The sequence below is a fragment of the Leuciscus leuciscus genome (genome assembly GCF_965113295.1).
Source record: "Leuciscus leuciscus genome assembly, chromosome: 1".
Taxonomy (NCBI): domain Eukaryota; kingdom Metazoa; phylum Chordata; class Actinopteri; order Cypriniformes; family Leuciscidae; genus Leuciscus; species Leuciscus leuciscus.
In genome coordinates, this window is record NC_138725.1 from 21586898 (window position 1) to 21658986 (window position 72089).

General features: G+C 39.4%; 3 protein-coding genes across 3 annotated transcripts; all 3 read right to left on the reverse strand.

The window, feature by feature from the left end:
* Positions 1-15868: 15868 nt before the first annotated feature.
* On the reverse strand, positions 15869-17343 carry LOC309502277 (uncharacterized protein). Its single transcript, XM_082174583.1, has 2 exons — positions 17060-17343; positions 15869-16866 (listed from the first exon to the last, which is right to left on the reverse strand). Exons 1-2 carry the CDS (start codon positions 17124-17126, stop codon positions 16154-16156), a joined length of 780 nt encoding a protein of 259 aa, XP_082030709.1. The 5' UTR covers positions 17127-17343; the 3' UTR covers positions 15869-16153.
* Positions 17344-27780: 10437 nt separating this feature from the next.
* LOC309493734 (uncharacterized protein) lies at positions 27781-31074 on the reverse strand (the record flags this gene model as incomplete). The annotated part of the gene is made up of 2 exons (XM_082162950.1): positions 30941-31074; positions 27781-28625 (listed from the first exon to the last, which is right to left on the reverse strand). Exons 1-2 carry the CDS (start codon positions 30996-30998, stop codon positions 27781-27783), a joined length of 903 nt encoding a protein of 300 aa, XP_082019076.1. The 5' UTR covers positions 30999-31074.
* Positions 31075-56021: 24947 nt separating this feature from the next.
* LOC309509120 (uncharacterized protein) lies at positions 56022-57713 on the reverse strand (the record flags this gene model as incomplete). The annotated part of the gene is made up of 3 exons (XM_082183671.1): positions 56766-57713; positions 56571-56664; positions 56022-56442 (listed from the first exon to the last, which is right to left on the reverse strand). Exons 1-3 carry the CDS (start codon positions 57442-57444, stop codon positions 56022-56024), a joined length of 1194 nt encoding a protein of 397 aa, XP_082039797.1. The 5' UTR covers positions 57445-57713.
* Positions 57714-72089: the final 14376 nt, after the last annotated feature.

Here is a 72089-nt window from a genome sequence, read left to right on the forward strand (position 1 = left end):
TTACTTCCTCGTCATCATTAGTAGAGTGCAGTTCATAGTTGCATAGCAACGACAGACGCCACGGGAGTGCAAGCGCTTGTAGAAAGGAGAAAGCGTCGCGGCTGTGCTTACCACACGTTTTTAGACGCGATATGTGAACAGTCCCTAAATTCATAATAAAATGAGAATCTATTTGGTTTAAAATCGTTTTTGTTTTGTTTAAAATGGTGATCACAATTACATATATCAGACAACTACACAGAATAACATGTTCCAGTCTATTTATATATATAAAAAATTGAATCATTAATTCAAACACGTTTAAAACGAATTAATTCAGTGTCATTCATAAATACCTGTTTAATTAATGGATGATTCACCGTTTTTTAATGAATCTCTTGAGTCTTCTTGAATAAATGATTAAATGGAAAAAAAATTAACAGTCGATTTTTGCCACCTACTAGAGTAATGTAATCAACACAATGTTTATGTGAAGAGAGAGTCTCCTTTCACTTTTCGCCATTTTATTGGTTATTGCTTAAAATTGGCAAGAATAAAAGGAAGACATTTATTTATTCTTCAAGTATTTGCCCTTTTCTTTGCCCACAATTTGGGTGATATGAATGTAAGATAATTGCAGAAGTGACACTGATCTGTGTTTTTGTTTATTCTTTTTAAAGAAATGGCAACAAATCCAGTGTGGCAGCATTTTACGCAGCCTACTTTACGCAGCCTACTGTAAATTGAGTGAGCAAAAGCAGTATCGGCTCCAAATATCGGCCCAAGAAAATCGGCAGCCCGTATCGGTCATCGGCTAAGGCTGATGAAAAAAAATCGGTATCGGCATCGGCACTAAAAAATCCATATCGGTCGATCCCTAGTCTATACCAGGGTACTGGAGAGGAGAATACGGCCGATAGTAGAAACTCGGATTCAGGAAGAAAAGTGCGGTTTTCATCCCGGACGTGGAACACTGGACCAGCTCTATACCCTCAGCAGGGTGCTGGAGGGTTCATGGGAGTTTGCCCAACCAGTCCACATGTGCTTTGTGGATTTGGAGAAGGCATTCGACCGTGTCCCTCGCGGCATCCTGTCGAGGGTGCTCTGGGAGTATGGGGTCAGGGGCCCTTTACTAAGGTCAATTTTTTACCGGTCAATCTACGTTCCTACTCTCACATATGTTCATGAGCTGTGGGTCATGATCGAAAGGACAAGATCCCGGATACAGGCGGCCTAAATAAGCTTTCTCCGCAGGGTGGCTGGGCGATCCCTTAGAGATAGGGTGAGAAGCTCAGTCACTCGGGAGGAGCTCAGATTAGAGCCGCTGCTCCTCCACATCGAGAGTGGTCAGCTGAGGTGGCTCGGGCATCTGTTCCGGATGCCTTCCCGGGAAGGTGTTCCGGGCACGTCCCACCGGGAGGAGGCCCTGGGGAAGACCTAGGACATGCTGGAGGGACTATGTCTCCCAGCTGGCCTGGGAACGCCTCGGTGTCCCCCCGGAAGAGGTGGAGGAAGTGTCTAGGGAGAGGGAAGTCTGGGCATCTCTGCTTAGACTGCTGCCCCCGCAACCCAGCCCCGGATAAGCGAAAGAAGAAGGTATGGTATGGTGTGGTATGGTATGGTATGCATTTAAAAGCTCTATTGAGAAATTTAAAACATGGAAAGCTCAAAAAGCAATAATATCAGGATACTTTGTGACTTTCAAAACTAAAATTATTCCTGATTCAAGCAGAAACTGCAGAAAATAAAAAAAATTGACAATAACAATGAGATGTTGTTAAAATGAGTAAAGAGTTTAATCAATCAATGAAGCAAATACAAACATTAAATAAAAGTGAAAATGAATGAGACAGATCTCTATCTTTACTGACTTATAAGAGCCAAAGCATCTCAAGAGAAGAAGAGAAGAAAAGAGTCCAGTTTCAAAGCTACATGAAAGTATATATTGCATTTCCAAGAGTAGAAGGTAGAAGTGGAAGAGACACTAGATGTTCTGATGAAAAACAATGAAGAATGGGTTAAAAATTAATATCTGATTCACGTCTCTCTCAAAAGTGTTATGGTCTTTTCTTCAGCTCCTGAACTTTGCCTCCAAAGGTTTTTCCAGTGTGAATTTTATGGTGCTCTTTCAGTTCATCGTCTGTAGTGAAGGACTTCCAGCATTTTGCTTCTTCCCAGTGTGAACTCTCATGTGAATCTTCAGCCTTGATTTTCATGTGAAGTGTTTCTTACACTGAGGGCAGGAGACAGATTTTTTTGGCTTCTGTTTTTTCTTTCTTGTTCACGTCCCTCAGGTCTAGAAGAAACATTAAAACAGTTTCAATGGACTATTTTATGCAAACAACTTGCTAATCATGTCTTACTCATGTATTTAAAGTAGTGATGGGCGCTTTCGAAACACTGCTTCACAAAGCTCAGACACCTTTATGAATCTTTGTTTCAAATCATGTTCAGATTTGTGGTGGTTCAGAGCGTGCATCAAACTACGAAAGTCACGTGATTTCAGATAACCATTTCGAAATGTCAATGATCTCTGTGAACTAGGGGTGTAACGATTCATCAACTACATCGATGTATCGATTTATATTCCTACGATCCTACTGCATCGATCTGTGATCAGCAAATTGGCCTTCTGGACGACATATATCGATCTAACATCGTTTTAAAAGGTAATGAATCAATTGTATCGATACTAGGAAATAGCGCATTGGATTTAAGCACGTTAGACTTTATATGGATGTTTTTTCTTAGCACTTTTAATGATAAAGGCATTAAACGTTACTCGATTCAGTCTGCCTAACTGTGACGTCATCGCCATGCGTGACATGCCAGCAGCAGCGCGACAACAGTCAAGCAGCGCAGAGTCTCTCACCTCAGAAAAACTGACTTTCCTGTCCTCTCAGCCGCTATACTGCAGTAGCGCGCACTCTTCAACTGCACGCCCAAATGCGGCGGAGCGCGCTGTATCACTTCACTAAAGTGCAAAAGACATACTAGCATGCAACGTCGTAAATTAGTAAGTTAAGAAATAAAGTAAAATATCAATAAATTACGTTATTTATACGTCATGTGTGTTGCTATTTATCAGGAGCAGTTTCATGTTTCTTTACCAGTTCTTCTAAGTATTGTGTATCACCATGGTAGCCTAATTGTTGTTTGTTTCCATAACAAAATGCCACTTTCTGGTTATTTTGTATATTTTTATATGACTGATACCTGATTAATTGATACCTGATTCCCTTACAATAATTTTTGGCTAAAAAGTCACTGAATCGATTTCAGGTCACTGAATCGTTTCGTATCGTATCGTTCTAAATGAACCAATATCGTCCTTGAATCGTATCGACAACCATGAATCGCGAATCGAATCGAATAGTTGTTAAAACGAATCGTTACACCCCTACTGTGAACCCATCATGCAGTTAACCATTGAACAAGTGTCTATGGGTTTTGCCTGATCTCTGATCAGTTTTAAACATTTGTAGCTGTTTTAATGAGACTTTTGTATAATAATAATAATAATAAAATATTAGTAATTGATAGTCTCTTATTCGCCTGTTTAGCTGAGCAATCCTTGCAAAAAACAAAAAGAGCCCTGAAAATGTATTAAAACCCACATATTATACAGATACTTAATATTTATGATATTAAATGATTTGTTGATTGCATTTGATTGATTACCCTCAATAACGCATTTGCAATAGTTTGTAAAGGGTATTTTTATGCATGTTTGGCCTGAGTTTTTTTTTGCATTTACACTGTCCTGACCAGCGTGTGACGTTGAGTGTGGCGTTTCAAACGCTTTAAAACAGTGAATAATTTTTTACAAAGATTCGAACCTTTGAAAAGCTGAGTTTTGATGATCAAAACAAACTTAAATTAACTATGGCTGCATGAACTAATTGCTGAAATCGATCATGAAAATAAACAATTAGTGAAGTTCACAAGATAATTTCGGGAGGAGTGAACCCATCTAATATTCACCTCGCTCTGGCATCAGCTGTTCTGGTGTCCCTCCACCTCCCCAACTCCACCTGCTTTATAATTTAGGCATCTTGCTACTATACTCATCATCCAAGCAGTATTAGTCCCACTGGGGGGTGTATCTAAGCTCGAGCTGAAGCTGCTTCCATAGAAAAACATTTCTATGGACAAAACACATCTGGAAATGAATGGTGCGTGGTGAACACACAAACCATGTTATTGGAAATGATCGGATTTTTCTTTTAAATGTATTATTAATTTGTGTTTAAGTTGCTCAAATTGCTTTTACGTCGTTTAGCCAGCAACAGACAAGTGACCAATCCTGAGTGGCGATGTCACTACACAATAGTGATGTTACATTTAAATGAACGATTCTCTGGAAAGAATTAAAATTTCCACCACTAGTACACACACACACTACCATCACGGTTCGGCACGGTTAGCCAAGTGTGCTGAGAGTTCAGGGCCGAGAATGGTTTGTAATTGTGCCGTGCCGTACCAGCTCAAGTGGAAACACAACTGGAACCTTTTCTGAAGGTGGAAAAGCTGCTTTTGTTTCTCAGCACATAGAGAAGAACAACTTACCGTGATTTCAAACTGCGGTGATGTGGTTTCTCCACTGCATGGATGTTCATGTGTCGCTTAAGTTTACTTTTAATAGAGAAACTCTTCGCACACTGATCACATGTGTGCGGCTTCTCTCTGCTGTGGATCCTCTCATGTGTTTTCAGATGTGATGATCGACTGAATCTCTTGTCACAGTGTGAACACCTGTAAGGTTTTTCTCCAGTGTGAATTCTCTGGTGCTGTTTTAAAGATTGCGCTGTAATAAAAGTCTTCTCACACTCAAAGCACATGTACTCTCTCACACCAGTATGAATTTTCTCATGTGCATGTAAATGTTGCCGCAGTGAAAAACTCTTTCCACACACAGAACATGAATGTGGTTTCTCCTTCGTGTGAACTGTCAGGTGTTTCTTCAGGTTTGATGCACAGCGAAATGTTTTCCCACACTGATCACATGTGAACGGCTTCTCTCCGGTGTGGATCCTCATGTGAAATTTAAGGTATGAAGATTGACTGAAACTTTTCCCACACTGATCACATGGGAACGGCTTCTCTCCGGTGTGGATCCTCATGTGAACATTAAGGTTTGCTAATTGACTGAAACTCTTCCCGCATTGATTGCATGTGAACGGCTTCTCTCCAGTGTGGATCCTCATGTGACTTTCAAGGTGTGTCAATCGGCGGAAACTATTCCCACACTGATCACATGGGAACAGCTTCTCTCCGGTGTGGATCCTCATGTGAACATTAAGGTTTGCTAATTGACTGAAACTCTTCCCACATTGATTGCATGTGAACGGCTTCTCTCCAGTGTGGATCCTCATGTGACTTTCAAGGTGTGTCAATCGGCGGAAACTATTCCCACACTGATCACATGGGAACAGCTTCTCTCCGGTGTGGATCCTCATGTGAACATTAAGGTGTGCTAATTGACTGAAACTCTTCCCGCATTGATCACATGAGAACGGCTTCTCTCCAGTATGAACTCTCATGTGTCGCTCAAGACTTTTTTTGCTTAATAAACTCTTTCCACACTGAGTGCAGGTGAAAGATTTCTTGGCTCTTCTTTTCTTTTTTTCTCCAGGTTTGACATGATGTTCCTCCTTCACTTCACTCAGTTCTTCACTCTCCTCCTTCACTTCACTCAGGTCTGAAATCAAAGAAAAACTAATTTTCAAATTTTCTAAATAATCAAAATAATTAAAAGAGAGAAATATGGAGTGAATGGAGATAGAAATTAGATTTCTACGGTTTCGCAGTAGCCAATGCGACATCTAGTGTATATATCTATACCCGCCCGCGCTCTCAAATCATTTGGACGCAGCTGTGTTCAAGAGGTAAAAACGATATAAATACTGTTCGTTTTCTCACACAAACCGCTCGTTTCGTGTCTTGGGCCATCAATGTGTACTTACGATGGGGAATTGTTTCATTTGGACGATGGGGAATTGTTTTAATTTGGACTCTGTGCATGCTCTTTGAGACAGTGACCATCGACCTGCATTATATGACTGACAGACAAGAACGGTTTGACCTAAAAATATCAAAATTGAAACTACTGCGGAAAAAAAGACACCTACATCTTGGATGCCCTTGAGGTAAGCTAAAACATACCAAAATTTAATTTCAAAGTGAACTATCCCTTTAAATTGAGTTTGACCTGATGTTGACAATCAATATGAAACCTCCCTTTACTGACCATTTGAATAAACTTTTGCAGCCATTTCATAGTTTAATTGTTTATCTAAATGTGATGAAGTGCTTGAATGTGTCTAACATGAATGTTCTTCAGCATCATGAATGAATGAAGAATAAACACCAACCTCTTTGTTCTTCAGGATCTTCAGTGTGTTTCATTCTGCAGGGTTCTGGATCACTCATGTTCTCACTGTCCTCTTTAATAAACTCAGTCTTTGCAGATTTCAGCTCTTCCTGATGCTCTGATGCTCGTCTTCACTTGTAGCTGATGGGAATTTACAGCATTTATTGGAGAATTGCAGTGGGAGGAGCTTCCCTGATGATGAACTACAGTGGGAGGAGCTTCTCTGATGATGTGATTGCAGTGGGAGGAGCTTCACTGATGATGTGACTGCTGTGGGAGGAGCTGATCTGCCAAAATCTAAAATATGTCAGTTACTGAGTTTTTTTTTCTTTTTTTCTCATGGAATTTTTTTTTATTTGCTAATGTAAATTCTCCCAAATATAAATAATTGTAAGGAAAAACAGTTGAAAGCATAAACAGAAATAAACATAGGCTACATATAGTAACCATCAAATCCCCTCAGTCTGCAGACACTGATCTTTACAGGAGATCTGAAGACATCAGCATAATAAATGAGGTGAAAACAGGAACTATTGTCATGAAATAAAGAGTGTTTTCAGCAGATCTGTTAATATTGATGAGCCTCAGACTCAACACTCATTCAACAAGCCATTCAGGATCATCAGCAGATCATCTCACTTTATTCTGAGTGTTTGCCGTTAGAAACACATTATTTGAGTCAGGATAGATGATAAAAGACTATTAAACTGCTCTATTGAAAGACAATACTGTAATTTCTCACACTATGACATGAATAAAACATCAATAACACAAAAACAATCACTAATGACACTCATCTTCATTAACCACTACATATAAATAATTACAGCAGCATATTGTCCAAATTAATCTAAATATAGCTAGTTTGATTTTATGATAACTACATTAATCACTATAAGATACTGCTTCCTGCTCAGCTACTGTTCGGACACACTTGCTTACAGCTCCGCGCTTTGCTCTATCGCTTTTACATTTTATATTTTATTTCCTTTTATCACCTAAGTTTAACTTCAGCAAATCAGCACAGTGCTCATACTACAAAGTTTGGATTACTACAAAAAACGGAGAATTATTTTACCCGACCAGCTTACATTCCGGGAAAGGAAAACACAACTGCCTACAAGGATAAGAGAAAATGCCTCTTCTGGTTCAAGAATCTACTTGAAATGAAATGACTTCCGGTGGCGCTACACGGCTGCGACCCGGGCTCTGGCTGCACGTGTCTATGTTTTATGGTTGTTGTTTGATTGTTTTTCTTTTATCTATTTTATTTATAAAATTTTTCTTAGTTAGAGAGCGTCAGAGCGCTAGCGAGCTACTCGATGGCAACACTTGCACACACTGATGGAGTATTATAATGGGATATTTAATGAAGAGGCACCTCATTTATCTCATCCTTCATTGTTTGAGTAAATGGAAATGTATCCCCACCCAGAACTTACCAATGTTCAGCAAAAATTATGTGAAGGTCTTATTTCTAAGAAAGAGTTATATGATGCAATTTGTTCCTTTCAAAATGGAAAAACACCAGGTTTAGATGGAATACCAGTGGAGGTATACAAAACATTCTTTACAGAGATCAAAGATTCTTTACTGGCATGTTACAATTACTCTTTTGAGATTGGTGGTCAATCAAATTCTCAGAAAGAAGGTTTAATTTCATTACTTTTGAAGCATGACATGGAGGGTCAGGACAAAGACCCTGTGAAATTAAAAAATTGGAGACCCCTTACACTTTTACGTTGTGATACACATATTTAGGCCAAATGCTTAGCACTGAGATTAAAAAAAGTTATTCAGGACTTAATACACCCTGATCAAACAGGTTTTTTTTAAAAGGACGCTTCATAGGCGATAACATTAGACGCCTGCTTGAAATAATGGAATATTATGATAAAGAAAATTTGCCTGGATTGATATTTATAGCGGATTTTGAGAAGGCTTTTGATACGATAAATTGGAATTTTATTTATCAATGTCTAAACATTTACAACTTTGGTGAGAGTTTTATTAAATGGATTCATGTACTATATCAAAACCCTTGCAGTAAAATAATTAACAATGGGCATATTTCTGATAAAATTGCTCTATCTAAAGGAGTGAGGCAAGACTGCCCCCTTTCAGCTTATTTATTTATTCTTTCAATTGAAATGTTGGCCATTAGAATAAGGAATAATGTAAATATTAAGGGATTGGAAGTGAATGGGTTAGAATCAAAGTCTTCCTTTTATGCAGATGATGCCTCGTTTTACATAAAACCTGATGTTTTGTCCTTAGACTCACTAATTATAGAATTGGATTCCTTTGCTTTACTTTCGGGTTTAAAACCAAATTACGATAAATGCTCTATTCTTAGAATTGGATCTTTAAAAAAATCTAATTAATTTTCCTCTATTGTGCCTATTCAATGCTCAGAAGGCCCTGTTAATCTTTTAGGTATACATATACCAGTAGATAAAGAACTCCTTGTAAAGATTAATTTTGAGAAAAAACTCCAAAAAATGAATACAATTCTTCAGGCTTGGAGAGGCAAATATCTTTCTATATTTGGAAAAGTAACTGTAATTAACTCATTGATACTTTCACAATTTGCATACTTACTGCAAGCCTTACCTTCACCTGATACACTGTTCATGAAAACATATGAAAAGGTTATTTTTAATTTTATTTGGAATGGTAAAAATGACAAAATAAAACGTACATCTGTGTATAATACACGTGAAAATGGAGGTTTAGGATTGAAGAGCCTTGCAACACTTGATATGGCCTTAAAATGTGCGTGGATCCAACGATTATACAATAACCAACACTGGTTTTCATCTAAATTATTCATAGCTCAATGTGGTGCATCATCAATAGCTAAACTTTATCCTTTTTTTTCAACTAGATCAAGAATCAAGAGTAACTTTGAATAATCTTTTCCCTGATCTCTCCCTTTTTTTCTGAGATTTGTTTGTCTATGTTTTGCTTTCAGTTTTCTATACCAGATAATATATTAGAGATTAAACAGCAGATATTGTGGCTAAACTCAAATATTTGCATAGATAAAAAACCTGTATACTGGCAGACATTTTTAGATAATAATGTACTTTTTGTAAATGATTTATTGAATGATAAAGGAGATTTTCTTAGCTATGAATCCTTCACTTCAATATATGGAGATTTTTGTTCAAAATGACGGTATCTGCAGTTGATATCAGCAATTTCCCCAGCTTGGAAAACAACATTAATTGACTCAAATACACATTTAGGCGGTTCCACCTGACCAAGTGTCGAGGTGTCCACATGAGCAAGACACCTAACCCCAGCTGCTCCCGACGAGCTGGATGGATGGCACCTTGCATGGCTGACACCGCCGTCGGTGTATGAATGAGTGAGTGGATGGGTGAATGTGAGGCTATGTAAAGCGCTTTGGTGGCCATAGGTCTATGAAAGCGCTATATAAATGCAGTCCATTTACCATTTACCATTTAGGCGTTTGCCGTCCGGCAATAAAAAACTATAAATGGTTGGGATACAGAAAAGTTAATTTTGATATGTACACTTTCTTTGTATCATTTAGAAATACAGCAATTTCTCCATATTATTTTCATGATTACTGGAAGAGTATGTTTGATACTTCGCTTCCTTGGTTACATATTTTTAAGAATTTGTACAAATCATCCTGTTCAACATATTTATGGGCCTTTCAAGTTAAAATTTTCTACAAGATTCTACCAACAAAGAAAATGTTAAAAATCTGGAGAATAACTGAGGATAATAATTGCAGATACTGTGGAGAAGAAGAGGAAGACATTTTACATTTGTTCTGGTATTGTCCAGATGTAGCTCGTTTTTGGCACAAGGTGGCAGCTTGGTTATATGAGCAAGGACTTATCTTACTAATGTCACCAATATATATAATTTGGGGTGTGTATGAAGAAGAAAACATGTTGTTAAATCCTATTGTGCTTCTTGGTAAATATTTTATTTTCAAAAGAGAGAAACATATTAAATTAGAATTATTTGTTACGTTCCTAAATTTTTTTTATTATTTATTGAATAAGAATATGATAAAAGATAAAAGCAGGCCACAATCAGATAGTTGGCAAAAATTAGCATTTACTAAAAAATGGGATAAAGAACTATAAAGACTTATTTTTTATGCTTTTTGATTTTTTCTGTTTCTGGTTGTTATAGAGTTAATTTTTAGTGTAAATGTGAAAATGGCTGACATATTAAGGATGTATGTATTTTTTTTTTTTTTTTTTTTTCTATTGTCTTTTTGTCATCGTATTGTTTTCTGTATTACCTTTGTTGACTTGTACTTTTTCTGTTGTATATTGCTCTCTTCTAAAAAAAAAGCAAAAAAATAAAATAAAAATAATAAAAATAAAAATAAATTAAATAAAAAAAAAACACTTGCACACATCCTTGGATATTTATTACTTGGGAACTCTTATCACCATGGTTTTTAACAAACTCTTTTTAATCAAACTCTTATATCATACACAAGAGAAGCCCTGTTTTTGCTCTCACCTTGACCAGTGGATTTAAATCCGATGGTGGACCTGCCGGAGGAGCTGAAACGGAAATCAGATCTACGCCAGAGATCTCGCAAAAGGGGCAGACGAGGGGGAGTTTTACAGCGTCTCAGACGGAGGTCGAATAGGCCGCCTCTCCCTTCCATCATTCTTGGAAATGTAAGATCACTGAGAACTAAAATGGAAGAACTCCGTATCAACGCCAGATCGTGCTTCGAATACCGGGACTCGAGTGTAATGGCGTTCACAGAAATTTGGCTTCACAAGGGCATTCCCAGTTCGCTTATGGAGATTGAAGGTTTCTCCTTGGTTCGAGCGGATAGAGGGGAGTCCTCGGAGAAAGTCAGAGAATAGAATAGAATAGAATCGGGCATTTATATAGCGCTTTCAAATGTACTACTGTACACCCAAAGCGCTTTACAATCATATCAGGGGGTCTCTCCTCAACCACCACCAGTGTGTAGCATCCACTTGGATGATGCGACGGCAGCCACAGTACAACGGCGCCAGTGCGCACACCACACACCAGATATAGGTGGAGAGAGGAGAGAGAGTGATAGAGCCAATTCAATGTAAGGGGATTATTAGGAGGCCATGATTGGTAAGGGCCAATGGGTGGAATGTGGCCAGGACACCGGGGTTACACCCCTATTCTTTATGAGAAATGCCATGGGATTTTTAATGACCACAGAGAGTCAGGACCTCGGTTTTACGTCTCATCCGAAGGACGGTGCTCTTTGACAGTATAGTGTCCCCGTCACTACACTGGGGCGTTAGGACCCACACAGACCACAGGGTGAGCGCCCCCTGCTGGCCTCACTAACACCTCATCCAGCAGCAACCTGGTTTTCTCAGGAGGTCTCCCATCCAGGTACTAACCAGGCTCAGCCCTGCTTAGCTTCAGTGGGCAACCAGTCTTGGGCTACAGGGTGATATGGCTGCTGAGGTGGAGGAGTCTGTGTGTACGTGAGTAACGGATGGTGCACACAATATACAGTGAAAGAATCCGGCTGTACTACTGACGCCGAATACCTCTGTCTAAGTCTAAGACCTTTTTATCTCCCGAGGGAGTTTGGTAACGTGATACTGTGTGTAGTGTATATTCCTCCCAGTGGTAACGCCTCCAGAACTGCCTTAATTATATCTGACTGTATTTAAAAACAGCTACAGCGAACACCGGGAGCTCCAGTCCTTGTCTTGGGCGATTTTAATCATTGCAAACTTGAGCCATTTTTACCAGGCTTTTTCCAATATGTTAAATCTGCGACCAGGAACAATAACGTTCTGGATAAATGTTATGGCAACATTAAGGATGCCTATAAGGCAAAAACTAAACCCCCTTTATCCACGTCTGACCACAATATAGTTCATTTAATACCGACATACAGAACTGTTTTAAAAAGGAGCAAACCTCTGGTCAAGGCAGTAACTATATGGGATGAAGGAAATGTAGAGGCATTAAAAGGGTGTTTTCTAAGTATGAACTGGTCAGTATTTCACGACACAGATCTGAACGCAGTTACAGAGACGACTACGGACTATATTCGCTTCTGTGTGAATACAATACTACCCAAAAAGGAGATAATGGTGTTCCCTAATAATAAGCCTCACATAACAAAAAAAGTGAAAGCCGTCATCAATAGGAAAAAAGTAGTTAAAAATCGTCCAAAAGGAATTGAATAAACTATTATGGGAAGCTAGGAAGCGTAAAAAGGACTACATTGAACAAAACATTGCATCTATGAACAATAAAAAACTGTGGAACTCACTGAGAACTATCTCTAACATGGATTCTAAAAAACAACGCTTAATTTCTACTGACGATTTTAAGAAAGCAAATGAGTTGAATTACTTTTTTATTCGCTTTGATAATAATGATCCTGTTAAGGAATGTGAAGAGTTTTTACAAAATATTGAATGTGCAAAGGATGTTAGATTACTTGTGAACCCTCAAGAAGTTACTTCTCTTTTTCGGAAAACTTGCACTAAGAAATCAACTGGGCCAGATGGTATCTCCGCTCATCTTTTACGAGATTGGTGTCCAATTTTCCAGCAATCCCTGGACAGTCATACGGTTCCTTTGTTATGGAAAAAAACTATTATTACACCTGTTCCTAAAAAACAGGTGCTGCTGATAATAATGATTTTAGACCAATTGCTATAACTTCTGTAATTATGAAATGTTTGGAGAAGTATGTGATGTCGAGACTGAAATGCAGTGTAAATTCATTATTGGATCCATTTCAATTTGCCTATATGGTGGGAAGAGGGACTGTTGATGCTGTTAACACTATCACTCATTTGACTCTTCAACATCTAGAAACCTCTAATGCTTATGCACGACTGCTCTTTGTAGATTTTAGCTACGCTTTTAATACGCTTCAGGCGAAGTTACTCCTGGGTAAGCTTGTAAAAAGTAATGTCAACCCTTTTATCATTAAGTGGCTCTTTTCTTTCTTAACCAATCGTACTCAATATGTAAAAGTAAATAATACACTCTCTGATGTTAAATCTATTAGTATTGGTACTAATCTTTTAGTATAAAGGTTGCGTATGCTCTCCCTTTCTGTTTACTCTTTATACAAATAGTATAAATAAGAATAACTATATTATCAAATACTATGATGACACAGTGATATTGAGTCTCTTAGAGAAAGATCATGATATATTAGCGTATCAGTCTGAAATTGAGAATTTTGTGCGGTGGTGTAATGTAAATCATCTTATCGTAAATGCATCAAAAACGAAGGAAATGATTATAGATCCAAAAAGATTAGGTGATTATAGCCCAGTTATCATCTACGATAATATCATTGAGCAGGTGGATACCTATAAGTATCTAGGTGTGGTCATTGATCGTTCATTTACTTGGAAAGCCCACATTGATTATAATTGCTCAAAATTTCAACAACAATTGTATTTTTTGAGAAGACTTAGGCTGTTTGGTGTAAATCAGAGAATTATGCAATTATTTTATCACGCTGTTTTAGGTAGTTTTTTGAATTATGGGATGCAAACTTGGTATGGCAATCTTTCGGTCCAATAAAAATCACAGCTTGCTCGTCTTGTGAAAATTGCAATGAAAGTTATGGGTGTAAGAGAGTACTCATCACTTCAATCAATTTACGAATCGTTGATTTTTAAAAATGCACAGACAATAGTGAATGATTTATTTCCAATGTATCTCAGATGCTACCATCAGGGAGACGGCACAGAGTCCCATTGTGTAAGAGCAACCGTTACAAAAAGTCATTTATTCCTGTATCTATTACATGTTAAATAGCAAGATGTAGTAATGTAGTGGTTTTTTTTTTTTTTTTTTTCTCCCTGAAATGTAGTGTAAATTCATTATTGGATCCATTTCAATTTGCCTATATTGTGGGAAGAGGGACTGTTGATGCTGTTAACACTTTTAGCTCTTTATTGGTTGGTGTGTGCATATGTTGTATGTATACATATGTTGTGTATTAATGCAGCTTTGAGTCCAAGACGGCACTCAGCTCAGAGCGCCGAGCCCAGGACTCTGATAGTGGGGGGCTCCATAATCAGAAACATTAGCGGCAGGGATACAACTACATGCTGCCTTCCACAAGCAACAACTTCTGATGTAAACAGGGAACTTCAGAACATTCTGATGAAACATAAGACTGTAAATCGACTCATCAATCATGTGGGGAAGAATGATATTCATAAAGAGCAGTCAGATCTCCTTAAGAAGGATTTCAATGAACTTTTTGAAACACTTAAAAGACTGAAAGTTCAGACATTCATCAGTGGACCACTCCCAGCAAGAGGACAGGTTTTCACGGTTGCTTGGGCTAAATACATGGCTGCAAAAAAACCTGCAATATAAAAGGAGTAAACTTCATTGACAATTTCAATCTTTTCTGGAGTCAGAGACAACTGTTTCATCGGGATGGCCATCACCCAAACAAACTTGGTTCAAGAGTGTTAAAGGACAATATCTACTTCTCCCTCAATCATCATTCTGCAGTGTGTGCCAATACACTCAATCTGAACGGCACACACACTCTTGGACACAGTATGAATGACCACGGGACTTCACTTCAGCAGCAAAATGGACATGCGGTTGACATATCACAAGGACAATGCTAACACCACTCCGCCACAACATCCTCTGCTCACGGACACAATCTCAGCTGAGCCCTGCCCACAGAGCTCACCACAGACAGACATATTAGAACTGCTCCAAGATTCAGCACCCAAGGACGACTTCCTGGAAAACAGCCAGGGAAGCCAGGACAGCATATCACAGCCTCCGATAACACCAGAGGAACAGCCCCTTTCACCAGACACTTTTTCCCTCTCTCCAGCATCGCCACTTCTGTGCTTCTCACAGAAAATGGAAGAACTGGTGTATGCTGGAACCAAACTATCCCACTCTTTTGCTGCAAGCCCCAGATACCAACCAAAAAACGGCAGGCACCTCAACCACCAAAGCCTGCGGGCCCAGCTCCCCCCCCTCCTCCTGTGAGAGCTCTTCAGCCTCTGCCACAACGCCAGGGCCCACACCCTGCCCCATCTGCTCGAGGTGAACCAAAAACAACTGATACCAGCTCTCAGTGATATGTGTTGGGTCCCTGTACTTTGTAACCGTAACTTTGTCAAACGTTTACAGAACAAGCGGGAACCCAGTGTGCCTGTATCTTTCTCTATTGCTGTTCTATTACAAGATAGAAAGTCTAAGTCCTTCAATAGCTGTACAGCAAACCCAACTAATCTGGTGCCTATTACATGTCAAACTAAGATTGCTGTGGGGACAAAAAGTAAGACTGTTAAGTTAGCACTTTTAAACATTCGCTCACTTAAAAATAAATCACTTCTAGTCAACGACTTAATAACCACAAACATCTGAATGAATGAATGAAACCTGGCTAGAAGACAGCTGCAGTGCAACAGTCCTCAATGAAACAGCCCCTCCTAACTTCACTTTTATGAGTGTCTGCAGAGCTGTTACATTTACATTTAGTCATTTAGCAGATGCTTTTGTCCAAAGCGACTTACAAATTGGGACTAAATTAAGCAAGTCATCGTGAAGAGGCAAAAAACAACGCAAGAAGTGCTCAAAATACGAAGTTCAGGCATTATTCAGAGTACCATATGCCCGATAAGCGAGAATTTACATGAAAATATATATATATATAATTATTATTATTATTTTATTTTTTATGAGGTTAAGTGCTCACGGAAGAGAAGAGTTTTCAGCTCTTTTTTGAATGTTGTCATGGATTCTGCATTCCGGATGCCGGTGGGGAGATCATTCCACCAGCATGGAACTGTGAATGAGAATGTTCTGGAAAGTGATTTTTTGGCTCTCTGTGATGGGACCACGAGACGTCGCTCGTTGACCGACCGAAGGCTTCTGGTAGGGATGTAGACTTGTAGGAGTGAGTGAAAGTAGGAGGGAGCTGAGCCTGTGACAGATCTGTAAGCAAGCGTCAGTGCCTTGAACTTGATGCGAGCAGAGAGAGGTAGCCAGTGCAGTGAGATGAACAAAGCAGTGACGTGGGCCCTCAATCTTGGGCTCGTTGAAGACAAGACGAGCTGCAGCGTTCTGAATCATTTGTAGAGGTTTAGTTGCACATGATGGAAGTCCAGCCAGAAGAGCATTGCAGTAGTCAAGCCTAGTAATGACCAGGGCCTGGACGAGAAGTTGTGTTGCATGCTCAGTTAGGAAAGGCCTGATCTTCCTGATGTTGTGCAGTGCAAACCTGCATGATCGAGCTGTCTTTGAAATGTGATCTGTGAAGGTCAGCTGGTCATCAACTGTTACTCCAAGATTTCTGACCGACCTTGATGGGGTGATTGATGATGAGTCTAGCTGGATAGTGAAGTCGTGTTGCAGAGACGGATTGGCAGGGAGGACGAGAAGCTCAGTCTTTGCCAGGTTGAGCTGCAGGTGATGTTCCTTCATCCATGTGGAGATGTCCGCCAGACAGCTTGAGATCCGTGCAGCTACTGTGGGATCATCTGGTTGAAATGAGAGGAAGAGCTGTGTGTCATCAGCATAGCAGTGGTAGGAGAAACCATGTGCCTGTATGATGTGTCCCAGTGATGTGGTGTAGATGGAGAAGAGGAGGGGACCAAGAACTGAACCCTGAGGAACCCCTGTGGTCAGATGATGTGCTCTGGATGCCTCGCCATGCGACCCTGAAGGACCTACCTGTGAGATAGGACTCAAACCAGTGGAGGGAGGTTCCTGTGATGCCCAGTGCTGAGAGGCTGGACATAAGGATCTGATGATTCACAGTGTCGAAGGCAGCAGACAGATCCAGAAGAATGAGAACTGAGGATTTGGAAGCAGCTTTTGCGATCCGTAGGGCTTCTGTGACCGACAGTAATGCAGTCTCAGTTGAGTGTCCTTTCTTGAAGCCGGATTGGTTGGCGTCCAGCTGGTTGTTCAGAGACAAGAATGATGTTACTTGGTTGAAAACAGCTCTTTCAAGTGTTAAGAGAGGTGGGGGTCTAGCTGCTCTTTTTAAAGATATCTATCAATGTAAGCAAATATCATTTGGGAATTACCCGTCTTTCGAATATCTGGGTACTGTGTTAAAAGGTGCTCCACGCATTTTACTCATTATTTACAGGCCTCCAAAATACTCTCCAGCCTTTGCTGAGGACTTTACAGAACTGTTATCAACAATCACCTCAGAGTTTGACTGTTTTGCCATTGCTGGAGATTTTAACATTCACATAGATAATGCAGAAAACAATATGGCAAAAGAAATCAAAACTGCTTTAAAAACTTTTGATCTGACTCAGCATGTACATGGACCCACACACAATCGTGGACACACTCTAGATTTACTTATCAGTAAGGGTCTAAATATGTCAGCGATTGTTATTAGGATGTAGCACTGTCTGATCATTTCTGTATTTTCTTTGGTATATTGATCTCTCCTGCCATTGAAGCTAGATCTGTGTCTGTCAAGAAGAGATGCTTAAATGAGAACACTAGTGTACTATTTAGGAAGGCTATATCCTTAACACCAAGCATATCTGCTGACTCTGTTGATTTTCTCCTTGATTCTTTTAACTCAACAGTTAAGTGTAATTGATGATATTGCTCCTGTTAAAGTCAGGAAGAAGAGTGGCAGACAAAAAGCACCTTGAAAACAGAGCGCATGTGGCGGAAGACAAAACTTGTAGTCCATTATAACATCTACAAAGACAGCCTTCATGCTTTCAATATGGAACTAGGCAAAGCTAGACAGACTTTCTTCTCAAATATTATAAACAGCAATTTAAACAACACACGCACTCTTTTTGCTACTGTAGAGAGACAACAAGTGCAGTGAGTTTGCTTATTTCTTCTCTGAGAAAATCAATAATATCAGAAAGGTGATCAGCACATCCTTGAGTTGCGCTGGGGTCAGACAGATCAGACCACCTGAGAAAGTAGTTACTATGTCTGATTTCAAAGAAATTGATGGTAAAATTTTGGAAGAAACCATACAGCACCTTAAAACATCAACCTGCGCTCTTGACACACTTCCCACATCTTTTTTCAAAAGTGTGTTAAACAGTTTAGAAGCAGATCTTCTAGAAGTGGTAAATGCCTCACTTCTCTCTGGGAGTTTTCCAAACTCCCTGAAAACTGCAGTTGTCAAGCCCCTCCTGAAAAAGAGCAATCTGGATAAGACCATATTAAGCAACTATAGACCGATCTCAAATCTTCCTTTCATAGGCAAGATCATTGAAAAAGTTGTCTTCAACCAGCTGAACAAATTCTTATGCTCGAATGGATACTTTGACAATTTTCAATCTGGTTCCCGACCGCACCACAGCACAGAGACAGCGCTCATAAAGATAATAAACAATATTCGCTTAACCTGTTAAGCTGCAACCCCACTTTTGAAAAATCCCCAGAAATGACATACCCAAACTGAAACAGATACAGTTCATGAACCCTTGGTACTAAAAGCACAAGTATGATCTCATTTGAAAGCTGACACCTGACAATTATTGTCATAATGGAAAAAAATTGTTATAAATAGCTTCAAAGTTTTGTAAAGTTATTAGAAATTTATTTTTATGAAACATCCTCATGAAAATAAAAAGTGAAGTTGGCACTGTAGCAATCTAGAAATGCACTACAGCTAAAGCCACATGTCTGACCATGTTATATGTAAAATCTGGAGATGATAAGTCTAAAACTCTGTATTTAGTTCAATGTTTTTCAAGATCATGTCATATGACTTTATTTTGATTAGACTCTAAAATGCTACTGATGTTTAGTCATCATCTAAGCATCCATTCAGTCTATTGTCTCTATTGTTTTGTGGTGCAAACGAGCCCCATTCAGTCTCAGTCTCCCCCTGCACACATTCACACCTCTCCAGCCTGGTTATGGCTCTAAATATGCATTTCTTTTGTCTGCATTATAGTTACTAACGACGGGCTATTCACAGGCTATTCATAGGGTTTCAATCCCTAATTTCTTTTATCAAAGTTCTCACTTAACATTTGAAACTGTATCAAATGCCCTTCTTGAATAAATAAACATTTCAGTAAGCATTCCTATTTAGAAAAAAATCATAAAAGAATAACAGCTAGGTGGCAGGTGCACCTGGGCTAGCTAGCATGTTAGCTTAGCACACCATCAATACACGACCATTTATGAGATTAAAACCATGTTTGTGCTCCAAACTTACTTTATAACGCAATTCGAGTGTTGTAAATAATCTTCTGTGATCTAATTTGGCTTCAGATAAAAAAAATCTGACAGCAAATAGTATTTTATAGTATTCTGCACGATGATAAAGTCTATACCGATTAGCATTACATTATAAATATAATCTATTATTATGAAAATACCTGACATGGCTCGAAGAACACGGGTAAATCAAATTGACTATTTTGATTATTAATAGTATTTTGACTATTTTGTAAATGTTTATTGACTTCAAAACGTCTTTATCTGCATGTTACAGCGATCTCTGTTAGCTGTGTATGTGGCAGGGACTTCCTGGAATGTCACATGATTATGGCTCTTCTTCATGTGGTCCATATATGGACTATTATTGTGCATATAGCGCCCTCAGGCTGCTGGTATGGATTGAAAACACAATAGATCAGAGTATGAAGCGCTCACAATGATTACATCAACGCATTTGGGTATAAATTCAGTAAATATTATTCCTTTCTATAGAAATATGATGTAAATCTATGAGAATCTATCAATATTTCTCCAAATCTGCACATTTTTGAGCTAAAGCCCCGAGGGACGTTGTTTTGTGAAGCACTGTAATGACGACAGCACAGAGTTTTTTTTTTTCTGAATGGACCAGCTGACGCACATAATTCATATTAAAGGTATCGACGCATTTTTTCATTTCTTAACTCCTGACACAAATTAAGACATAACTGTCACTATAGGTTTCTCAGAATACAATAGTGGTCAAATACTGAAACTTGAGTCTTATATCTTTTTAATGATGTATAGTTTGTCAAGGTATAACATTAAATCTGATAGTAACTTTGAACACAAAAACAAAAAAAAAACGCTTCAGTGCGCCGACGCACTGGCAACGGTTAACAGGTTAAATACTGATTCAGGCAAATTATCAGTGCTGGTACTACTCGACCTCAGTGCTGCATTTGACATCTTTGCATTTTGTCGATCATAACATACTTCTTGACAGGCTGGAAAACTGGGTGGGGCTTTCTGGGATAGTCCTAAAATGGTTTAGGTCATACTTAGATGGGAGAGGTTATTATGTGAGTATAGGAGACCATAAGTCTGAGTCGACATCCATGACATGCGGAGTCCCTCAAGGCTTAAAGTCCCTGTAAAGGCAATTAGAAAGAAAAAAAATCTAAACACATTATAAATGTTAGAAATGTATTGCTAAAACATATTACAAAGACTGTGACCTGTCAAGTCAAGTCAAGTCATCTTCATTTATATAGCGCTTTTAACAATGTAGATTGTTTCAAAGCAGCTTTACAGAGATAAACGTATAATTTATGGTAACAGAGATTGTTTTGGCTTTATATCGGTTCTTTATTAAAGTTATTTTCCAGCTAAGGTTAGTTATGATTGATTCGCTTCCGTCGCAACAATCTTTTGTTATTAAATTAGGGGCCGCTAAGACGACACAATTCTCTCTACATAGACTTTAAACGCGAACCTGTGAGAAACACTGATGGCGTTCACATGCGCATTTAGAATTGGTTCTATAGTTATGTGCGTTTGAATATATGTATGCAGGTTTGTAATTACCTACAAACCAAGCCTAAACAAAGTACTGGTGTTTCCTTATAATTTTTGATACAGAATTTATTTTATTTTATCAATTCGGGGTAGATACGCGAATTGAGTTTCCCGACAACGCTTTATCTGTAGAGTGGTAAAGGGATCCTCCATAGGGAGAGACTAGTTGAAGTAATGACCTGTGAAGTAATGAATTGTGGAGTTAGACCGTTAAACAGTTTTTCACCATTGCTGTGGTCCGGATTTTTTGGGCGGGGCTTAAACGGGGGCTTGATGATGCACTGGAGCCCCTGAGCTCCTGGACACGCCCCTACTTGATGACGCACTCGAGCCACTGAGGCTGCACCCTCCCCTATCAGTTCGCCGCTCAATCGCGAGTTACAGTCAATAGTACTATTAGTTACTACAGCCTACAGTTTGCTAACTAGCTATGCCTTCGTCACGGAAATGCGTATTACCTGGATGCGATCACTTACAAAACAGATCGGTGTCCTTATTTAAATTTCCGAACAACGTTCATATCAACAAGAGGTGGATTAATTTTGTGAAGAGCCACCTTGATGGAGAGCTGAGGATCACCACCAACACCCGCCTCTGTAGTGATCATTTTACACAGGATAAGTTTTATAAACATTTGTCGGAGACAACTGGAATTCACTGATAATCCGCTGTTACTGGTGAATGGGGCCGAGCCGACTATCTCCCGCCTCGGCCTTCATCCTCCCGTTGCACCGACAACTGCTGCCATCATCGGCAGTGCGAATGCGAGCCCACGAGTCAACTTTCCCGCGAGTGGGCGTGGTTTCAGCGCAGCCAGCGGACACGCCCCCAGCGTTTGAGAGCAGAGACCACTGCTCATTTTTTCAAGATTTTGATAGCTTATTTTATTTACTTGGCTGCTTTTTTTTTATCATTCAAATTTGGCTGGGTGGCTAATAACACATTTTTCTGTGGTGTGACAAACTCAGAACACATACTTAATTTTGACTTTACAGGGACTTTAATTCTTGCGCCACTCCTGTTCAACCTGTATATGCTCCCAATGAGCCAAATAATGAGAAAGAACCAAATTGCTTACCACAGCTATGCAGACGACACAGCTGTACTTAGCCCTATCGCCTAACGATTAACCTAACGATTAACCTAACCTAACTGATTAACCTAACGCCTAACGAAACTTTCTTCAGTTAAACAAAGACAAAACTGAAGTCATTGCGTTTGGAAACAAAGATGAAGTTCTCAAGGTGAATGCATACCTTCACTCCAGGGGTCAAACAACTAAACATCAAGTCAGGAATCTTGGTGTGTCGCTAGAGTCAGACCTTAGTTTCAGTAGTCATGTCAAAGCAATAACTAAATCAGCATACTATCATCTGAAAAATATTGCAAGAATTAGATGCTTTGTTTCCAGACAAGGCTTATAGAAACTTGTTCATGCTTTCATCACCAGCAGGGTGGATTATTGTAATGGACTCCTCACTGGCCTTCCCAAAAAGACCATAAGACAGTTGCAGCTCATACAGAACGCTGCCGCCAGGATTCTGAGCAGAACCAGAAAATATGAACATATCACACCAGTCCTCAGGTCTTTACACTGGCTCCCAGTTAAATTTAGGATTGATTTTAAAGTATTATTACTGGTATATAAATCATTCAATGGCCTAGGACCTCAATACATTGCAGATATGCTCATGACATTTTGCTTGGAGAACAGGGTCAAGACCGGCTATGAACCGTCTAAATCTTTCCATAGCAATGGCCGACTCACCATAATTTGGAAATGCTTCCAAAACCAGTCTTGTAATCTCAGCTGCAAATACTTCCAAAGGCTCTTTGGGCACTCCTGGCATTCACAAAAGTCTGAAAATGCAGCAAAAATTGCTTCCGTCCAAAAAACTTAATTTAATGCAGCAACACACTGTTCATAATCTTCTTGTATATCAGGAGACAGGGAGAGCCAGTAAGGTAAAGCATTTTCATCTGAAAGAAGAACTTTTTTTCAGTAAGCTAGGCCCTATGTGTTCAGTAAGCTTGTTTCAGTAAGCTATGTGTTTTCAAGGCTTTAAGGTTTTATTGAATGCTACCTCTGACTAAGAATGCATTACTATGCACTTGTATAGTCTTTTATTTTGGAATTTTAAGAGCAATAAACATATATTGCAATGTTAAGGAATTCATGTTTTTTTCATTCAGATATGTAAATTAACATGTATAAATTGCTATTAGTCAATTAATGGGGATTGGGGAGATAATCGATAATCGAATCGAAATCGAATCGGACTGGAAAAATTAATCGCTAGATTAATCGATGCATCGAAAAAATAATCGCTAGATTAATCGTTTAAAAAATAATTGTTTATCCCAGCCCTATAAAGAATTTATGATTTCTGTCCTTTTCACATTCACAATGTAATGCGCTTGGATTTAACTAATTGCTACATTGTATTAAATGCTGCATAAACTAGTTTCAGAGCTCTGTACAGGTCATTATACAAAAACATCTGCAGCGTTTTAATTGGAAAGTTAGATTACATATTTATATAAACAATCACTATATTAACATATTTCTATGATAATATTAAAAATGTCTATGTTGTTAAAAATAACTATCCTGCAATGTTGCGGGAACATTATTTTATTGTTGCAAAAAAAATAAAAAGAGCATTCCTAGAGCATTATTATTTAGTTCCCAAAACAATGACAAAACAGGAACCAAATACCAACGTTAGGGGAACGTTCTGTGTTTGCTGGGAAGCCTCTGAAGCAAACATAATATTTGGCTTTCAGAACTGAAAATTATGGAATTATTCCTGAAGCAAGAAGAATCAGCAGAAAATAAAATTGGACAATAACTACAAGCTGTTGATCAAATTATAATGAGTTTAATCCATCATTACTTGAAGTACAAAAATGTATAAAAATTAAAACTAATGAGAACAAATTACTAAAATAATTGATAGCTGCAGCCCTACTTTACTTTTGTTTTAAAAATTATTTCATAGAAATTTGGATTTTCTTGAAGTGGAAATGGCATATAAGACAATAAGCGCTCCTCTGCCGCCATCTACTGTTTATAGTGCTAATTTAAAAAATTAAAATAAATATGTTGGTTTGCCAAGTATAAGTTTTCCTAAATTTTAAAACGTTTAGTTTTACAAATGGACACAATCTTTGAAGGATGAACAAATCATGTTTTTTGGTCATCACATTAAAAATAACGGTAACGCTTTAGATTACAGCCCAGAAAGTACTGTTTAATTAAGGCGAGACACTACAGGTAAATAGGGTAAAATTGTTAACTTACAGATATATCCATCAAACTTTACCAGTTGATTACTCACATGAATAGGAGAAAAAAAATGCATTGCAAGTTTTCCGTAATTTTATTTTTAATTATGCTAATGAGGCTATATCTAATTAAATATGCGCTAATTTGCATATATTTTGAAGTGACACATCTGACCATTGAAAAAAACAAGGTTCAAAATTATTTTTGCATTTTGTTGATATATTCAATGAAAAGACATTTTCAGAGGGGATTATGAATATCCCCTTTTGTTACCCTGTAAATCAGAAAATACTGGCAATAGCCTTAAAAAAAATTATTTTCGCCCTATTTTTAGGCATAAAATGTCATATAAATCAGGCCAAGAATGATATATCAACAAATCCCTCTGAACAAATCTTCACAATATAGTTAGGAATACGACTGTAAAGTTTGGTGTATGTAGATGCTACAGAAGTGGAAAATCGTCACTAGGAGTGTGAGAAAAAACTCATTTTGAGAAAACGGCCTTTAAAGATTTTTATGGCAAAATTCCACTAATTTCAATTGAAAGCCATTAATTACAGACAAAATATGCTTTAGGTCCAAGTAAAATCCATGTATCACACTGTTTAACATCCAAAACTCATTATTGCTTCATCCATCACTGATCATAACATCCAAAACAACACATCAACAGTCCATCACTGCAGGTGGAATGGAAAAACTAAATACCGGTATATCACAGTCCCTCAGGCAGATACATATTTAGCTGTCAGTGGAGCTGCTGTACCCTCTCCTAGGAGATCTTCCAGCTTCTTTTCTGGTGCTAACTTTGGGAAGTTTTATTATTTTGGCTATTTGTCCAATGTGTAAATCACTTAGTGAAGATATTTTTCCCAGTGAAGGAGGAAGTGCATCTCAGTTGGTGGTCACTGAAGCCTGTATTTAGTCAGGATCCGTCTCTTCTTCTCTGACAGTGTGCAGATACTCTGTCAAAGAACAATTTAGTCTACTTTGTTTGCTTTCTCCAATGTTCTAAATATTGATATTTTGAATGATTCATAATTAGTTTTGTTCTGTTGAGTTGTTTTGAACCAGTGCTGAAGGGAGCCTGGTTGGTTAGCTTCACCATCAGCTGACTGAGGGGACTGTTTTCAGGATTTGGCTCGTGGGTTTTAAGTGCTTTGAAATGTAATGTGTCTTTTTGACTTACATTTAGATGTGTTCAAAATGTTACAGCTTGTTCGTAACGCATCGACGCACTATGGTTACTCATTGCGCAGCTCGCGAGCCTCGTGCGGCCCGCCAAGCTTTAATTTGTGGCTCGCATGGCTGTAAAAAATACGGCGATATCATGCAGCCACTCACTACAGATATTAAAAACATTAAAAATAAGTAGGGCTATAACATAACCCATTACAAACTCAAAGTGTCAAAATAATTTCGATCGGATTGAAAGAGGTGGTTTATCAAGAGAACATGTAAACACTTGGTCGATTGAGAGCCGAAACTGAAAGGACGACGTATGGCTCTCCTACTGACTTGTCCTTATCAGTGCGGCTCTCATGAAAAAAATTGTGAAGACCCATTTCATCATCTTTTGTCTTCGTTGGTAATCCCTTGTGTCTTCTAGCTAATGACAACAGTTTTCGACTTCTCTGAGAGAATTTTACACACATATCTTTCGACATTTTGAACTACCACGGAAATGTCAGAGCGCGTCACGTGACGATTCAGGACAAATCACGTTGTCAGAAATTGGCATCAGCCAATGAGATTGCGCATTTCAAGTTAAATCACCTGTTTTACTTTCATGATTGGTTGCTGATAGACAGGAAATGACCAAATTCGGATCCGACAGCATTGCAAAGGAGAGAGAGAGCTTTCCAACGGTGTATGAGATGAAGGGGTACAGAGAGCGATCGCGGAGCAGCGGGATGATTAAGAACGCCAACTTTTGATGAATTTAGGCGAAATCTGCACACTCAAACAGACAAAGTGTAGTAAAATAAAGACCTAAATGTGTATTTTGGACTTTTTTTCAGCACAAGTCTGAAAGAATACATGTTATTGAAGACATATAACCAAAAATCTCAAAATTGACCAGTGAAAAAAACAACGATGTTTTTGCCTGCCGTGTCTCGCCTTAAGACGAATTTACAGCGGAACTTTCGGTAATTATAGTGTACCTATAAAGTACTTACATGTAACTAGGATGAACTATCCCTTTAAAATACTTTCTCAATGGAGCTCCCAGTGCTGCGTAGTAACATTGTTGCGTGATCGAGATCGGCCCACGAGTAAACCGCTGTCTAGTATTGCTCTGAGCTGATAAACTGTTTACGCTGCGCAGCTCAAACGAGTAGTGTGGTTTCATTCTGCTTTCGTTTGCCATGTGATGTTTCTCGTATTCAGCAGAAATGGCAACTCTCTCGCACCGGCAGGAAAAAAAGTCGCAAAATGTGACCATTTACTCGCAGTCTAGAGCCCTGTATAGTGCTTTATTTCTGCTTTACATGAGCGCCACCTACTGTCAGAGAGAGAATTTGTGGTATTTTTGCATTGATCTGAACTGACAAATTACACATTCCTGTTGGTTGAACACAAGTTAATAGATATCAATCAATCAACAAAGTGTCCTGTGCTCACCACACACCGGCTATAGGTGGAGAGGAGAGATTTGGCTATAGAGTGATGTGTGTCTAACTTACACAGAAGAGACTTTGTTGCTCAGAACATTAATATAAACTACTTACTTATTTGAGTCAGGAAATATGATAAAAGCCTGTAAAACTGCTATATTGATAGACAAGTGTTTTTCAAAATATAACATGGATAAATCATCAATGATAAAACTAAATAATTAGATAAATAGGCCTAACCTATCTTTATAAACCTCTACAGGGAAATAACTACAACACCATAATATGTGAATCTAAATATAGTTTGACTATATAAAAACTATTAATTGCAATAAAGTAATTCCATAATTAACATGTTACAGATTTGTGTCTACAGAAACTACACAGGCAATATAAAGTGTTAGAACAGACATCAAGTTTAATAAGTAAATGTAATCTGCCAAAAATAAATGTCGGTAATATGCTAGCGGTACGGTACTATGCATTTATATTTACCGAAATTGTCACTGAACAAATCAATGAATGAATCATTTTGGTGAACGAACTGAAAATGAACGATTCTCTGGAAAGAATAAAAATTTCCACCACTAGTACACACACTACCATCACGGTTCGGCACGGTTAGCCAAGTGTGCTGAGAGTTCAGGGCCAAGAACGGTTTGTAATTGTGCCGTACCAGCTCAAGTGGAAACACAACTGGAACCTTTTCTGAAGGGGGAAAAACAGCTTTTGTTGCTCAGCACATGAAGATGAACAACTTACTGTGGTTTCTCCACTGTATGGATCTTCATGTGTCGCTTCAGGTGACTTTTATAAGAGAAACTCTTTCCACACTGATCACACGTGTGCGGCTTCTCTCCAGTGTGGATGCTCTCATGTGATTTCAGACTTATTAAATGACTGAATCTCTTGTCACAGTGTGAACACTTGTAAGGTTTTTCTCCAGTGTGGATCCTCTCATGTGATTTCAGATTTGATGACACATTGAATCTCTTGTCACAGTGTGAACACTTGTAAGGTTTTTCTCCAGTGTGGATTCTCTGGTGCAGTTTTAAATGTTCAGCTCTAGTAAAAGTCTTCTCACACTCAAAGCACATGTACTCTCTCACACCAGTGTGAATTTTCTGATGTTTATGTAAACTATCCAGCTGTGAAAAACTCTTTCCACACACAGAACATGAATATGGCTTCTCCTTCGTATGGACTCTCTGGTGTCTCTTCAGGTGTGATGCACTGAGAAATGTTTTCCCACACTGATCACATGTGAACGGCTTCTCTCCGGTGTGGATCATCATGTGAATCTTAAGAGAGTTTTTGTCTGAGAATCTCTTTTCACACTGTTCACACATGAACGGCTTCTCTCCGGTGTGGATTCTCATGTGACTTTCAAGGTGTTGTTTGCATGTGAAACTCTTTCCACACTGAGTGCAGGTTGTAGAGTTCTTGGCTCTTCTTTTCTTTAAAAATGTTTTTTTAGTCTTTGATTGACTCAGAGATGTTTCTCCAGGTTTGACATGATGTTCCTCCTTCACTTCACTCAGTTCTTCACTCTCCTCCTTCACTTCACTCAGTTCTTCACTCTCCTCGCTCTCTTCCATCGGATCTGAAATCAAAGAAAAACTAATTTTCAATTTTTTTAAATTTTAAATCAAAATAATTAAAAGAGAGAAATATGGAGTGAATGGAGATATAAAAGAAAATTATCCCAAATGTAACAGACAACTGCTTTAAAATATTACAATAATCTGTCTTTTTATAAATTAATTAAACGTCCCTGAAACTTTCCATGAGTGAGGTACACTGATCTTCCAGTTATTATTTTGTAAACATTATAGGAACAAATCCCATGTTTCTGTCGTGAGAACTATTAAATATATTTGATTAATGACAAATTTATCTAACATGAAAATGAACATTAAAATACACAATTCTGACATATTTTGACAGCAACTTTTAGATTGATATATAGTTATGTTAAAAACTACTAAAACGTTTTAATTAAGGGCCGTTCACACTAAACTTCTACTTCCATTGACTTTACACACATGTGAAAGTGTGACACAAGAAACACAAGATCAAGTAAATTTTAGAGGTCGACCGATTCATCGGTTTTGCCGATTAATCGGCACCGATAGTTGATTGGTGGAACTATCGTTATCGGCAAAAAAACATACCGATAGTTTTTCCTGGTTGCGTCCGTTGCTGGAGCGGCTGAGAAGCGCGCGCTGTCATTCATTACACATGAGAGAGCTGAGAAGGGTCTGCTGGCATCATGCAGTACAAGAGCGGCCTCTAGAGGTGTAATAAAAACTATCGCTGATGCCTCGTGTTGTTTATTTCGACACGTGATTCTGCGTGCTGCACTGAGAGCACACGCTGCGTGGAGAGCACTGACATCAGATGCGCGTTTAAAGCACCGACAGCTAAAAGGTAGCCTATGTATACACTACATTTTGTCATATCATTATAAAGTGATTAATTTGTTGACTAAATGCTGCATTAGTAGAGAAAGAACAGCACAACAGTATGTTTGTTTGCCTTCGAGGCTGAGAGGACGCTAACATTAGTAACGTTAGGCTACCTCAAGCGGTTAAAACACTGACAAAAATAAACGTAAGTCCGACCCGAATGTTTAATGCCACAATTGTTACCTCTATTTGCATTAGTTTATATCCAGCTGGTCACTTTTATGCATTTAATATGCAGAGAAGTTGCATATTTAAAGCTAGAGACGTAAGATAGCAAACTGATATGTTCATACAGCCGACAGAAACATAAACAAATCAGAAAAGCATTAGATTTCGGTTATTTTTTCGTCATCACTTTAATACATGTTTTGTTATTTTGATTAGATAATCATCAAGTGTTTATAAAATAGAAGCAAAAGTGTGAGACTATACATTTAATATTTATGTCATTTCAATGCTCTGGCATTGTAGATATTTAAGCATGACTGTTTTGATTTATATGAAATGATAACACTTACAATAAAATTCCATATGTAACATTAACTAAGGTTAATAACTTCTGTATAAGGATTGTTCATTATTTGTTAATTAACATGTACTAATACATTTTTAAATTAAGGTTTTTATTTGTTAACCATAGTTAATGCACTATCAAACTAACATGAATGATCAAGGTGCAATTGTAATCAAATTTTGTTACTTTTTTATTCATTAAGTTGGCTTGAAAAATAACAGTTTAATAGTTGCATTTTGAATGTAACTGGTTTTATTTGTTATTTAGAGTATTACTTTTTGTTTCAGTTTGAATGAATGTCTTTTATTGACTTCAATATTTATTCATATTATATATTTATTTCATTTAGCATGTTTTCATGGTTCAATACAGTTTTATTATTTTTATAATAAAGTTCAGCACTGTTTTACTTGGAGTGTTATGTTTGTTTTTATCCAGTATCAATTTTAAAAACTATCGGTTGATTAATCGGTTATCGGCAAGTATGGCCCAACCTAGCTATCGTTATCGGTAAAATCCACTATCGGTCGACCTCTAGTAAATTTCACTGCGAAAAAGAAAACAAATGTTTGCAGTAAAGCGGAGTAGATTGTAAATTTGTACATTTTGGAATTATTATTATTTGTTATACATGTTTGTTAAAATATGCACAAAATTTAGGTCAAATTCTGGTAAAATTGTTACAAATTGTAAACCTTGATTGTATATAAAATAAATGTAAAATAAAACAGTTAAAATATTTAAATGGAGTTTGACCTGATGTTGACAATCAATATGAAACCTCCTTTTACTGACCAGTTGTATAAAAAAAAAATGTAAAAAAAAAATTGCAGCCATTTCATAGTTGAACTGTTTATCTAAAAGTGATGAAGTGCTTGAATGTTTCTAACATGAATGTTCTTCGGCATCATGAATGAATGAAGAATAAACACCAACCTCTTTGTTCTTCAGGATCTTCAGTGTGTTTCATTCTGCAGGGTTCTGGATCACTCATGTTCTCACTGTCCTCTTTAATAAACTCAGTCTTTGCAGATTTCAGCTCTTCCTGATGCTCTGATGCTCGTCTTCACTTGAAGCTGTTGGGAATTTACAGCATTTATTGGTGAATTACAGCTTCACTGATGATGAATTACAGTGGGAGGATCTGATCTGCCAAAATCTAAGAAATATCAGTTACTGAGTGATTTTGTTTTGTTTTGTTTTTTGCTTATGGACAACAGAATATAATAATGTTAATTCTCCCAAATATAAATAATGATAAGAAAAAGAGATATAAGCATAAACAGAAGTATTTGTCACTATCAAATACCCTCAGTCTGTTGACACCAAAACAGGTGAAACAAGTTTTAAGTGTCAATTTACAGGAGATCTGAAGACATCAGCATAATAAATGAGGTGAAAACAGGAACTATTGTCATGAAATAAAGAGTGTTTTCAGCAGATCTGTTAATATTGATGAGCCTCAGACTATCAACACTCATTCAACAAGCCATTCAGGATCATCAGCAGATCATCTCACTTTATTCTGAGTGTTTGCTGTTAGAAACACATTATGTGAGTCAGGATAGATGACTATAAAGCTATACTGAACTATACTGAAAGACAACTATATTTAAAGACAATTTCTCGCAATGTTACACATATAAAACATCAAATATGGCAAAAACAAAAACACTTTTGACACTCAGGTAACTACCCTACTAAACCATAAAATGTTCATATGAATATAGTTCAACATTCATTGCAATAATGTAATTAGATCATTAACGTGTTACAGTTTTGTATACTGTGCAGAAACTGACAATGATCATACAACCTTTATTAGAGCACCACAAAACAATATTGTTTACTAGCTTATATCAAACTGTATTCATATTTATATAAGCATTTACGTATAGGCTTAAAATGGCTCACGTGGCTCACTATTGGCTCAAAGTATTATTTACAAAGTATTTATCAGTATCTGTTCCTGTATTAACAAATCTGATCTGCTAAAGACGTGAACGCTAGTAATGGACGTCAGCAGCAATTCCCCTCACAGATCTCAAACTTTGAATTTTGACTTGACACCCAGTAACAGTTCTCACACAAACATCGAGACAATCACACAAACGAACACAAAATCGCTCAGGAATGAACTCCACATATTCTCCTCATGCTCGCTGCTGCTGCACTAAATTTTTATTTCAGTAGGAAGACGCCAGAAAAGACGCACAAGTATCGCTGTGATCGATGAAAACAATACAGAAATGAGCCTGTCACTTAATCAAACTGTATAAAGTGTGTGTGATGGTTGTGTAAACATGAGAAATACCGTGAACTGCTCTCCTCACCTCAGTCAGAAGACTCGAAAAACGGCGCGAGCCGCGAGCGAGCGCGGTGACGTCATCGGCCTCCAACCCCCGCAGCCAATGAGGGCCACGCAGATTTCTAAGAAATGTATGTTTGCACTATTGTTAAACATTTATTGAATAAAAAAAAATAAAAAAAAATAACACAGAGATCGCTGTTATATGCAGATACAGACGTTTTGAAAACAATAAACATAATTGCAATAAAAAAAATAAATAAAAAAAATAAAAAAAAATGAGGGCCACGCAGATTCACATATTAGGCTCGTTTGAGATGAGCAAAATCTGCGCAGAATCGATCACCGGTGATCAGCGCGAGATGCATGCCGGTTAGAAATAGGCTTGTTTGAGATGCGCCTTGCCTCGCCTGAAATGTATGCGAGAGTAGGCGGCTGCAGTGAGGGGAGGAGTGAAAAAAGAGCAGACAAGACGGACAGATCTCTCTTCTCGTAGTGGATCTGACACCTGTGAGATCAAAGATGGATATCGCGGGATTCACGCTCGTGCACAGTGTTGCTAATAAACTGGATGGAATTTAAGTTCTGTTGCTTTTATATGAAAATAAATATAATGAACAAGACACCCAAAGTAGCCTACTTATTTAATTCCATTCCAAATACATGTTTATCAATCTTTTTTTCTTTAATACAGACATGTGTTGTTTTTTTCTTTTTCTTTTCTTTTCTTTTTTATAAAAATTACATTGCATAACCCATAGAGATCGCACTGTTAGATAGTTTGGGAATATTCACACATAACGTATACACATAAAACATGATATCAGAGTTTTAAAATCAAACATTTTAAAAGAGAACAATACATCACGGTTGTTTAAACCAATGAACATCAAGCTGTGTCGTCAGCAAGTCGTTTCCCATCATGCTTTTGATTAGCGCAGTCGGTGGAGAGCAACTGCGCTCGACTGCAGAATCCGACAGGTGCGCCTTGCGCTCGCGAGAGATTTTTGACATACGTCAGCATGACATCAGAGCAAGGCGGACCGCACTCGGACACATTTCTAACCGGCATGCATCTCGCGCTGATCACCGCTGATCGATTCTGCGCAGATTTTGCTCATTTCAAACAAGCCTAGGCTGCGTTCAGCCCCGGCAAAACGTTGCACAACGTTTTTTAAACAGAAACGGTGATGCGTTTAACACACTGTTCTGATGACGCAAGAGTTGCAACTATGGCAGCTGAGAAGGCCATTCTTTGTGTTCTTTGTGAAGAATTTTCTGAGCCTGATGAAGTCGGTATAAATATGTGTTTAATAGGCCTACTACAAAATATGCTCGATGTTACAGTTACTGCACTTGCCGCCCAGAACAAAAGAGAACATCCCAATCGAGTGAAGGGATTGCTGAAACTGAAATGGAAGCACACATCTTACCTAATTCAGACTAAAACACATCTATTTAGCCTCACATACTGACTTTATTTGTAGGTCATACTGTTTTAATACCCTGTATTTTCTTTCTCATTTTTAGGAAAAGCACTTAATTACCATTGTTTATTTCTATTCCAAATGTCATACACTTGCAATGAAGCTAAAAATATAAACAACTACATCATTATGTTGATATCCTATATTTTTACAATAAAACTTACGACAAACATGTCTTCTAATATCCTCAGTTGTTGCGTATACCGAGCTGCATCGAACACATTTGTAAATTACTTTCCTTGAACCCATTGTGCGAGTTCACTTTAATACCGTGTGTTTTATATACATGTTGCTGCTGATTGGACTGCAGTTCTGACACACCCACCAAACAAGAGAAAACGTATCTCAAACCACGTTGCACACCGGTGCACGCCGTTTCCAGGAAACATGACGTTCAACCCGGAAACCGTAGCAAAACGTTGCGCACCGTTTTGAACTTGAACATGCCCCTAATGCAGGGGTGGGCAACTTCGGTCCTGGAGGGCCACTGTCCTACAGAGTTTAGCTCCAACCCTGAAAAAAATCACCTGCCTGTAATTTTCTAGTAATCCTGAGGACCTTGATTAGCTTGTTCAGGTGTGTTTGATTAGGGTTGAAGCTAAACTCTGTAGGACAGTGGCCCTCCAGGACCGGAGTTGCCCACCCCTGCCCTAATGTGTCCGAGTACGGTCCGCCTTGCTCTGATGTCATGCTGACGTATGTCAAAAAACTCTCGCGACCGCAAGCCGCACGTGTCGGATTCTGCAGTCGAGCGCAGTTGCTCTCCACTGACTGCGCTGATCAAAAGCATGATGGGAAACGACTTACTGACGACACAGCTTAATGCTCATTGGTTTAAACAACCGTGATGTAGCCTATTGTTCTCTTTTAAACTGTTTGATTTTAAAACTCTGATATCATGTTTTATGTGTATATGTCCCAAACTATCTGACAGTGCGATCTCTATGGGTTATGCAATGTAATTTTTTTTTTATAAAAAAACAACAACAAAAAAAACCCACATATGTCTGTATTAAAGAAAAAAAGATTGATAAACATGTATTTGGAATGGAATTAAATAAGTACTTTGGGTGTCTTGTTCATTATATTTATTTTCATATAAAAGCAACAGAACTTCAATTCCATCCAGTTTATTAGCAACACTGTGCACGAGCGTGAATCCCGTGAAATCCCGCGATATCCATCTTTGATCTCACAGGTGTCAGATCCACTGCGAGAAGAGAGAACTGTCCGGCTTGCCTGCGCTTTTTTCACTCCTCCTCTCACTGCAGCCGCCTACTCTCGCATACATTCCAGGCGAGGCAAGGCGCATCTCAAACAAGCCTATTTACTAGCCTAGTAGCATTCGATTAGTGACTCCAGTCCAGTTACTAAATGGGAAAGGAACTTTTTTAAATGAAGCACAGAATAGGAATAATTATGCTGATAGAGCACACCCACTAAGCAAAATGATGTCCGAAAGACGTCTTTTCAATGTCTTTGTTACAAAAATCGGACGTTGAAATGACGTCCACTGAGGAGCCAGAATGAAAGTTTATATGACGTCTTTTTTTGACGTGTTCTGCACGTCCGATATAGACGTTCATCGAACCTTCGTACAAGTTTAAAACTAGTTCAGATGTGGCCATTGTGGACATATTTCAACATCATTTATGGTCTCATTTAGACACAATTACTTTGACTATTGCTGTCAGATGATCTTAGTGAGAATTAACAGCGGTTTAGATGTTGATATTTGTTTAATTTGAAGTGTCACCATTGTGGTGACCAGTGTTTGCTTTAGTTGGGCTCTTGGTCCTCGTTCCTTGTACTTTAACTTTTCTTTGGCTGCTGTAACAGTGTGTTTGTGTAACACAAATGTTGTGGCAGAGAAAGTCTAGAAAAAGTTTGAGGTGGTATCACCTCAATGTTGATGATGACATAACCATCACAAAATGGGCTTTTAATATTGTGTTTAAAGTTTTGTGTTTATATTTGACATTCATAATCACCAACCTTGTGGAACTGCATTTATTGGTGCCAAAAGCATTAAAATGATCACTTATTTGAAGGTGTATAAAAAGCATGTGCACATGATGTTTTGAGCAAGTGTATCAAATAGTCACACACAGACATCAAGATTTTGGATATGAATCACAACAACGGTGACAATCAAAACAGAAAAGCTTGGGAATTAAGGATGAGTTTTGTCCTATGAAAGCTAAATATATACTGTACAATTGAGACCAAAACAATTTTGAGTGATTACAATGATAAAAGATATGTTCAGTGGTTTCAATATTCGTATCACAAAATTGACAAGAATTTTCTCCGATATCAAATTTAGATTTTAAGAATTCTTTAGATGGGTATATATCATTTATAATTTTAAAATGAACTTCTTTCATTTTAGGAAGACTTGGAAAGGTAAGATAATTCATTCTCAATTCCTTCACCTCCTCCGGGCTAAAATCTTTGAAAATATAGTAACGTTTAATTCTATTTGGATGAAGTCTATCAATAAAAACACTTCTGATATATTTGTTGTTGCATTTATGATCTCTAATAGATAATTCACCCAGAGAAGGAGAAGGGAGAGAGAAAGTTACAGAATAGTGTGAAAGAATACTCTTTACTAGTAACACCATGCTTTGGGGTATGGCATTTACAATTGTGTAAAACTCTTTAGGGTGACATACAAATCCATGTTTCAAACAAAAATCATTGTAATTTAATACATTTCCATAGCTGTCCATCATGTCCAACAGGGAAAAAATATTATATTGAATCCAATTTTCATAAAATAAAGATTTGTTATGGTGTAAGATAAAGCGATTGTTCCAAATACATGTTTTGTGTGGACTAAAATTGTGGGAAAAAGCTAACTTCCAATAAAGGAGAACTTGTTGATGGAATGCGGACAATTTAAGAGGTAATTTGTTCAACTCAAAATCACATCTAATCAAAAAGTCCAAACCACCTACTTTCTGAAATATTGAAGAAGAAACAGTAAACCATAAGCCGTTTGCATTACAAAGAAAAGATTTTAACCACTGAGTTTTTAAAACCCTATTCATTATTTCTAAGTCAATAACATTTAATCCTCCTTCTTCGTAACTGTGAACTAGATCATTTTTGTTAATATAGTGATGCTTATTTTTCCAAATAAAGTTAAATATTGCAATGTTACACTCTTTTAGTAAGTGAGGTGGGATAGCTAGCGAGGAGGCTGGGTAAACAAACCTAGAGAGCAATTCCATTTTGGTTAACAAAACTCTTCCAAATATTGAGATATCTCTTTGTAACCAGTTATTGAGAATAATTTTAGCTTTTGAAAGATTTTTAACAACATTTTCTTGGACACTTAGATTGCTATCTCTAGTAATGATTATCCCCAAGTATTTTACAGATGTTTTTATCGGTATGTTACATAAAGAGTCTAGTTCGCTGCCATGAATTGCAAATAACTCACATTTATTTAAGTTTAAGTGTAGGCCTGATGCTTTGGAGAACAGATTAATAAATTGGATGGCTTTATCAATTTGATATTGGTCCTTTAAAAAGATCACTGTATCATCGGCTAATTGACTAATACCAATTTGTTTCCCAAACACACTCAATTTGTCAAAGTCGCTGTTTTTATCTATCAAAATAGCAAGCATTTCTACCGCCAAGATAAATAGGAAAGGGGAAATGGGACAACCTTGTCTTATTCCTCGTGAAATATTAAATCTTTGGGATGTTCCAAATGATAGTGAGATAGAACTGTTGATGTCTTTATATAACATTTTTATAAAAGAAATAAATGTATTGCCAAAACCAAATTTTTCGAGGGAGTTAAATATGAAATTATGTTCAATCGTATCAAATGCTTTCTTGAAATCTAAAAAAAGTATATATCCGTCATCCTCAATCCATTCGCTATAATCCAAAATATCTAAGATTAATCTGATGTTGTTATGTATTGATCTGCCTTTTATAAAACCAGATTGTGATTCACTAATTATTTGACTAATGTTTTTCTTGAGTCTATTGGAAAAAATATGAGCAAAAATTTTATAATCACAGTTCAATAGAGTGATAGGACGAAGGTTATCTATATGTCGTGCGTCTTTACCTGGTTTGGGGATTAGAGTAATTAAACCCTGTTTCATAGTCGAAGATAGGGAATTATTTTGGATACACTCGAAAAAGGCATGAAACAACAGTTCTCTCAAGTCTTCCCTAAAGAATTTATAAAATTCTGAAGAGAGGCCACCAGGGCCTGGGGATTTCCCTGCAGATAATTTATCTATTGCTTTATCTAATTCTTCTATTGTAATGTCAGCCTCGCATAAGTCTCTAAATTCCTGGTCTAACTGCGGTATGCTAGTATGTATTTTGTCAAAGAGAGTATTACAGTCTGATGCTGAGAACGATGAGCTATATAAGGAACTATAGAATTGAAAAATCTCTGAGGAAATCATTTTGGGACAGGCATTTTCAACTCCATTCACATACAGCTCTTTTGCTCTCAACGAAGGCGGTCGCATTTTCTTACCCTCCTCTCCCTTATCTCCCCTGCTTTGCTCGTTTCGTCTCGTCTAGTCTACTTGTACTTTGAGAGACTCTCTCCGCACTGCTCTCCAAACTAAGAAATTATGGAATTGATCAACTGGTCTCTCAGCGCAATTGACACCATCTTCTCGACGAGAAGCTTGGGTTCGGGGGAACCTGACTGCCCTGCCGGAACGTTTGCAGCTGGCTACACGATGGACGCGTGGGGGAAGTGGCGGGTCGTGTGTCTGGCGGCTCTTTCCGTGGAGGACATTGAAGACATCTACCTATTCGGAACCATGATAACAGGTTTTCTGCTGTTTGGATTAGGCATTGCCCTGGTTTATCGAGGAATTAAGAAGACGGTGACAGCTGTCCAAAACCCCATAAGGCTGCCCGTCATGATTGAAGCAGTGGGCAGAGCTGTCAGCACTCAGACTGTGACTTTGGTGACTTTGAACCAAAATATGGATAACATCTTGGAGAAGCTTACAGCTTTGCAAAGGCAAATGGATCGTTTCGGAGACCAAAATGGACCAGGGGCTGCGTAAATTGGAATGCAGCTACTCGTCCCAAGACCAAACAACCCCAATCTTATCTGCTTTCGGCCCCCCTCAACCAGCACTGGCCTTGGCCGAGGCTGCTGCTGGAACTACAACTCCCCCCGTGGAGCACTGCAGCGTGACGCTCTTGCGTTCCTTCCCCCATCCCCCACAGACACCTGCTGATTGTTGACTCTGTCTGGGACCTGATCAAGGCTGTCTCCATAGCAATTGCTGTGTTTCGCAATGAAATCCTGCGGACTGAGGCTAGATTAGGATGCCAGACGCAGCGGCTCTCCAGGCCTACACATACACGCACTACATATATACAGATATGCAATCACCACCCCATACCCTCATCCCTCGCCTTCGACGCTTCATACCACCAGTCTGGCAGGCGGGTCCGTCCAGCGCCGAAGAATGGCTGCAGGAACCGGATGGCTGCTTGTTTGTGCTGGGTTACCTCCATCCCCAACTATCCTCCCCTTTTGCAAGTCTTGTGTGTTCATGTTGTGTACTGATGTGCCAATGTTGCTGAGGTGTTTTTTACTGTTCCCAAACTGGACTCCTTACAGGAGCGTAGTCTGGGGGTGGCCTTTTTTTTCTCCTCACCTCTCCTCATGTTATGCTGTATTCTTTCCTAAAATGCTCTGTCTTCCTGTCCTGTCTACCCCCTTGTCATATTGTATGTATGTTTGTATGGACAGGTTGATGGTGGAATTTCGCTGGTACTTGTGACTAGTGACCAATAAAGCTATTCATTCATTCATTCATTCATTCATTCATAAAGAGAATTTATGGCGTTTTTCTCTTGTCGCCTTTTTTCAAGTCTACAAAAATAGTTATTACTTTTTTCCCCTTTCTCTATCCATCTTGCTTTAGATCTTACATATGCTCCTTTAGCTTTTTGAATATATAAATTATCAATTTTGGATTGCAAGGATAGAATTTGTAATTTGGTTTCATTGTCCATTTCACTTTTATTACATAAATTGTTTAATTCTATAGTCAATTCTAACTCCAATTATGTTCTGGCCTTACTTACATTTTTACTGAATTGTATAGAAAATTCCCGAATCTTGTGTTTTAAATATTCCCATTTACTTATAAATGAAGTAAGGTCTTTAAGCGATGCTACATCATTAATTATAGATTTAATTCGCGAGCAAAAGTTTTTGTGTTTTAATAAATCGGTGTTGAATTTCCAGTAACCCTTGTTACGTGATTCTCTTTCGCCCGAGTAGAAGGATATAAAGATGCAACAGTGATCTGTCAAAGGTGCCGCGGATATTGAGATATCTTTGATAAAGTTAGATAGGTTAGATGAGGTTAACCAATAATCAATTCTCGATTTGGAAGTCCCATTAGCTTTGAACCAGGAAAATTGCTTAAGATTTGGATTTCCATCCCTCCAAGAATCTACTACATTATTAATTAAACAAAAATTAAGAAGGTGAGGATTTGGGTGAGAGGTGTTAAATTTGGGCGGAAAGCGATCTAACGCTTCATCCATAACCATGTTAAAATCTCCTCCTATAATAATATTATCAGTAAGATACACACGTTTAAATTCAACCAGTGAGTCAGAAATTTCAGATAGTAATTTGTTGTTTAAGGGAACACTATTGTAACCATATACATTGAATAAAATAAACAAAACATCATTAATGTTTAAAACAACTGAAGCCCAGTGGCCATTTGAGTCTGTCTTTACCTTCACAACTTTGCCTGGTAGGTTGTTGAACAGTATTGCCACTCCTGCAGAGTGAGTAGAGGCATGGCTGAAGATGATTTTGTCCCCCCATTGACTTGTCCAGAACTTCACGTCATCAGGGTTGGAGTGCGTTTCTTGCAAAAATATACAGTGTGAGTTTTTGATTTTGCAAAATAGAAAGAAAGCTTTTCTTTTGATAGAGTTACGGAGACCCCTTGTGTTTAGAGAAATACAAGAAAAATGTGATTTCACTGAAAACATTTAACGAATTAAGACAATAAATGAATAATAAAAAAATAAAATAAAAAGATATGAAAAGATAAACAGTCAAATGTGTAATGTAACGTGCTCTATAGAACACAGAACGTCTCTCTCAAACAGAGCACTGTAACGAGATCTCGCTCAACAGCGAAACATAATTCAAACCATCCCATTTAACACTTCTTGCACGCGCAAGGGAAGATGAATTGGAAAGTTCTTGAAATCAACCGTCCTTAACGATTCGGCTACCCTCTATGTAACCATAGGGACCACGGTAGTATGCTTTCTTCCCAGCAGCTCTTGCCTCACTGATCCTCGGCCATAGTGCGGCGCGGGCTTCTCGATCTCCCTTGGATAAATCTTCGGTGAACTTTATTCCCCTGAACTTACAGACATCCGAGACCTTGGTGGAGCGCCAGAACTCGTCTCTATATTTTCGCATGCAGAATTGAATGATCACTTGCCTGGATCTATCCTTCGTCTTGGGACCAACGCGGTGGACTGTATCCACGATGTCTTCAAGTTTGTGCTGCAGATGTGGAGCAATTTCGGCTAACAATGAGACGACTTCTTTTCGGATATCTTCACCCGCTATTTCTTTCATTCCGATAACTCTGAGGTTCCATCTTCTTTTGTAGCGTTCGAGCTCCGACGTGCGGCTTATCAGATCTACTTGTGAAGTGATAACAGAGGTGAGTTGCTTGTCGAACAAGTTGATTCTAGTTTTACAGTCCTTTATTTCCGCCGCGTTGAATTCCACAGCTTTTGTCAGGTTTACGATCATTAGACTGTTCTCAGTAATCTTCTGCTCAATGCTGTTCAGCTTTCCGTCTTGTAGGTCAAATCTGGCAACTAAAGTTTCCAAAAGCGCGGAGTTTGAAATTTCGGGGTTCACTTCACCTTTTTGTTTCTTGGCTGAGGCTTTAGTTGGGGTGTTCTGTAAGGAGGAAGATTCTTTGCGTTTCTCTTTGTGATCAGAGTGGTCGACGTCCATGACGTATCCATGTTCGGCTAGAGCAGGGGTCTCCAACACGTCGCTCGCGAGCTACCAGTAGCTCGTGGCCTGATTGGAGGTAGCTCGCCAAGGGCCGTTCACATATCGCGTCTTTTGCGCGCTCAAGTTCGTTATTTCAAATAGGTGAAGCGACGCGCTCATTTTTCCAGGCGCAGCGAGTTAACATGAAGGATGGGAGTGCACCCAAACACTACGGGTGTTTTTATTCTTCTCCGTAAATAAATATTTTTTTCGACGGTGGAAATCCATTAGCTACTAAAACTTTGTCATTGTGGAGAGCGCAGTGCACTGTTGCATAGCAACGACAGACGCAACAGGAAAATCGGACCGAATTTTACTATTAATAATAAAAGATAACATATGTGCATTGTAAATGTCAATGATTTATCTTTTTTGACTCATTCTTTAAAAAAAAAACTTTTTCTGTCAAAACTTTATTTGAACTTGTAGCCTACATGTTAGTAGATAACATGTTGCAAAACACTCCTTTAAAATCTGGCCATCATTTTTAATGTTATTATTTTAATGTTTATGTAAACAAAAAGTGCATATAAGTTTATTTGTTATTTGCTGATTTTCGACATAAAACTTGGTGAATTGATTTCATTGTGTAGTATTAGTACTTTTTGAACAGGATTCTGTGATAACCGTGATCATTTTGGTCACTATAATCATGAAATGAAATTTTCATGCCATTTCATCTCTAGTTATCATGTACTATAAAATCAACTATAATTATGTGTTTTTACAGTATAATATGCAAAGTACAATTTTCTATAATTTTTTTTTTTTTTAATCTCTGATTCTGTTCTTTTCTCTGACATTTAAGGGTGACATATAGGCCAACAAAAACTCTTTTAGGTCTAAAACAGTTTGGATAGTTGTTAATATGAGAGTTATGAGACATTATTTAAGATATTTAAGTGTTGTATTACATGAGTAGCTCTCGGCCACTTTCATTTTTAAAAAGTAGCTCTCAAATGAAAAAAGGTTGGAGACCCCTGGGCTAGAGCATCCGAGGCTTTAACAGCTTTCTGTCCTCCTGGGATGACTATCTTTGGGTTATTAGAAGTCTTTTTTGCTGACATAGTCTATATTCACTGATACACAACAATTGGGATGGTAAAAAGTTGAAATTGTTATAAGATTCAAAACTTGCTGAAGAGCCGAGATAACCACATGTGCTTAGCCCGCCATCTTGTTCCCTCAGGCTGCATCCTTGGAAGGTCGCATTTGAAGGCCGATTGCGTCACCGCGGCGCGATGAAGGCTGTCCCAATTCAGTTCTGCATCCTCCGAAGTCCGTAGCTGTGGCTGAAATCGCTCCCTATCCACTATATAGTGCACTATTTAGGGTGTCGGCCATTTTGTAGTGGTGTCCGAATTCTGAGTGAACGACATCATTCCCTACTTTCGTTCACTACTTTTACCCACAATCCTCTCTGAATTCGAGTGTACATCCGATGTACACTTGCTGAGACACTATTTCCCACAATCCAACACGATAAGGTGATAGAGTGCGAATGAAAAATAAATATAACAGACGGCAACAATGTCACCATGGCAACGGCGCACGCGAGATAGAAAACAATCATTAGAAGGACTGGAAACCCCGCGAAAGTAATGAAAGTGTTTAAATAATGTTTTGGACAGTTTTATGTGTTTATTTATTTATTTATATACCGTTATATCTATATTTGAATAAACAAATATGTTGTGTAGTGTTTTGTTCTCTTTTATTTTCACATATACATGTAAAAAGTAAATAAATATGACAAGCAAGTCTTTTTTAAAATCAAATAATGCAATAAACGTGAAAAATACATACATACAATTGTTACATACAATTCATACAGCCAAAAAAGGGATTTTCAAAGATGGGTAAGTAATGTTTATGACGAAATTGTCCGAGCTCTCTGGCGCGTGATAATTATGTCAGCGTCCGAATTCGCTCACTCATTTTCGTTCACTCTTTGCTGATGTAGTGCACTCAACTGCCATTCACTATGTAGGGATTAGTGAATGAGTGAACGAGTGAGCGGTTTCAGACACAGCTCGTATTTGAAGACCGGTTGCGTCATCGCGACGCGACGAAGGCTACCCTGATTCAAAAGCAACGCCAAATGCGTCCTTCGTTTCCCCGTGAAAGGAAGGATACATAAATGAACACTTAGCGGCCTATCCTACCTTATTCTACCCCATAACTAGTGATGGCCAAATGAAGCGTTTCGAAGCATTATTGCTTTCTGATACAATTGTGTCGAAAATGGTTCATTACTCGAAGCTTCATTCATATAGAAATTGCAGCACCATCTCCTGGTGAAGTAAATGTAATGCAACAAAGCTGACAACCATAAAATGCAAGTAGGCTAACGCCCCTTTTATTACGTGTTTACCGAGGCGATCAAAGCTGAAACAGTGTTAGTGCTGTGAAACTCATTTATGTAGGTGAATTTTACAGATACTGATGAATTTCATGTGTTCACCTTGATAATAAAACATTAAGCATGATGTGTGTGTGTAATTATTTCTTTAGACAAGGACAGAAGATCAGACCAGCTTAAAAAAAGTTGGAAACCATCACAGAAATTCTAATGGTTTCTATTAAAATACCAATAGGAACCATTGGCTTTTACCATTTAAACCACTACAGAATTCTTTTTTGTAGTGTGTTTGGGACATATTCCATTAGGATTTAATGCCCCCATCAATAGAACCCAACACATATCAGTAGAGACTCACAGAGACCACTATAATTCCCATTACAACCAATAAAATTCTCATGAAAACCCTTAAATCCAATAGAATTTCGGTAATGGTTTCTATAGTTTTTTGTTTTTTTTTAGCAGGGCAGTATCATGGTGTGAAAGCTTTATCTTGTTTAGCTGTGGGAAGCAGAACTCTTAACTTGTTAACTGGTGGGACTGATATTTTTGTATGTTGAAAAGGATGTGCTTGTGTAACTGGTTGTACTTGTATAATGTAGCAGAGGGTTTTTTAAGTTTCTGTCTTTGATGCATATTTTTATGCAACAATGTTCATATGTTCTCTAATTAATAATAAAAAAATGTGGCAGAGGGTGTGCTTTGGGTACGTGCAGAAGGCTTAGACAAAGTGTTCATTAAATGGTATGGTTTTTATTCAGAAATATTATTTTCTTTGTCTTTGGTGAAAGGTGATATCTTTTTTTTAAAACAATTTCACCAGCTTTAGAGATTATTTTTATGTAACTTTAAATGTGTAAATAAAAGAGAATGAATTGTTCTGGACATTGTTTATTTTTTTTGACAGTCATAATTTCTACTTGAAACAAACTCTTGTATACCTTTTTTTTTTTTTTTAAATACAATTGGTAAATGAAAATCATTTGTTCCATGGGCTACATTAAAGTACTTTTTCCAACTATTAACAACATATGTTAAACATATCAAAATCAACAAACATTTACAGTACATAAAATAAGAAAAAAATGATGTAGACTTTTATTAGAATTTATTAGAATAATAATTAGACTTTCAAAAAGAGTAATTTCTGAAAAAAGTACTTTTAATAACAAGTTTTTAGTATCAAGAGTAAAACTAGAGGTATGTATTCTGCAGGGGAAAAAACTCATTGTCAGGGTTTTTATTATAGTTTGTATTTATATTATGCTACTCCTGCATTTTACTTCTGAATATTTTCAAGGTTGTTACATTATATACTTTTGTGTAGTTTAATGTAAAATCATATGTGAGGGAAAAAAGTATACTTCAGTAGGTTACTTCACATTTGTACGTGAATATTTAATGAAATATACAGTTCCGAAAATTAAAGTCCCATATCTGTTTGAAAATTAAAGTCTCATATAAGTTTGATATGTCCCATATCAAAGGGCGCATCTGAAGCGCTCGGACCGGTCTAGCCTACAAGGACTGTTCTTGTCGCCTGGCAACCGTGACAGCTGCCGATGACGAGCGCGAGAAATACTGGACTTTTTTATATTCAATTGGGTTTTATATTCAAACAGGGCTAAACCAAAAATACATGATCCGGCAGCGCCGGGGCTGAAACATCCTCACCATGTCCTCCAGTAAAATATAAAACATAAAAATGACAATAGCCAATTCTGGCTCCATAGCTGTTTACTCAATTAGGCTATATCAAATGAATTATCAGGATGGCAGCTCTCCTCTCGCACCGTTGAGGAGCGGTGATCAGAAACACCTGGTTGCGCAATTAGGAAATCCTATGAAGGCTACATGGTGCGTCCTTCGGAGGACGCATAGGCTGCATCCTTGAAGTCTTCAGTCCTTCGAAGGATGCAGCCTTCACATTGGGACACAGCTTATGGGAACACTCTGGGCGATTCTCGGCCATAGTGAAATCGCCCAAAAGAGGCGGTACTCCACAGAACGTGACTTGGCGCTGATTGGACTATATCCAGAGGCAGAACAACAGTGAGTGACTGCTAGCGTGACTCTGTGGTTGAATGAGATTGTGATTGAAAAAGTCCCTTTCACACTTTGGTGGTGCGTCGCCCGATCGCCCTAATGAAGAAATCGCCGCTGATCAGGCTACAAATAATGCACACTTCACAAGATCACAGCTGGATTCCATTAAATCTGCAAGGTTTGTGAAATTAAATGTTTATTAGAAATTAAGAGATTTGTTTAAATGATGTAGATGCGCATTTGCTGAATGTTGACGGTAAATGATAAAGTATTTTAGCCTGATTGTTTGTCTTTTCTGTTACAAATAATATAAAAGCAACGCTACTTTATTTGTTTACCAGTTCTGTCAAACAAAGTATTAGATAAGATATGACAGATATCGTAAACTAATGAAGACGGAGAATGTGAGTGAGCGCTGTGTGATCAGGCGCTGCCGTTCTCTTTCTCAGGCACTGAGAACAGCGACATCCGTCAAAATAAAAGTCTGGAGCGCCGTCAAAATAAAAGTCCCTCTTCCAACACATGGGCCAATCAGAAAAAATGTATCAGCTGATGCCAATATTTTAAAAATGCCAAATATCGGTCGACCACTAATGTGGATCATTCATTGTAAAATTGAAACTGTCATCTGCTTGACAAAACATGTATGCCACTGCCCACTGACATGCTTCTAAAGCTATAGTTATCCAATTGTTTGGCCTTAAAACACCTTAAAATTCACATGTGTAGATCAAGAAAACCTAAAATTCCCCCCAATCCAGACCTCGATGTATTATTGTATTAATTATGTTGTATTGTATCGATGTCTGTAGCACATGATTCAAACGCAACAATGTCATTGGCCGGCGACAGAGACTGGGGCCTCCAGTAGGGATGGGCGATATATTATTACCTAGTGGACATGGAGCTGAGGCTTGAGTTTATCGATAATCGAGGAACTACCTCTACAATCTGGAACTCGTACACACAGATATATTTCCCTTGGTATTTCAGTTATTCTTAATGAATGCACAGTGTATGTGACGCATATGTAAACACTAGTGTGAGACACACAACTGGCTGTCGCTTTGCTGAGAGCGCTAGAGTTTCTCACACACTTAAAGCTGCAGTAGGGAGCTTTTAGAAAACATTGACTTGGCCTGAAAATTTGAACAAGTATAGCTTACAGGTCACTCCCCCTTGCTCTCTGCTGCGCTACAGCCCTCCCTCCACAGCTCCTTCCCCATCACAACGGAGCCTGCCGTGAACGCGCAGGCTAGTAAACATGCAGGGCCACTGATGATGGCGGATAAACAGTTATCGCACATTCACTGGTAGGGACGAAACATCAACAATATGCTTTACATTGACTATGGCCTGCCCATACTTTGACTACAAACTTGGTCCTCAAATCATTACGTATTTTGCAATACATGTAATGTAACTTCATAACGTTGCACTCTTTCTATAAGTTATAATAGCTAGCAAGATAATATAACGGTAACGTTACAGTATGTAAGTAATTATTCTAGTGATGTGTAATGCTAAATAAGGTTTGCTAGTACATTATTTCAGCAACATGACAAGCCTTTGCACAGTGCATGACATTTTATCTGTATGTTATGCGGCTAGAGGTTTGACACTAAATCAATGGGCTCCGACGGGCTTGTTTATCGTCATCGGTCTTTTTCTGTTTACCTGTCTTTGTTGTATGAGCTGATGCCACTCGAGAAATTGGCAGTTTTGGTTGTTTGTCCGCCATTAGCACAGCTGCGGCACACCGGCTATCTTGATTTTGAATGACGGTACGCGCTGTGCGAGAGAGGGGGGTGATCAGCGTGTACACGAGCTTGATTGACACTGCTAAGACACTCCTCCTGGCTCTGATTGGTTGTTTCTGACCGGGAGCGGTGTATTTCTGCAAATGGCAATAGGGCCACTGGGAGGAGCCAGAGGAGCTTGATTTTTTTTCACAGATTATCTGTCTCATATTCTACTGTCAGGACATAATGACAGTTTTAACAAATATGTAAAAAATAATTTTTTACAAAAGTTACCTACTGCAGCCGAGAGAGTCTAAGCAGAATTGACGTGCTGCATGTAAACAATATTCAATGTTGTGTTTTCCTGTAAAATTAAGTTAATTTGGAATTGAATCAGCCTTTTTGAGCAAGCAGAAACTAATGCGCGAATGCAGACGTGATTAATATTCATGAACCCAGCAGCTCACCAATCCTTAGTGTATTATGTTATTATTAGTAGTATTATTATCTTATCAGTATCATTGTTAGTTTTTTACATTTCAAACTGGTAATTGTTTTGATTTATCACATTACTGTGTGATGTTTTTCAGCATAGTTGCACTATTTAAACATTACCTGCGCTTTAACAGAAGAAATGTACTTCTGCATTTTTTTTCCATTTGTGCAGGGGCTGGTGTTTGGATTTTTACAGTTTTTTTGTTTTGTTATTGGTATATTACAGGAGCCTATTTGATGATGGGTACGTTTTACTTAGATCAATGTTTGTGTTTCTGAGGCTCTCCAGAATGCATGCATCTCTCACTTGTAGGCAAAAACATGAATGGTACTATATTTATATCCTCATTGATATCGTTATCGCAATAAATAGCAGAAAATATTGTGATATAGTTTTAAGTCCATCTCGCCCTTCCCTAGATGCTAGTGGCCCCTTTACGAGCCTTTAAATGAAAGAGTTGCTGCTAGACCTTCTCCTGCTATAGAGAGTTGTCCGCTGGGATAAGCTGTCTTTAATACTGAGCGTAGTTTGGCCTCTTCTTGTTCTCCTCTGTTGCTGCGTCATCTTATCACAGTTAATATCCACCACATTTCATTTTAATTCTATTTCCTACCTATTGGAGATAAAACATAACATGAATAACATTAAATAAAAATGTTTTATCAGGTTAAACTTTGATTATTAGTCACTAAAACCCCTTTATCCTCTGTCGGTTACACACATCCGCCATGTTTTGTAGTTTTATAACACTTCACTCGTGTTTGTAGTTCTGAACCGAATCCTCCTCCAAACCGCAATGGGTTGTGGGCAATATTAACCTTTATAGTGTGTACGGATCCTCACTTCAAAAATCGAACGGAAATTGTAGACCATCTGGGGACGTCTGGCATACTCTTTTCAACATACTATGCTTTGAGACTTATTTAAATCTCACATAATATTGTAGATGGATAGTATGGACTAGTGTTGTCAAAAGTACCAGTACTTCGGTACCAAGTCGGTATTGACATTTTTTAAATGTGACGATACCAGCATTTCTGTTGTACTGGTACCCACTAATAGGCAGCTGCTTTCAGTCACTCGTATTTTTATCTAAGCGCGGGACTCCAGACTAACTTTTTTGCAAGGAGCACTGTAGCCGATATATACCACGATATATATAGTGTCTGTGTATTAAACCGCAAAAAGACTATTTAAATATTAACCCAGCATGTTCTACATCTTATAATTTTAAAAGAGATGGAAACGTTCAGACAGCCTACTCTTAAATACTGAAAGCACTATTTGTGTATTGCTTGTAATATTTTTTTCCCCTCTTTGTTACTTGTTTTGAAGCTATATTTGTTATTTGTATCTCTAAGGTTGAGTGTTGTTTGGTCTCTTCTCATTCTGAGAGTATTTATATATATACACATTTCCAATGCCAATGTGGCAATCAATATGTAACGTAGGCTAACATTCTCATTTACAGTGTACAGTGTCATGACATAACTTCCAGATTCAAACTGTGCTTTCGCACTATGGCTGGTGCTAAGCCAAAGACGGACACGCTCAGCGCTTGTCATATCACAACTATTCCATGTTTTTAACCAAATAATGTTGTTTATTATGTTTCTGACATTTAAATACACATAATCTATTGCAAAACAATACATTTATAGTTTGTAAAATTAAATGGTGTCTATGGAAGCAGCAATAACAATCCATCCAAATGTATTTGCCAATGTGTTTTATTCATTTCAGATAGACAGTGTAAGTAACTATAACGGTAACTCTATTCTTCTCCCAGTTCACCAGCCACTTACTTTCATGTATTTCGGGAGAAACTGATGAATTCACGTGCTGTAATAAATCCAACAGACAGGAATCTCCAAACTGCGGCTCAAACAAACATCTCGCATTACAGATCAAGATCATTTATAAAGGTTTTTAAACGACAAAAAAAAAAAAAAAAAAAAAATTCACTTGCACGTATTCGAGAATCGGAATAGAAGATAGTTGATGACATGGAAAGCAAGTTAATATTTAGAAATAAAACCGCTACATCTGTCATACAGCGCTATTTTGCTGTGGTGAATCACGTGCCAAGCATGATGCGTCACCATGGCAACAGTATTGCGTGTAAGCTATGAAATGTCATAAGAGTCCCATGAACAGAGGTGTCAAAAGTTTTCACATTCATTACTCAAGTGAAGCATAGATAATAGGGTTTAAAAAAGACTTCTGTAGAAGTTGAAGTATCAACTCAAGCTTTTTACTCAAGTAAAAGTGTAAAAGTACTGGTTTCAAACCTACTTAAAGTATAAAAGTAAAAGTAATGTAAGGAAAAAAATGCCATTAAAGGGGCTAAATGCTTTTTTCTGAAATTTAAACTCGCGACTGACACCTGTGGCCAAAAAACAGAACTGCTCTTCCTTTCTGCTCGCTCTCGCAGCGCGCGCTCGTACGTACACACTTCACAAGTCATCTGCTGCAAGGAGGTCAACATTATGTTTACTGAGGTAAGAATTATTTATCTGAAATTAGTGATCTGAAACGTTTAACATGAACGCGCTTGACGTCACATCCGCAGACAGCGCGGGAAAAATCCGACCCGACAGAAAATAGGAAAAATAGGATACAGGCTTATAGGTGCACCCACTGTGAGCGGACAAGGTGTCAGTATGCTCATCAGGAGATGTTTGAGTCATAAATGGTCAAATAAAAAGGCTATTGTTACGTTTATTTTGGGGAAAAAGATGCATATAGCCCCTTTAAGGACAAAAGCTTAGGCTGCGGCACAGGGGCCTATGGTGCACTACCCCACCTTAAAAAAAAAAGATATATGTCTAAAATCCATAATGACTATGTTATGTTAACATGTTAATGTTGAAAAATTTGGGATGCACTAGGCTACCTGTTTCAGCCGCATATGCCCATTGAAAATTAACACATTTTAGTACAATGCAAATACATTAAAGAACCATATATGTGTACTACTGAGCATTAACGTGTTTCATGGAGCGAAGGATATGATGACTATTCGCCTGTAATGGTGCACAGTCTTGCCAGATTGGGATGGTGATTTCCAGCCCAAAATCTCACCAAAACCTGTCCACAAAAAAACGGGCAAAATTTTATTACCATGTCATTGAAGGTTGATAAGCACAATTTTTATCTCCTTAAAACAAAATAACGATGATAAAATAAAATAATGATGGTATCTATCGTCTATCGGCCCAACCCTAATCTGCAATACATTGATGTTGGTTCTGTTGTGTTTACCTATAGGGGGGTTATTGCTGCTCGGCTGGTATTGGATGCGCAGGGAGTTCCCGCCCAGAACGGAACCATACCGCCAATCAAAACTGTATGCTAATTGTCAATCGTATTTGACGATAGTGGTCCTGACAGAAATCACGATTCACGATTTTATCAATTCTTTTTCATGTTACTTTTACTATTTTACAAGTGACTGAGCATTACAGCCAAATTAATGTCCCACTTTTAAAAACAAAGGCGTACAAGTTAACAAAATATAAAATAAAAAAGAATGGCAGACATTTATACCAAAGTGGCGAAGATAAAAATCTTTGTCATTATTTTCTTTATTAAAAATTAAGAACAAAGATACACAATTTTACAAATTAAATAAACAGTGCTTTATTTTTTTCAGCTGCAGGTGTATTTAACAATAGCATTCAAGAAAGAAAATAAATGAGCAAATAAAAAAGTAAAACACTAGATAAGACTTTCTCAGTCAAGAGCAGTGAGTGATTTCCTCTTTGTGTTTTGTTGTTTTATTAACATTAAAGGAATAGTTCCCTCCAAAATGAAAATTGTCATCATTTACTCTCTCAAGTTGTTTTAAACCCGAATAAGTTTCTTTCTTCAGTTAAAAATAAAAGTTATTTATAAGAATGCGGGTAACCAGACAGTTGCTAGTCCCCAGTGACTTCCATAATATATTTCTTCCTTCTATGGAAGTCAATGGGGCAACTGTCTGGAATATCTTCTTTTGTGTTCAGCACAAGAAAGAAATTAATACAGGTTTGGAACAACATTAGAGAGTAAATAATGACAGAATTTAAATTTTTGGGTGAATTATCCCTTTAAGGACAAGCATGTTTACTATTGGGCTACTGTCACTTTAAGACAGACACGCATCTAACATACAGGCATTTGACAAGCACCCGATTTTCTCTCAAACGATTGCTTAGGCTATGTTCACACTTAACGTCTTTTTTGACAAGAAAAAGTTGACAACAGCGTTTTTTTAGCAAAAAAAAATGCTGGCAGTGTTCGGTTACAAATAGCAGCCGAGCGCGTCTTTTGTTGCTATAACAACAGCTGCAACAGTAGCCTAGTGCTGTGTGATGCAAAAAAATGTCGAGAAAGAGAAAGTTGGTTCTTGCGTTGGCTTTTGAAGTTACCGGGGAGGAGAATGTCGGTTCACAAAGACGTTTGTGGGTGCGCGACAGACAGTTGTTCTTGTTGTTATGGAAACGACAGGTCTCGCTACTCGCTTGTCATTGGTCAGCTGTCAAAAAGGCGCTTGATGTAGGGCGTTCTTTTCAGAAAAGTTGAACTTTTTTCAACTTAAAAAGACGCTCTGAGCTGCAGAAAAAGACGCCGGCGGTGGCATCTAAAAAAGCGCTCAGGACTTTTTTGAAAAAACGGTTCACTCAATAGGGTTATAATGTAGAACAGACGCTGGCAGTTTGAAAAAAGACGCTAAGTGTGAACATAGCCTTACACTTTAGACATAACCAACTGTGTTTATGTAAACCTTGTGTGTATTTTACAGTATTAGCGCAATGAGACTCGAAAAAAGATAACTTGGTCCAGTTACCAGGCACTGTTCGACAGGCTTTTAGTGCCGGTGTGCTTTGGGTGTTTGCACTCAGAAAAGTGCATGTTAGAAACAGCGCATCAGCACGAGAATGAATGTGAATGAAATGTTTAATCGGCAAGGCTTTACAGCACATACAACAAATGAACTTTTGTGAATTGCAGTGTCCCGTACCTCTGCATTAACATGTGATGTGAATGTACTTTGCGTTGTACAGTATGTTGAGACAGAGGCGTCAGAAGTGCAACTGATAGAATGCGCTGTGGCACGATACTACAATATTTCTTCAAAATGAGATCGTGGAGGCATTTTAATCGTCCACAAACAAAAATCGTGATATCGCACACCCCTAATGTAACTGACACGGTTTGTTTTTGTTAGCTTATCCAGTAGGGGAGAGGCGGGACGGTTGAAACACTTTTCAGATAAACATCGTTTTCTAAGGTAAGGTTACAGATAGATTTTTTGTTTGTTTTTGTAATCAACAACTCACATATGTGTTTTCTTAGTATCACGTGTTATTCGTGACAAATATAGAATGATTTAAGTAAAAATTGACTTTGAAGAGTTGTTGTGCTTTGTTTCAATCGTCCCGCCTGAGCGGGACGGTTGAAACACAGGGGTGGGACGGATGAAACATAACAGTTTAAACGGCAACTATTCATCTAATGCTTGTTTTTTTTATAACAGTACCTAACAAGTAACTTATGTGCATATTATTACAAACATATTTTGTAATTTATTTTAATTTAAAGGTTCATATTAACCATTTTTGTTCTGTCACCCAATAAACAATAGGCGATAAGCCTGTGCGCATTTTGCGTGCTCTTTCTAATAGGCTATTTTGACGAAGACAGACAAATCTGTTTACAATTCATATTCTTTGAGTCATATTGAGTCTTTGAATAGCCTGTTATTATAAAGAAAACGAGGTCAACCAGAAGACGAAAAATGAAATTTATTGAAAATTGGACAATTGATGATTATTAAAGTCAAGAGATGATAACATGGAACAGTAGGCTAGGCTATAATTATTTATTAACAGTAGGCTATAGGCTTAATAAACAACTGAACAGTAGCCAGGCTAAATAACAAATATATATATATATACGTATAATATCATAAACTATAAATAATATATAAACTATATATATATATATATATATATATATATATATATATATATATATATATATACATATATATCGTCGCTGTCGGGCGGAAACCTCGTATGTCCAAATTTGGTCAATTTCATATTTTTTCACAAATCGATGCTATTGGTCAGTCCCCACGTGGTTCTGTTATTTTTACAAATTATTAACCAATCTAAAGTGTTGAAAATAGCTTGAGAGCAAATCTCGTAACTCCATTGGACACTTCAACTGTCTGAGAATCCTCGTAACTCCACCTCTTCTTCACTCCGCGGGGGGCGGGAGGCTCGCGGCATTTTGTCTCCTCAGGATTGAAACTCGCAACGATTAAGAAACCCTCGTCGAGCAACACGTAAAGCAAGCCTTAACTCTGATTTTATCTGTGTTAAACTATGATATCAGTTATTGATGCATTTTAAATGTCTACGTATTACTAGGCTTATTATACTTGTGCATTGAAGTTTTAAAATGTATCTAATATTATACTTGAATTGAATTAAATGTTTTGGATACCAGCTTTAAATGATTGTTTTTATTATTATTTTACTGACTCGAAGTTGGCACTGTGCATGTAAAATACCCCAAGTAGCAGGTTTTATTTATGGGAGAATAAGGGTCTGTCTACTGGCGCCAGTAAGTTAAGCCTATTTTTGCATAACTCTGTCTGTTTTTTAGACAATAACGAGTGAAAATAGTTAGGTTAGATACATTTGAGTTGGCTTGTTTTGTTAAAAATCGATAGCTGTAATGCTTCGGTGCAGAAGGAAGCCCGTGAGCCACGGAGGTAAGTTTGCGTGCAGATTAGGCTAATTTCTGCCTATTAGACAACGTTAGTCAGCTCATCATTTTTTGTTCTGCTTCACTTATAGCTCTTAAACCTTTAAAATGGAGTTTAGGAAGATGTATGTAACCACGGTCGTTAGCTTTGGTTAGCTATTGAAGCCTTTTCTCTTGTCAAAAGGCTCAACGCGACCGCCGATTTTGTTTGCGTGCAGATTAATTTCCGCCTATTTTAGACAGCCTAATATTTTGGTATTGCATCACTCATATCTCTTAAACGTTTAAAATGGAGTTTAGGAAGATGTATGTAACCACAATCATTAGATTTGAATAGCTCTTAAAGCCTTATCTCTTATCAAAAGGCTGAATGCGACCGCAGACTGTGATAAACACTGCTGGCAGCAGCGACGTCTGTGTCTGTTCCATTCTAATCAATGACAGCGTAACCTCGTATCTCCCCGCTCCCAAGTCATAAATCTCGTATCTCCGATTAAACATGATTTTAGGGAAATGTTTTGTTAATGTTGGTATACAACAGTATATGATAGCAATATAAGGTATAATACCAACTTTAACGATACAATGTTTAATAACTCCAAAAATATGCAGTTTTTTTAATTTCCTGAAAAATAATGGTTTTGGAGATACGAGGATTCCGCCCGACAGCGACGATACACATATATATATATATATATATATATATATACATATATACAAATATATAAACAACTATATAAATAACAGGATTAATTCATGTCACAATATTCACAAATGTAGTGCTCACAAATGTTTGGCCTCATGGGACCAAGGCAGAACAGGCACTGCACCCACACTTCCCCAGGCATGAAGGAATTAAAGGCCTCGCCACACACCAAACACTCCTCCTCGGAACCTGCGTCTGCAGTGGCAGAAACGGTGGCCGGAGCGACTGCAGCAGCGGCGTTGTCAGACTCAGGGATGGAGAAGAGTCTCTTCTGACAGCGGCGCTTCTTCAGAGCCGGAGCAACTGCTGCTGGGGTGGAGGCGGGGGCGACTGCAGCTGAGGCGGCGGCGGGGATGGAGAAAAGTCGCTTCTTTTGTGGTTTGGAGGACTTCTTCACAAGACGCTGCTCCTCTTCTTTCATTAAAGCCGCCTTGACTGGTGTGTCTGTGAGTATCGCAGTTGTCCTGGAACAGTAAATAGGACATTGGCAATAATTATTTTGATTTATATAGGCCTAATTGTTTGTGTCATGTTTTAATGTAGGCTAATGATTGTTAAACAACTTGGAAGTCAAACACTACACTTCACTTGCCTCCTTCTCCCTCCTCTCTTATTTTCCCTCCTAGGACCAGCCTTAGGAAAGGGACGGACTGCCTCTGGGCTGAATTCTTGGGCAGTATCAATGTCTGCAAATGGAAGGATGACATTCTTTTAAAGAACTTGTTCATTTTAAATGTAACATTCATTCATGCATTTTTTTATTTTTTTATCCATCCATTTAATGTACCAGGAGTCGCAGAGGGTTCCATCACCTGGTCTGCATTGTGTGATGGGGGAGGAGGTGGGGGAGGAGGTGGGGGAGGAGGACGGTCTGTCACAAATGACGGGGCAAAGATATCCTCATCAAAGACCTCGGGATTCAGGGGCCAGATCCCGGTGCAGGAAAACCCAGCTGCCAGGTTATTTGGTGTTGCTGCCAGGGGTAGTGTTGCTGCCACCAGGGAGGGGATATCATAAATCGTCATGTGCTGGCCTGGATGGTTTTTCATCCAAAGGTCTGACGCTGTGCGAACGTAGTGTTTGAGCGGACCAAACACACTTCGATCAAGAGGCTGGAGGCGGTGGGAACAGTGAGGTGGGAAGGACAACATCACAATCCCGTGTGCCCTGCAGAAATCTATTGCTGCTACCGAAATGTGGGAGTGGTGGTTGTCCAGCAATAGAAGCAGCATAGACTCCTTGGACACACGGGTGTGTATGGCAAAATGCTGAAGGTACAGCAAAAAATCTGCTTCCTGCATCCACCCAGATCCATTTGCAGACCCAATGGAGCCAGCCGGACCATCCCTGACAAAGTGGTCCTTGAACTTTTTTCTCGGGAATATGAAGAACGGGGGGACATGGTTGCCCTGCGCATTACCCGCGAAGGCGATGGTGACCAATGTCCCCCTCTCCCCAGAAGTCATGGCTCCGACCTGCCTCTCCCCCTTGGCCGCTATGACTCTACCTGGCACCTGCACAGTGGTAATGCCTGCAAAAACAAATGAACTGTTACATGAAATGTTAACTTTTAAATGAACTTAAGCACATGTTTATGACTAGTATTTATTTATTTATTAATGTATTTATTTATTTATTTATGGATAATTAAATTCATTTATCTATCTATTTATTAATTAACATTTCATGAATATACCTGTCTCGTCCATGTTCCAGATATCCTTCGCTTTGAATTTGTGGCGATCCAGGACCTTCTGTAAATTTTGGAAGAAGGAGTTCACATTGCTTTTGTTAAAGCTTGTTGCGCGCTGCGCGCTGCATGCTGGTGGCTTGGGGACAGCGGACGGACAGGGAGGTGGCACGCTGAAGAAATGATGTTAGCCAGCACTGTTAAAAATTACCAGCATTTCACAATAATTACCAGTATTATTTTACAGTAACTTCTTGTAATTAAGTTTCCCTGTAATATCCCAATGAATACCTGTAAAAACCACAGTATCCTTGGATTTTACAGCATTTAACTCTTATTTTACAGTAAAATCTTGCAATCTAAAACCTGCTGTTATATCACAACAAGGTCTGTAATATCACAGTAACACAGTGAAAAAAATTAAGGATTTCACAGCATTAAACAGTATTATTACAGTGAAATATTGTATTGAAATATGCCCTTGGAAGTCACATGACATAACCGAACTCGTGTCGCGTCGTGTCCCTCTTCTATTCCGGGCTGAATGGAGAAGGTGAGCAGCATGCATGTTTGCTGCACTTACACCCATGTTATTTTAATATGGTAATAATATTTACTTTCAAATAAACGTTTATCGCATGACACAGTTCACATTTTGTTAGCAAGTGCCCGGAATTGTTGAAAGTTCTCTCACAGCATTTGCTAATAGTAGTAATGTTAGTAATGACGAGAGTTTCGCTATAATTTTTCATGTCACTATCACCGTTTAGACAAATCTGGTGTTTGTAAAGTTTATAAAACCAATTATGGGACAAACATTACTATTTATGTGTGCACATTTCTGTAATTAGTCAAGGTTATTTTAGTCCTTGTTAGGACTAGTTAGTCAGCTGTTTAACTTTAATAACTTAGTGATTCAAACGGTCCATGAAAAAATATTTTTTCCAGCGGATATCCTAGTTACAACATGACTGAGCTTACTAGAGTAAGTTAGTCTCATGTCGTGTTCGACAACGGGAGGGTTTTAACACTAGGGTTCCCACTTGTCCTGATATGAATGAATAATAATTGTAAAAGTTGTAAATGCACTTTACATTGAGTGAGCAATCTCAAAGTGCTACAGAAAAAAAAACACTATATAAATACCACTATCATTTTTGACGTACGGCTAAAATTAAATTACAATGATCAATGATCATAATCTGCATTCAAACTGAAATTCTTATTGTTGGTTGCCTTTGTGTAATTTCTCCCTTTTCTTTTCTTTTCTTTTCTTTTCTTTTCTTTTCTTTTCTTTCCAGGTCATCAGAGGGCGAGGCTAACCATCCTGTTCAGTGTCAGGCAGGCTAACCATCCTGTTCAGTGTCAGGCCAAGAGTGAGGAGAAATAGATTAGAGGTGACTAGTTAACATGCAGCACAATGTTCAACTGTAAATTCGTTGGCTGTGAGCATGTGTCTGAGAATGTGTGTAACTATGTTCAACACACAAAACTGCATAGCAATGCCCCCAATTATCACTACCAGTGTGGGGTGCCTGACTGCTCACGGAGGTACAGAAAACACACAGGACTGCAAATTCATATGTATAGGCAGCATAGGTCCTACCTGCAGGCTGCTGGGCCTATACTGCCTGGCACATCAGCTCTACCACCTGACACATCAGCTCTACCACTTGACACATCCTTGAAATGTCTGCTTGAGGCTTGTGCATTTAAGTGTGACACTTTGGCCTCTCTTATTAAGCATTTGAAGACGCACATAAGGGGAGGAATGGTAACTAAATGTCCATTTAGAGGTTGTGATTGCACGTTCACACATGTGATGACTTTTGCTTCACATATTTCAGTTTTAGATTACCTTGTTTTAGACAAGTCTATTGCTACAGAGCCGTTGCCAGGACCCAGTCAGTCATATTCAGAGGCTGCCGAGGAACATAATGAACCACAAATGCCATTAGCTGTCGACGAAAACCTATTTTTGCAGAACCTTACACTTTTCTACCTGAAATTGCAATCTTTTTTTTTATTTTATTTTTTATTATTTATTTGATTGGGACAGTGCATTTTAATGAACATAACATGGAGTACATGCATGTAAAAATGCCGGATTTTAGCCAAAGGCTAATTTCCATCCGTAGTCCCACGGGCTAGGATCACACAACTCGCAAAAACATTGCAAAATAAAATGTACATCTACAGTCAATTCATAAATTAGCTAATTCCTATATATAATATTCACACAAGACTACATTCAACTTCACAAACACTCATCCATATACACATTACAACGTAAAACAGTTTAAAAAAGGATAAAACATACATTCTAATGTGTGCAGCTTTGATTTGCCCATAGCCATTTTTTCAGATGGACTTTAAACGAGCTATACGTAGTACATTCTCTTAGTGTTAGAGGAAGACTATTCCACAGGTTCCCACCCCGGACAGACAGGACCGTCTGACCGAAGGTGGTACGCCTGTGAGGTATTATCAAGTCTCCTCTAATAGAGGCTCGTGTGGTCCTCAGAGAATTTTCTTTGGATTTAATAAAGTCCTTCAGAGGTGGCGGAGCGAGGGAGTGAAGGACCTTATATATCAAACAGGCCATTTTCAAATTAATCATATTTTGAAAATCTAATAATCTATGTTTTTTTAGCACTTGACAGTGGTGGTGGGATAGTGTTTTTTTATCTAATGTTTTTAATGCCTTTTTATATAGACTTTCTATGATTTTAAGTGTTGTGGGGCAATCAAGAGACCAGGTAGTCAAACAGTAATCAAAATGAGAAATAATCATCGAATAAAAATATGTTTTGGCAGCACCCATAGTTAAATTATTTCGAATGTGCCAAAAAATTTTAAGATTAAATTTGACAACCTTTGCTACTTTTTTTACATGACTTTTGAAGCAAAGTGTTGAATCAAGGACTACCCCAAGGTATTTGAATTCTGAGACCAGGTGAAGTTCCTCTCCATTCAGGAAGACATTTGATCTGCTTACTTCGACGTGACGTTTTGAGAAGTACATGCACACAGTTTTTCTGGTGTTCAACATGAGGCATGAATTCTTGAGCTTTGGCCTGTCTCAGACTCTGTGTTACCTTATTTCGCATATGGGTAAACCTTTGACGGTTTGTTGTTAGACCTGATTTCAAAAATTGCTTTAATATCAGGTCTCTAGCTGACATTAGATTTTTACATTCTTTGTTCAGCCATGGCAGGTGGCACCATTTTTTACATTTATATCTCCCTCTACTCGAATGGGTTGAGATAACATCCTTCAGAGATTTAATAAATTTACTGGTACATAATTCAGGATTGTCATCATACAAGATTGAATCCCATTCCAGTGATGACAGGGCTGTGGCCACATTTTGTCGTTGGCTGTTAGGTAAAAACTCATAAGGAGACCTGTTATTTGTGGGGTTAAGGAAATCATTATTGACCCTCGACTTGGACAATTTCCTAGAAAAAAGTATAATATTATGGTCCGAGAGACCAGTCAGGAAATTGTATGATCTAATTATCCTTTCAGGTCTGTCGCTGAAAAGTAGATCTATTTTAGTTTTAGAGTGTTTCGTAATCCTTGTTGGTTGCTGAACAAGTTGGGAAAAATTAAGATTATCCATTATATGCTTTAGTGTTTTCCTATCTTACTTACAGTCCCAGTTCACATTGAAATCTCCAATTACAATAACTTCATTGGACTTGTTGTGTGTTGTATGATGTTTAAGTAGTGCCTGCAGTTGTTCATGGAAATCAACTTTGGCTGATGGTGGACGGTAAAGGCAAACCAGAGTAAAACTCATCTCTGCAGAGAGGGAAATTTGAACTGAAACATTTTCAGTTTTGATCTCACTTGGCACACTTAGTTGTAAACACTTCAAATTATTTTTCACATACAGCAGTACACCCCCACCTCTTCCTTTACCTCTGTCCCTTCTAAACACATTATAGTCAGGGAAAACAACACCAGCTTCAGGCGATGATTCTTTAAGCCAAGTTTCTGATAGGCCTAATATATCAATATTTGAATTCCTGAGAATATTGTCCAGTTGTTCTCGTTTAGGGAGCATACTGTGTATGTTAAGGTGAGCACAAAGAAGCCCTTTTGGCCTATTTTTATTGTCCCATATTAATTTAGCCTGGTTTAATGTATTGAAAATATTTGTCCCTCGATATCTTCTCATTACATAATTTCTAATCTTTTTAATAACTTGGCAGGAGTTTGGTGCAATCTGAGTGCAGTCAGGTACGAACCCGTTTTGGATCCCTGGCGTAAGTGGCGTTGTTTCCAATTCAGCTGTCATATTGACAGCCAATGTCACATGACCATTGATGCATGCTACAGTTGTTTGTAGCCTCTTAGCCGATACGCTAGCAGTAGTAACCCCTACTGTCGCCATGTTAGATGCATCGAGGGCCACTGTGGATTGCATCTCAGCTGCCAATCCTCCCTCCGCAATCCCGACTCCACCACAGCCCGAGGACAACCCCGGCACAAGGTCCAATGTGCCCACGGCAGTCCCCACGGGACCTCCGGCGCGCGTCAACGGACGCAGCGCATCGCACGCCAGAACGCCGGCCCCCACCTCCAGGCCCACAGGTGAGTCTGAGTCAATGCCATAGTGGCCAGAGTAGCTGTTGGCGGCCAACGCAATGGTAGCCCGGGGTTCACGTTCCGCCAGTCTTTTGAGGGGTCCTGGACACTGGTGTATGTCCCCGGATAAGAGTAGGCAAATGGCGATTATAAGCGTGCTGCTTTGAGGAATTTGTAGAGTGCGTGCATTGCTTTTCCTGCTTTTAATTGAGCAGTAGAGAGATGGAAAAACAAAAGCCGCAGCAACGGCGTGTCTCCCAAATCCAAAATGTTTATTGTTCGAAGTTTTGTGTGGAACTTGTAAGATTGCTCCCGGATATTTTTTGCCAGCACTGTAGTACTTGCATTGTGATGATAAACAGGCAGTGTCGTTGAGTCTATATCTTAAATTGTCCAAAAATAACACATAAACAAGGAGCGCTATGACAACTCCCGTCGTACCTGCTGCTGCCATCTTGATCTCAAACTGAGATCAAGCTGCCAAAATCTTTGCGTAGCTGCCAAAATCTAAGCTACGCTTACCAGCAAGCACCATTCAAACCATTATTGATGGCTTTCAAAGTGCTCATGAACTTGGCCTGTCCAATTCCCTAAACATTCTGAGTGAGAAACTAAAAGAACTCGGAATCCCTCAGGTCGCTATAAGCAGCATCACTGAGGAAATGAACAGAGATGTTCTACTCACACTCTATAACAGGGGAATGCTCAGTACAGATGCAAAGAGGAAGGCTGCTTTTAAAGAGTGTTTTAACTATGTCCATCCCGTTCCTTTGCTCTTGGGCAATGATGAAAATGACAAAGAATGTTTTGCTCAGTATGTTCCTACACATGAGACATTGGTGACACTTTTCAAAAATTAGTCTCTACGCGAACAGTATACCATGACACATTTGCAGCCATCTACTGATGCTGTCTATCAGGATGTCAAGGATGGAGAAGGCTTTCAAAGTAATCCAATGTTGAAAGCTGACCCTTCTTCACTTGGTTTAATACTGTTCCAAGATGCCTTTGAGGTTGTCAACCCCCTGGGCTCAGGGGAAAAAAAGCACAAGGTTTTAGCGGTTTACCTAACTCTGACTGACATCTTGCCTCACAATAGATCTTCTATTGATCAGATGCAACTTGTTCTCTTATGTAGGGAACAGGACTTTAAGTATTTTGGGGGTAAATAAAGTTTTTGCTCCCCTGATTGAGGACCTCAAAATTCTGGAGCAGAGAGGTGTAGTCACATCTGATGGCATTGTACTAAAGGGCTCTTTGGTTGCCATTGCAGGAGACAACCTGGGATCCCATTCTATTGGAGGATTCTTGGAGAACTTCAGTCGGTCTACTTATTTTTGTCGTTACTGTGAGGTGTGTAGAGATGATTTCCTGACTAATCCTATATCGTGTGGTACCAAAAGAACAGCCCAATCATACGCAAGTAATTTGCAAGAGCAGGAAACTACTGCCACTGACTCTGTATGCGGCATCAAGTTTCACTATCCTTTCAATCAGCTTTCACATTTCCATGTTTGCCAGCCTGGCCTACCACCATGTCTAGGCCATGACTTATTTGAGGGAGTCATAGCTTATGACCTTCCTTTATATATTCGCCATTTAGTTGAGGATAATCATTTTACATACCTGCAGTTAAACAGATGCAAGAACCAGTTCAGATATGAAGTTAACGATGGTAAGGACAAACCAGCAGACCTCTCTCCCAGCAGCGACAAGCTCAGTGGGCATGCAGTTCAGAACTGGTGTTTGCTTAGACTTCTCCCACTCATGGTGGGTGACAGGATTAAAGATCCCTGCGAAAATGAGGTGTGGCAAATCATTTTGCAGCTGAGGGAGATTGTTGAGCTCATCTGTGCACCGGTCATTACAGAGGGCCAGGTTGCGTATCTTAAAGTCCTCATAGAGGAGTACATAGACAACAGGACAAGGCTTTTCCCCAATGCCCCCCTCAGACCAAAGCACCATTATCTGTGCCACTATCCATCTCTCATCATTCACTTTGGCCCACTTATTCGCCTATGGACACTCCGATTTGAGAGCAAACATACATTTTTTAAACAGTGTGCCAGAAAATTGCACAATTTTAAGAATTTGTGCAAAACTCTAGCAGAGAGGCACCAACTTCTACAAGCGTACTTGAGTGCAGGAAACTTGTTCCCTCCACTTGTACAAGCAGAAAAGGGGACTGATTTTCATGTTGACGATTACAATGACAGGATCAGGGCATCTGTAGCCAGTTGTCCATTCCAGTTACAGTCGGCAGTGGCTTGTAACTATGTTACAGTCAAAGGCACAGATTACAGAAGGGGGATGTACAGAGAACAGTGATGAAGGGCTTCTTATGGGGAAGATTATGCTAGTTATTGTTGTTCATAATTCGGTCTATTTTGTCTCAGAGAAACATACTTTTGTAAAGTTATGTGACACAGGTGTGTACTGTGACCTAGGAGTGGCCCAAGACAATTATGTGTGCATTAAGCAGGAAGTTCTACTGGACTACTATCCTCTTTCAGCATACAATGTGTATGATCAGTCCCTTATTGCTCTCCACATTATTGATGATGGCTAGCAAGCTAGTCTCTAGTTAGAGGCTTTTATATACTGTCTATGGTTAGAGGTCCTGACACCGGGGACGCGCAGGGGGGCAGAAGCGCTGTGACGTGCCGCACTGACTGCACTGCACTCACTAGGTTTTTTTTTATTTATTTTTTATAATTTCAAATAACAAACAGGCATTAACATAATATCGTTGTTAAACACCATAACACTAAGACAAGCAGCATATCGTAAGCAACATAATAAAATAAAATAAAATAATAAATAAATAACAGGCCTAATAATAAATAAATAAAATAGAAATGCACGGGGGAATTCCTTTCTGCCTTTAATTCCGGAAACAAAGAGGATTATAAACAAACCAGCTATGATCTCAGGAAAACCGTCAAAGCCGCCAAACAACAATACAAGGTAAAAATTGAAGGACAATTCAACACCAACAACGCAAGAAGCATGTGGCAGGGCATTAATAACATCACAGACATTAAAGGGAAAAAACCCGCCACTGGAAACATTGCCGCCACTCTGCCGGACGAGCTGAACCAGTTTTACGCTCGTTTCGAGGCTCACAACATCGCCCACACAGAGATAGCTCCCGCGCATGTCACAGAGGGAGATCAGTGTACTCTCCGTCTCTGTCGCGGATGTAGCTCGATCGTTCCGTCGGGTGAATATCCGCAAGGCTGCGTGTCTAGATGGTATTTCAGGTTGCGTACTCAGGTCATGCGCAGACCAACTAGCCGGGGTCTTTACAGACATCTTCAATCTCTCCCTCTCTCTGTCCGTGGTTCCTTCATGTTTCAAAAAATCCACAATTGTGCCTATTCCAAAGAAAACTAAAATCAAATGCTTGAATGACTGGCGGCCTGTTGCTCTGACACCCATCTTTAGCAAGTGCTTTGAGAGGCTCATCAGAGACTACATCTGCTCTGTGTTGCCTGCCTCACTGGACTCACCACAATTTGCATACCGTAGCAACCGTTCCACTGATGATGCTATTGCCTTTTGCCTTCACACCGCTCTCTCCCACCTGGAAAATAAAAACACTTATGTGAGAATGCTGTTTGTGGACTACAGTTCAGCATTTAATACCATAGTGCCTGCCAGACTCATCACGAAGCTCCAGGTGCTGGGCTTAAACAGATCTCTGTGCAGCTGGACGTCAGGTGGTCAGAATCGGCAATACCATCTCATCCTCACTGACCCTCAACACTGGTGCTCCTCAGGGCTGCGTTCTCAGCCCACTCCTGTACTCCCTGTACACACACGATTGTGCAGCTACACACAGCTCCAACATCATCGTCAAATTCGCTGATGACACCACGGTGGTAGGCCTGATCACTAACAATGATGAGACGGCCTACAGAGCGGAGGTGCACACACTGATAAAATGGTGTCAGGAGAACCACCTCTCTCTTAAAGGTCCCGTTCTATGTGATCCCATGTTTCAAACTTTAGTTAGTGTGTAATGTTGTTGTTAGAGTATAAATAATATCTGTAAAATTATAAAGCTCAAAGTTCAATGCCAAGCGAGATATTTTATTTAACAGAAGTTGACTACATAAAACGGCTGGATTGGACTACACCCCTCTACTTCCTGCATTAATGACATCACCAGAACCGTGTTTAGACTAACCTCCGCCCACAGGAACAGAGGCGTATTGATGGCGAAATGTCAACAGACGGTTGATGTTTACCTATAATCGGATACCGCAAAAGTTTAATTCGAAGTTGTTAGTTTGCTCTGTCCTTTTCACCACGGACTGTTTTTCTAACCTGGGATAATATCAAGCAGGCTTCTCTCAGCGTTTCATACTGACGAAGGGGGAAATTTCAACTATATTCCAGCAAGCGGTAAGTACAAGTAGTGATTTAATATGGAAGTAGCGATCAACTTCACATCGTTTCTCTTAGTAGGATGAAAATAATCTTACTTAAACTGTGATTAATATACAGAAAGCGATCAAAGAACAACCCCTTTCCAATCGTCCAAGCTGTCAATCACACAGCGCGAGTTTAATATGGACACTTGCCAAAACTCGTTATGAAATCAATGACGCTGTTACACTGCACAACGAAGCTCTTACTGTATTTATATACCTCATGTTTGCATTGGTGAAATCATTAGTGAGTGCTGAAACTGCGTTGCAATGATAAGATCTTTTTTCACGCGATCAACAGGCTGTCATCTGCTCAATGCTCGTTACTGCAATTTTTTATGTGATTGAAATAGATCTAAATACTTAAAAAAATTCTCACGATTCGTTAATCCCGATAGCTGTAATAGTAAAAACGTATAATAGCTGTAATAGTAAAAGTTTTCCAGATAGTTTCACATGTAATGCCAGATATTTCATATGCAAGCATTTCAGCCAATCACAGCACAGGGCGTTTACGCTGAAGTCTCTCAGCAGACACGCCCCTTCAAACAGAGTGTTCAAACCAGGGAATGAAATCAGGCTAGGAAATATGCCTTTTATTTCTAAATTATAACAATTTTTGATCTAAAAAACATACTAACATTATAAGGGCACCCCTGGAAACATGATAAAATAATAAAAATAATCCATGGAATGGGACCTTTAACATCGACAAGACCAAGGAGCTGCTGGTGGATTTCAGGAGACAGAGCAGAGAACACACCCCTATTACCATCGAGGGGACACCTGTGGAGCGGGTCAACAGCTTTAAGTTCCTCGGCGTCCACATCACTGAGGATCTTACATGGTCTGCTCACACAGAGGCAGTGCTTAAGAAGGCACATCAATGCCTTTTCTTTCTCAGGTGCCTTTATGAAGTTTGGAATGACCTCCAACATCCTCAAATCATTCTACACCTGTACCGTGGAGAACATTTTGACTGGCGGCATCACTGCCTGGTTTGGAAACAGCACTGCCGGCAACCGCAAAGCTCTGCAGAGGGTCGTGCGAACTGCCAGCCACATTGTAGGAGGTGAGCTTCCCTCCCTCCAGGACATCTACACCAGGCAGTGTATGAGGAAAGCCCAGAAGATTATCAGTGACTTTAGCCACCCGTCCCACAGACTGCTCTCTTTGTTATCATCAGGCAGACGTTTCCGCAGCATTCGATCCCGTACCAGCCGACTGAGAGACAGCTTCTTTCCTCAGGCTATCAGGTTAATGAACAGCCAGAACTGATACATCTTACACACACCAATATATCCCCTGCCATACATTGCACTTCATTCAACACCTCATTTCAACACTGGACTCCACAGCAGCACACACTGCACTTATTGCAGCAGCACTACACAGCACACAGTGCACTGCATTGATTAATACAATAATCCATATCACCGAAATACCAACCATGCGCATCATACTGCACTGTGTATACCTGTATATTTGTAATTCTAACTTATATATTATTATGTATATTGTACATAATGTGTATAATACTGCACTGTTAAAACTGTAAAGTACGTTAGCTGCTACTATGTATATTAAGCTATACTGCATATTGTACATTGTCATCTGTATATTGCTCATATATGTTAACTGTAATTGTATATTGTCTTCTTTGTTAATTGTATTCTGTGCTGTCTGGAGCACGCTCTTAAGAATTTCACTCATTACGGCACATGTGTTGTTAGTGGTGTGACAATAAAGGATTCTGATTCTGATTCTGATCCCGGAATCGAGGCAATACAGCAGTCTCCGGGACCCACTCCCACGTCGATACAAGGTTCGCAATGGCCTGAGATGGATCGATGGATTTCCACAGGTGTGTATGCGGTCGGGGCTGTTCCCCTTCCCACGCTGATGCAGGGTCCGCAGGGACCTATAACGGACAGGTGAGTTTCCACAGGTGAGTAGTCAGTCGAGCTGTTCCTCTTCCCACACTGATGCAGGGTTCACAGGGACCGACGACAGACAGGTGAGTTTCCGCAGGTGAGTAGACAGTCGGGGCCCTTCCTCTTCCCACACTGATGCAGGGTTCACCAGGACCGACGACAGACAGGTGAGTTTCCACAGGTGAGTAGACAGTCGGGACCCTTCCTCTTCCCACACTGATGCAGGGTTCACAGGGACCGACGACAGACAGGTGAGTTTCTACAGGTGGGTATACAGTCAGGGCTAATCCTCTTCCCACACTGATGCAAAGTTCACAGAGGCCTACGACGGACAGGTAAGTTTCCACAGGTGAGTAGACAGTTCGAACTCTAGGGCTGCAGCAGACTCGAGTCAACAGGCTGACCGGAGCTTCTCTAGGACAGACAGTTAGAACAGACAGAGTCAGCTTCAACAGCAGTATATAGGCCTCACGTGTGTTGCCGGGGACAGGTGACTCCACACCATACAAATGGGCCGGGGACTATAGCAGACTCAAAGGTGCAGGCCGAGCGGAGCTTCTCGTGTGTTGCAGGGGACAGATAACTTCACACCATGCAGATGGACCTGGGGCTATAGCAGATTCAAGTCGCAGGCCGAGTGGGGCTTCTCTAGAACAGACAGAATCAACTTCAACAGCAATATACAATTCTCACGTGTGATGCAGGGGACAGATGACTTCACACCATGCAGAATGGACTTGGGGTTGTAACAGGCTCAAGTCGCGGGCTGAGCCGAACTTCTCCAAGACAGACAGAATCAACTTCAACCGCAGTATACAGCTCTCACGTGTGTTGCAGGGGACAGAGGACTTCACACCATGCAGAATGGGCTTGGGGTTGTAACAGGCTCAAGTCGCGGGCTGAGCAAAACTCCTCTAAGACAAACAGAATCAACTTCAACAGCAATATACAGTTCTCACGTGTGTTGCAGGGGACAGACGACTTCACACCATGCAGATAGACTTGGGATCGTAGCAAGCTCAAGTCGCGGGCTGAGCGGAACTCCTCTAAGACAAACAGAATCAACTTCAACAGCAATATACAATTCTCACGTGTGTTGCAGGGGACAGATAACTTCACACCATACAGGTGGGCTTAGGGCTGCAGCAGACTCAAAGTCAACAGGCTGAGCGGAGCTCCTGCTAAGACAAACAGAATCAAGATTGCAGATAGAGTGTGCAGTCTCACGTGAGTTGCAAGGGGGGCAAACCTTCTCACCATACAGGTGGGTTGACAGGCAAGTAGCGAACTTAAGTCAACAGGCTGGACAGAGCTTCTTCTAAGACAGTCAGAATCACTACTTCAAAACAGAGAGGTTAGTTTGACTCACAGATGCTGTTCCTTCTAGTCCTCAACAGATGGGGCCGATCGACATTATTAAGCTCCAGTTACGGACAGTAGACCAGCATGGCACGTGGGGAGTGCACGGCAAAAGAGAATAAATCTTCCACACACACACGGCAATTTCACTCCAAACATGCAACGTGAGGGGGGGAAACGTCAATTTAAGCACTGCAATCCACTTCAATAAGTGCAGATAAGGCCAGCACTCACCCAGGGGTCTCCGTGCCACAAGCAACGAGCTCCAATGTTGGGAAAAAGATGTTTCAGGGTTTTCCTCCACAGACATAGACGGATTCACAACACCGTTCCAACACGGGGGAAGAGGGCAAGAGATCGAACATGAATCAGTATAATTCACTCAGTGACATTTAAATAGCACAATCAAAGCACTCCAATCCACCTCAAATTCAGCGTTGAAACATGCAGGTACGAGATACAATGGTCGATTACTTATCTCTCTCCCTTCCAGGCAAACGGTGTGTTTTCACAACTCTTCCACACTCCTCGAGTCCCCTCCAGCAACACTTCCCTTTGCACCCCACAATTCTTCTCTGCAACACTCAAATAGAACGACTTCTCACGGGAGAGAACCACCCAACAGTCTCTCTTCGCTGGCTTTTTATATCCTTCTCAATGCCCACATAGCTTCGTCATGGCTCTAGATTAATTCCCCACACCTGATGTCGATTTCCTCATCCCGGTTGGCAAGGCAACAGATACACATTTACACGGGGGGTGGTGTTTCCTTGTTATTGTACCGGAGGGGACACAATTGCGGCGAACTTTAGTTCCACCCTCATTTGTCACACCGTGACATACTCCCCCGCCAAACCGTTCTAGTCCCGAGAACGGGAGCCGGACACCCAGTCTCCATATCTAGCTGGGGACTGACCTCGGTTCTTCCGCTGGGATCGCCTGGGTGGAGAAATAGGCTCTTCAGGCCGTGGCTCTATGCCTAATCCCCTCGGGACCACTGCCCATCCCACCAACTGGGGCATCCATGCTGTTTCACCGGGGGGCTTTTCGGCAGCAGGAGTCGGATAGTTCGGACAGGGGCGAATCAGGTTGCGATGCAACACCCGCTCTGGACCGGCTCTCCCTTCAGGACGGATGGCATACACCGGCTGGTCTAGGTGTGGTTGCCGCTGGACTACATAGGGCTGTGACTCCCACCGGTCACTTAGTTTGCCCTTCCCCTGGCGACGGTTGTCCCTTACCAATACCCTCTCCCCTGGTAGTAGCGGTGCTTCCCGAGCCGTCCGGTCGTATAGCCTTTTGTTCTTCGCTGCGGCCCGACTGATCTGATCCGAGACCTGCTCATAAGCCAACTGAAGGCGCTGGTGGTGCCTGGTCACCCAATCGGTCAGACTGCTCCCTTCTTCCGCCGCCATGGTCCCCAAAAGCAAATCAGTTGGAAGCCTCACATGCCTTCCAAACATCAGATAAGTTGGGGCATAGCCCGTAGTACTGTGTACGCTATTGTTGTATGCCTGAACTAATGCCGGAAGTCTGTCGGCCCAATGGCCCTGCTGGTCCTCCTCCAGGGTCCCCAGCAGGCTCAGCAGCGTCTGGTTAAACCTCTCGCACCCCCCGTTCCCTTGGGGGTGATAAGGGGTCGTATGGGTCTTCTTCCCTCCATACAGCTGGCACAGTTCGTGTATCACCCTGGACTCAAAATTAGGCCCCTGATCAGAATGGAGTACTTCGGGACACCCGAACGGCTGGATTACATACTTCCACAGGGCGTTGGCGGTGGTAATGGCAGTCTGATCTAGGGTCGGAACGGCCCAAGCGTACTTCGTGAACAGGTCCGTAACCACAAGGATATACTGGATCCGGTCCACCGGCCGACCCAGGGTCAGATAGTCCATAGCGACAATGTGCAAGGGTGCCTTGGCCTGAATTGGAACCAGGGGAGCCCGTACCTCTTTCCTGGTCTTAAACAATATACAGCGTGGACACTTCTGTAGATAGGCCCTCGTTGTGCCCTCCATTCCGGGCCAGTAGAAGTGTCGCCGTAATAAGGCTGTCGTCCTCTCCTGCCCTTGATGCCCCATCCTGGTGTGATAGG

Coding starts and splice junctions, on each gene's coding strand:
- LOC309502277 (XM_082174583.1), bottom strand. CDS start 17,126: ATGTCCAGCCTCTCAGCACTGGGCATCACAGGAACCTCCCTCCACTGG. Junction 16,867..17,059: donor GTTTGAGTCCTATCTCACAG/GTAGGTCCTTCA, acceptor CATTTCAACCAG/ATGATCCCACAGTAGCTGCA.